Here is a 72,089-nt window from a genome sequence, read left to right on the forward strand (position 1 = left end):
TGGATAAAATAAATAAATAAATAAATAAATAAATAAATCTTAAAAAAAAAAGTTTTTAAAGATTTACCCCCAAATTGTTAACAGTGCTTATCTATTGGTGAGAGAATATGATAAGTGCATTCTTTATACAACTTATATACTAGCTGAGTTTATAATCAAAAATGGGTTGTTTTCTTTTTGTCAAGTTATGAGTTCTTTGTATATCTTGGGTATTAGCTCCTGGTCCCAGCAATTCCACTCCTGGGTATCTACCCAAAGAATTAAAAAACACTAATTGGAAGGACTATATGATCTCCTGTGTTCATGGTAGCACTATTTATAATACCCAAGCAATAGAAACAACTTAAGTGCCCAGAAGAAGATGAATGGATCAAATATATACATCGTGTGTGTGTGTGTGTGTACACACCATGGCATATGTACATCATGGTATATATACATTGTGGACTACTACTCAGCTAAAAAAAATAATTCTTGGGCCTCCCCTGGTGGCGCAGCAGTTGAGCACTGGGCTGCGAAGCTGCCACAGCCTCTGCAGCGCCAGTTCCATCCCCGGCCTCTGGCGAGGGTCCCACATGGCGCGCAGACCTCTCCTGCCATGCCTGCTGCTCCCCTCAGCAGTGTATTTCATCAGTCTGTCTGTTCTGTTCCCCACTCTGGCTCTGGTGAATTCTCTCACCCTCCTGTGCTTCTGACTGTACCCAGTGCTTGTATAAATAAATAAATAAATCTTTTTTAAAAAAAATAATTCTTGCCATTTGCAACAACATGAATGGAACTGGAAAGGATTATGTTAAGTGAAATAAGTTAGAAGAAGGACAAATACAGGATGGTGTCACATGTAGAATATAGAGAAACAAAAAAGGGTCAAATAAAGTCAAACCCTAAAAATAAGATCGTAAAAATGAGGCTGCAAGAGGGGAGAGGAAAGGACAAAGTGGAAGGGAGCACAGTGGACTCTGGATGCTTTGGTGGTTGGTGTTAATGTTATTGTACATCTGAAGGGGGAGATCCTGTACCTCTAAAACACAAACAATATTACACACAAGTGTTACCTCAATAAAAGTTAATTAAATAATATGAGATTAAAAATTCAAAATGGCAATATTATAAAATATTTGTGATTAAAAGCTATTTATTATTGTACACATATATGTATATATCAATGTTTACACATATATTTTATTTTCTAACATAGTACTCAACAATATATAATAATCTTCACGGAAAAACAGTAACTGCATACCAATTTTTTCATATGTTGTAGTATTTTATTTAATAGATGTTTTCAATTTTCTCTATTATTAGCATATAATAATCTTGCTTTTACTGAGCTAAAATTTTATGATTTAAATAATTATTTATTTAGACTACACTATTATAATTACATATTTCAGAAATTTTAAATAATCAAAGCAAAACTTACCTCACTAAAATGATGTTAAGAATGCCCATTCTTTACCTCACCTTTTCATGACAGAATGGTGCATTACAGTTTTTATTTTTACTTATTTGCTTATTTACTTATTTACATGAAATTGCATCTTATTGATGCTTCAATTCATTTAACGATCATTAAATCATGACCACTTATTCATGAATTGGACATGTGTACTTTTTGCTCCAATACTGCTTGTCTGTGTCTTTTGATCATACATGAAACAAGCAAACAAGGGACAAAACTGAAATTTTTATTGTAGAAACTATGCTAAGCATTTTAAAATAGAAAGTTGGCATTATTATTTGCTTGGAGATCATCACGAGGTGCCTATATGTGTAAAGTAACAATTGAATTTGAGGAAATATATTGGCTATCCACTGTGGCACCACATTATGTACAATGTAACTATAGGAATAAGCTTTGAGACAGTAGTGAATGAGTCTGCAGAAAAGCACCTGAAGTTCAGTAGCATATAGAAAAATGAACTCATCTCAGAACATTGAGAGTTCAAGCAAGGAGAGACAAATTCAATCTCATTTCTGGAAATGAAAATAATAAAAGAAAAATGATATTAAAATAGTTAATCTACAGAGAACTATTTGAAGTAGCAGAAGTATTAAAACTTACATGAGTCATTACTCAGTTACAATGTTGACACATGAGAGTTGGAAATTGTCCCCTTTTTTTACTTCAGAAGTTCTACATGAATAACTTGAGGTTATACCATCATGCTATGAGGAATATATTCTTCTACAGTTTGCAATACTCCTTGTACTTTTGCCACTTTATTTAAAAGAAGGCAAAGGTGAATACGTATTTCTCATTGATGTAATATCGTCCCAATGGGGCCACTGCTAACATGACATCCTATAATATAGACCAGCAAATATTATTTCTATCTAGGGACTCACTTCTAGAATACATGTTCTAAGTCTATCCATTAGTTATTGTAATGCCCTATTATAACTAACATAGAATTCATTTTTTTCTGCAAAGTTATGCACAGGCAAGATTTCTGAGTGTTTTCTAGAATTATAATTGGACTCTCATAAAGTTTCCATTAGTCTGCAGGTTCAATTCAGTCCTAATCATTAACATTATTTGTGCAATACATATTGTTTCAAGCCATACTCTAATTTCTATAGTGATAAATTTGGCAAAATATAGTATTTCAATTATAAATCACCTAGGCAAAACATAATGTCTTTTATTCCTGCATTCCCCAATTAATTTAATTCAGAAATTTGTAAAATTTGACTGTCTTCTACATGCAAAAATTATAGAATAAGAATTCAAAAATGAGTAAGATGAAGTGTTTATCTGTAAATAGCTTGCAATTTTCAAGGGCAACTAAAGAAAACAAATAATGTAACATAATATGCAAATAGAAGAGCATATATGTTAGAAATGCAAACCAAATTACTAGGTGTTCAATGCTGGGAGAGATTCTGTTTTTTTTTTTTTTTTTTTTAAGATCAGGAAATGGAAAATTATGCAGAAAAGGAGGGTGAAGGAGAACAAGACAACAAAATGTGTTATTTGTGAACAACCTAAAGTAAGACTTAAGGTTTTGAAAGTCAGAGATAATGAGAGAAGGAAAATAACACAGCCATATAGTCTAAAATAAAGGCAGAGGTGAAGAAAATTAGAAGTGATCCCCAAACAAATGCTCCAGTTTGGTTAGAGTATAGCACAAGTCAGAGGGTTTTACTAGACCATATTTAAAAGGATCTTAAATACATGTCTCAAGATTCTGGAATGAATATATTGGAAAATGGAATAAAGGATTTCAGTACAGGTAAAGCTGCTTTAGGAACATGCATCTGACCATGAGTGTGGAATTGACTGGAGGTAAGAGGCTAGAGGAGATCAGTTACAAGTGGAGGCTGCTCAGAAGTCCCTCTCATGCCTGCTGATATTGTGATGGGTATAGACAGAGAATGATAAAGGGAATAAACAGGTCAGTGATGGGATATTCAGACTTAGTCAAGTGATAACTGGCAAGGACCAAGAGGGGGGAGAAAAATAATAATGATGAGGAAAAACATCAGAAAATAAAGAGGTTAAAGAGCCAGAAGAATTTTCTAGGGGTCTCCCAGGTAGTCTAGGGGGTTAAGTCTCAGCACTATTACCTCTATGGCCCCGGCCATGGAGCTAGCCCACATATGACACAGCAGACCGCGCCTGTCTTGTCTGCTGCTCCCCTTAGCTATGTATTTCAGTAAATCTGCCTGTTCGCTCCCCACCATCTCTATTGAATCCTCTCACCTCCCCCCCATATCTCTGGCAACACCCCAGTTCTTCTATGCAAAAATTTTAAAAAAGAAGAATATTCTATTCAGGCATTTCAAACTTTGACTCAGAAAACCCTTGCGGTGTTGTGAAGGTCTCCCACATAACCTTAAAGTAGTTGACACTCCAGATCTTACCCTCTCTATTCTGTTTTTATCAGACCAGATTTACATTTTTCTGTGTACATAGTATCTCCTATAATTGCTATTTTAACAAAAAACGTGTTTCAATGCTTGTATTTATTTGGGTTGAGAAAAAATTATATAGTCAGAGAAATGAGAAGGAACGCCAAAGAGGTTCAGAAAGCATCTCTAAAAGTACATGAAAGAACCAGAATAGCATGGCACTCTAAAAACAAATGAGGAGTGTTACAAGAAACTGTATCATAGTTTTATTCTAAACAATGCTTATGGAGCAAAAGCCAAAGAATTTATTATGTCAAAATTTTAAAAAGTTAGCAGTCAGCAAATGGTTAATCAAGATTAACTTCATAGATGCTTTTAAAAGAAAAGAAATGAATGCTTTTTTACAAAAAGAAACTTGAATCATACTCAAGATTTAAAAAAAATCAAATGTTGTACAAATGATACATCAAATAGGATGAGGATTAAGAAATGATCTTTGAATATACAGGTCAACTAAATGAAGCACTTTTAGTGGAAGCAGTTTTAGTTTTCTTTTTTGATCCAACAGTTATATAAGGATGTGTTACATAATTTCCACATCTGTGATTTTTTTTTCCATTTTCTTTTTGTTACTGACTTCTTGTTTCCTTTGATTGTGGTCAGAAAAGATAATTGTAATATTCTCAGTCTTCTCAAATTTGTAATGATTTGTTTTGTAACTTAGCATGTGATCTCTCCTAAAGAATGTTCTATGTGCACTGGGTAGGAATGTTTATTCTACAGCTGTTGGATGAAATGTTCTGTATATATATATGTTAGGTCCTTTTTGTCATAATGTTGATCACACTTATTCTCTCCCTATGGACTTTGCTTGCATCATTTGTTCTTTATTATAAAAGGGTATTAAGTCACCACTCTATTATATTATTGTCAGTTTCTTCCCTTAGATCTGTCACTATTTGGGCCTCCCCGGTAGCGCAGCAGTTGAGCGCTAGGTTGCGAAGATGCCCACAGCCTCTGCAGAGTCCGTCGATCCCCGGCCGCCAAGCGAGGGTCCCACATGGCGCGCAGACCTCCCCTGCCGCCAGCTGCTCCCCTCAGCAGTGTACTTCGTCAGTCTGCTTGTTCTGATTCCCATTCTGTCTCTGGTGAATTCTCTCACCCTCCCACACTTCTGACTGTGCCCAGTGCTTGTATAAATAAATAAATAAATCTTTAAAAAAAAAAAAAAAGACTGCCAATATTTGCTTTATATACTTAGATATTTTATATATTTATATTGGGTGCATATATATTTTCAATTGCTGTATCTTTCTAGTGAATTGTCCTTTTATCAATATATAATGATCTTCTTCATCTCTTATGACAGTTTTTGACTTAAAGTGTATTTCATCGAATATGAATACAAATACTCCCTTTCTTTTGTGGTTATTTTTTGTACTGAATACCGTTTTCATCTCTTTACTTTCAGTCTGTGCATGTGAGGGCGTGTGTGTGTGTCTGTACTTAAATCTAAAGTGGGTCTCTTGCAGACAGCACTATCTCTGAGAAGATTTCTCTGACTCTGAAGGTAGATTTGGGTATGTCTTTTTCTAAGTCCTCAGACAATTATGCAAATTTACATAATGATAATTATGACATTGCAGTGCAATTACCTGTTTCTTTAGTAGTTATAATCTATTGAAAGTAGGGACAATATCTTACTCCATTTCCAAAAGACAGACAATAATTTCTGATACATAAAAAATGGCCAAAGAACATATCTTGAATTACCTTTACTGGAAGAGGAGACCAGGAAAAAGCAGAAAATCCTAAGTATGAAATTGTCATCTATTCTCTGACAAACGCTGGACCACTTCAACAGAATGCTGATCCTATTGTCCTACAAGCAAAGGTACACTTGAAAGAACTAACATAGTTCTTCACTGTATAACAAAATTTAAATAACTAAAAGTAGATTTCTACTGGAGTGCAGTTAAGGGAAAGAGAATCTACACAGAAGGGGAGAGAGATTTCCAAAAAACATAATGTGCTATATATAACGTATAGAAATTATCAACACTCATTTCCCAGTTATTTTATTTAACAAATCCAGTATATAAGAATATAAAGCACTTCACTGTTGAGGGGTGAAAGATAAAGAGACAAAAATATGTGAATAATACTTTATCACTTTTTAATTAACGTGTGCATTTTATTCTGAAATGCTGATGCGATAAAACAAGACACTGACCTATTGAACATTATGTATTTGTTGTTTTTCCCCTTTCATGTAATCTTGGAATACATTTCAACTTAAAATGAATAAGAAACTCCCAAACTCTAATACTTCTTTTGAAAAACACAGTCATATAAAGGTCAATTAATATTAACTTCAAAAAAATCACTAAAGATTATTAATAATAATTGGCACAGATCCAACATTTTAACATTAGTTAATATTAGGTAGATTGACAGATCCTATTTAAAACCAGGCCCTTTAAGTTCAAGTAAGCATATCTATTTCTATTCCAGTAACCCTGCAATTTTGTGCATATTTAACAGAACAGCAACAATGACAATATTATTACTTAGTACTGAATAAACTCTTAATGAGTATGAAGTGCTGCTAGTTCTGTCACAGGTATTTTGGTTAAATTTTCACAACATTCTAGTGCTTACTACTATGTTCACATTCTATAAATGAAGAAACTGAATCTTAGAAACATTAAAAGTATTTGCTCAAGTTTGCACATAAGAAAGTAGTGGAACTAGACTTCAACCTACACCAGACTGATCCTATCTATTTGCTAGATCTATTTCCCTCAAAGATTGAGAATCATATCTAGTACTTTAATGAATATCTAGCACCCAGTAAGAGTGTCAGATAGAATAAGTGTTCAATAAGTAACTATTGAACTGAAATTTTAAATTTTTAGAAGTGGATTTCATGTTTGAAAAAACAGATTTTTTCTATGTAATGAGAATGAGACAAAACTACAAATCTACCTTAATTTTATTTTGTTAAACTGATTTTGACCTGACAAGAATTAAACTAGCATTTAAATTTAAAATGTGGCGTTATACCCAGTTCCATTTCTTTTTTTCTTTTTTTTTTAAAGATTTATTTATTTATTTATACAAGCACTGGGTAGAGTCAGAAGTGCGGGAGGGTAAGAGAATTCACCAGAGCCAGAGCGGAGAGCAGAACAGGCAGACTGACAATACACTGCTGAGGGGAGCATCCTGGCGGCCGGGGATCGAACCGGCGCTTCAGAGGCTGCAGGCAGCATCGCAACCCAACGCTCAACCGCTGCGCCACCAGAGAGGCCCCAGTTCCATTTCTTCATAAACTTCTGCATATTCTTTAACTTCAGATATTACATATTTGTTTTGGAGGTTGTTTGTGTCAAAGCATGGTGAGACCTCAGAAGTCCAAAATAAATGAAACAAACAGCTAGTATGTGTCACTTCTCCCTTTGCAAGGCAAGGACTTACATTTTTCTCAAAGACTCATAGGCTATCTGAATCCATGACGACATACTGTTTCCTGAACTTTTTCAAAACTTCGGTCAATTCAAGGATATGTGGTCTACTACTGTACTATAATTCATAGAAATCTGAAAGTAACCAACAATCTAATCTAGTTTTCCACACCCCATGTTAGCAAGAAAACTGGAAAGTATTCTCTTTGCTTTTCTGCCAGATGTCTTAATAAGTCACAGTCAGATATATACATGCTAGTACTAGAATATCAAATTTTGAGTGCTTGTAATTTTACCTGAATGTAGTTATTCATTTGGAATTACTACTTTTAAAGTAAGAAGCATTTTGGGTAGAAGTCCATAGGGATAGAAAGGGAAACAGAAATGAACTTCTCAGAATCCATCTGCCCACTTCCAATAAAATAGTCACAGTGAACTATTAGCCTCACATTATAAGTTTGAAGGGATAGAGAAGTAAAGTGAATAGCCCAGGATAACACAACTAAGAAATAGCTATAAGGCTTAATTCTGAGGCCCGTGTATCATTAGGCTTATGATCTTTGCTCCTTACAGTTATTCAGTCTTGAACTAGCTTTATGAATTCTCTGGACCTCAGGTACTTCAGCTGTTAGGGAAAAATTATATCTTGAGCAATCAGTAATAAACCATAGGAAGAATTGTAAGATATATTTCTTAAAACTATTTTTATCGTTTCTTCCAACATGCTTCATTCTATTGAAAATGAGACACAACATTCATCCTAAGACCAAAAGTATTTTGGAATATTTTATTTGGAACTGAAAAACTAATCATGAAATTAACACTTAATAACTTTTCAAATGGTTAGTCTCGGTACTAAAGGAAGTCATCCTATCAAGGGTATTCAGCTGGGTTTTGAAAATAAATCGTATTTAAGCTGTTTATTTTCTATTGTTTAAACATGACAAATTGCCATTTGATTAGCTACTTGTTATATTAATTATCAAGTGCAATACTAATATACACATTTACTTAGAAATCATATTGCTAAATTTCAGGTCCTCCAAACTATTCTCTTCTGTTCAAAGTTGACTCAGAACTCAACTAGACTCACTGAATGAAGAGTGTTCAACAATATTCAAAAAGAATCTTTTCACTATGATTTTTACATGAAAATATTTCAATGCCATGGAAAAAAAAAAACTTTTATGCCCAAAACTCTCAAAGTTCAGCATTTGGTTACCATTAAGTTACCACAGGACTATGCAACCAAATGGGACAATTGTGCGTTAGACAGCAAAAATACAATATTTTATCTCAGTCTTCTTTAGACAGTCTTAATCTAAGATATGTTTATAAGATTTGCGGGTCTATAAAGCACTGAATTTATGTTCACAATTTCGATATGTGCATTTATCTATGAAAATGACATAAATTTCAATAATTTTTCAAATGGATCTATAATCTCAAAAGGTTTGTAAATACTGCACCAACTTTAGGCAAGAGGCTTCCCATTTTTCAAACCTAGCTTCTCATGCTCATGAATTTGGACCAAATTACTTGAAAGGTAGATTCTTCAGTTTAATTTTCTATTGCTCTCAGACCAAAACTGGTGATGCTAAATCGTATACAGATCTCTCTTCATTGCACTGGATAGCCTGGAGTAGTTTTCCCAAAATTTAAATACCAGCTATTCAGTTTCTTCTTCACAGCTGTCTTCACTTCCTGGTTTCTCAAAGTATAGATCAGTGGGTTTAGAAAGGGGGTGAAGATGGTATAGAAAACAGACAGAATTTTGTCCACCATGAAGTCTGTGAAAGGCCACACATAGATGAAGATGCAGGGCCCAAAGAACATTATCACAACTATGAAATGTGCAGTACAAGTAGAAAAAGCCTTAGATGATCCCGAGGAGGAGTGGCCCTTGATAGTGACAAGAACAATGATGTAGGAGGTGAGCAAAAGCAGAAAACATATCAGAGCAATCACACCACTGGTTGAGATCATAAAGATCCCAAGAACGTATATATCTATACAAGCCAGCTGGATGACCAAAGGCAAGTCACAGAAGAAACTGTCCACAACATTGGGACCACAAAATGGCAAATAGAGGGTAAAAGCTATTTGACTCATTGTGTGCAGTAAGCCCACTGTCCAAGAAGTTATCACCAGTCCAACACATACTTTTTGGCTCATAATTGTGGAATAGTGGAGAGGTTTGCATATGGCAATATACCTGTCAAAAGACATGGAGATCAGCAGTACAATCTCAGTCCCAGTGAAGAGGTGCAAAAAGAAGATCTGAGAAATGCAGCCCTCAAAGGAGATGGTCTTGCGCTGAACAAAGAAATCCAGGATCATTTTTGGAGTGGCAAAGGAGGACAGGCACATGTCAATGAGTGACAGATTACTGAGAAGGAAATACATGGGGGAGTGAAGGTGAGAGGTAGACAGGACTGTGAGCAAAATCAGAGAGTTGCCCAACATTGTTATTAAATAAAAAATGGAAAATACCACAAAGAAGAAAATTTGCAGCTCAGAAGATTCAGTAAGTCCAAGTAATACAAATTCAGACACTCTGGAATAGTTGAACTTCTCCATTGATCTGAAGACTCTGCTCTGTAATGATAAAATGGAACAAAATGACAAAACTAGAAAACGTGATACTTCTGTAATTACACATGAAGGAGTTATATCAGTAATTCACCAGAATATGGATTATCTAAAATCTAACTAATAACTATCTCACTGAAGATTTTTCTTTTTGGAGCCACTTAAAGGTTACTAGATATCAATTCAAACGGACAACTTCTTGGTTTTGGCCACATTAGAAATGTTGGATCATACTCATCACACACAAAACAGTATTCCTTTTGTGAATAATATGTCATCATCATCATCATCATCATCATAATCTGTATTTATAGAGGAAGATCATACCAAGTTAGGGTGCTCTACTTGATAAGTTAGGTAAATAAAAATGTAAATGAGGGTTGAAATCTAAGCTCCCCAAAATGCAATTATGTTAAAGCAACTATCATTGAACACTAGATTTTACTATTTTAAATAATTATTTCAGAAGACCATTTAGTATCCTATGGGGATGATAAATGATTTTCAATTACATGACCTCTTGGTTACTCAGTGACAGAAAAAAATCTAGGTTAATTTTCATTTGCTTCATACATTTTAAATTATTTTGCCAGTATTGGTAAGTAGTATTGTTTTATTAATTAATTAGTTAATTGATTAATTTTCTTTCATCTTTGTTAATTTTTGGACAGTATTTGATTTCTCCCCTCAGAGTTCCTGTAGTTCTCCCACCACCATAGCACCCGTGATCCACCTCCCCCATCCCTTGTGCTCTTCCCTCCCTGTTTTAACCCCTCTCCCTATCCCTCCCCACTGTATGCCTCAGGTCTGTGGTCAACTGCAAGTTGTGTCTTTTTTCCTGACATTTTGTTTGGCTTCTCTCTAGTCCACATATAAATGAAACTAGCCTATATAAATCAGAAGGAAAATGATAAGTATTATTTTTAAGCATGTAGATGATAAATTAATTCCATAAAATTATTGATGACCAAAAAGTATGCTTGTAACATCTGAATGTTACTCTATTTTTTTATTTCGTCATCTCTAGAAGAATTGTTTAAAAGAGAGAGAATATGCCTCCTTTATTTTTTCCCTTGCAATTCAAAGCTGTTTTTTAGACTGGGGAAATAAAAAGGTTATAGTACTGGGCCAGAACCTATAAAGGATGGGCATGTAGTAGCACCAGAATATAAAATGCTTAAAACAAAACAATGCAAACAAAAAAAAAACTCACAATGATTATAATAAGAAAAAATGACACTGGGATCAACTGAAAGGAGAACAAAGAAAGATACAATAAGGAGTCAGACTCAATTTTGAAAACTGTTTCAATTTGCAGAATGTGTGAGTACTACAAATATCTCCTATGGCTTATTTTCATTTAACTGATCTACTGCCTTTCAACAGGGAGAAAAATATGACTCCATCCTCATTTACTTGTATGTATTCAAACTGTTATGTCAATATTCATAAATACTTTAACATTTTTCAGAAACCACTATTTCAGAAATCTGAATTGTGTCCAAGTGGCTAAGGGATTAAATTTTTCTTGATCTGCTGTTACTTTAATCACATCTCAATAGCCTAAGAGTTGGTCTCTACCTGTGAAAATTAGCTGGTCTATAAAAACCACTAAACATATTTCCTGGGCAACAACCAAAATATTTCTAGGTTTCGAAATCCAAATTTAAGAATCAACTTACTTTATTTCATTAATAACAAAAATTACAATAAAAATATTTGACCCAGTTTCCTTTTCTTTTGAAGTATATGTGTACAAATTATATGTTTCAGTTATGCATCAGTTGAAAATCAACATTAAATTCACCAGTGAAAGCCCAAACTTATCTTTCACCATACAATTGACCCCTTTGACCTGATCTACTCACCACCTCCTTCTCTTCTGCAGCGAATTGGTCTTATAGTCTAAAGATTTTTTGTTGTTGTTTTTTCTTATTTATTTAGGTCATCTACTTGTTTGGTTTTTCTATATAACACACATGAGTGAAATCATACAGTGTTTGTATTTCTCCATCTGACATTTTATTAAGCATAATTCAGAGATTATAAAAAATATGCCTCCAAATTTTTTTCATCTTTTTAAGTTATTCTTCTTTTCATATAAAAATTGTATCAGTACCTTGATATATTATAAGCATTAAAAAAATCTCAACCTCACATATTTGAAAATTTCTTCTATTTTCCTGACTTAAGAATATGATTGTTAATGAGAATAAAAAATATATTATACCTAATTTTTATATATATATACATATATATAAATATATCATTCAAAGGCTCTTTGTCAAGGAAGAGTTTCCAGGAAATCTAGAAGACATATGACTGACTGACTGAGACACAAAACACAGTAAAGAACTAACTAAAGACCAAGTAATATAGTCTACCAGTAATGTAGTCTACAATAAGAAAACTGGGTTTTAACAGCTTTCAATATATTTTAGAATAGAACCTATAGAACAGGATTTGCAATTTAGATATCACCATGGTTGTCATATGAATAAATTGAAGTAGTGTTATTGGGGCAATAGGGAGAGAGGGGAAGGGATGATGTGACTTAACCTAAAGCCATAGGAACAGCTATTTAGAGAAGTGAATTTCTTAGAAAATATTTAGGAGATACAACGACAAAAGTTGATGTTTAATTATATGCTTTTGTGGTCATACTTCCAAAGTCAACCGGAATCTGAGAACCCTAATGGCAAACTTTAAAAAAAATTACCTTTATGTCTTCAGTATCTAAAATGAAGTTCATCCAACATATTCCAAGTTCTAAGTAAAATTTGACTGAATGTGATATAAACATTTAGAAATACCCTGTCACACACTAGAAAAATCTTGGAACTGTGCCAATAGAATCCTGCGAAAAGAATTGTGTTTACAGGGAATTCCTGGGGAAGATAAGCCATCCATTGAGACTCAGTTAGGGAATTTCTTTATAAGATTGTCATTTAAGAGTAGATAGCTATTCCAAAACAGGGCTTCTCTTAAAGCAGCTGTATCACTATCCTAGTGGATTTTAATTCTGCATTCATGTACCATAAGTTACTGAACGTAAGCTTCTTCCTTTTATTTTTTTGCAGTTTCTTAAAACAAAAAAATGCATATTTAAGGTATATAACATGATAATTTGATACACACAGTGAATTGTATAAAGTATATATCAATTATATCTATATAAATATGTAAAGTATATATACATTATATACATCCTTTAGCTAAATGGATGGATGGATGGGTGAATGATTGGATGGATGATAGATAGATAGATAGATAGATAGATAGATAGATAGATAGATAGATAGATAGATAGATAATAGACAATCCCTTAGAAAAGAAGAACCTGTCATTTGCAACAACATAAATGAAACTGGAGGACGCTAAGCTAAGTGAAATAAGCCAAAGAAGACAAAAATACTGCATGATCTCACTTTACATGTGGAAATCTAAGAACATCCATTCTTTTAATAACATATAGTGAATTCCCACTCTGTCTTTAATCTGCAGGGATGTAGTATCTAGAGAATAACTATGATGACACCTAAGGGTACAGAGGCCCTCTTTACAGGTGAATGAACTGTGAACTCTCCTCAAGGGAATAAATGCTTTGGAGAAAAGCAACAATCTGGCAGAAATTCTTCCTTACAAACAATGCAATGTTTCATTCAGGTATCTACCCATGTCCATTCATTCATATATCCCGGTAACCACATGGAGAACATTTACCTTTCCTTTTTGAGGATTTTAAGGAGGTCATCACATAGATTCTGAAGTAATAAAAGATTCAATGAATGAAGAGATACAATGTTACATTTATACAAGAGACTTTTGAAAAAACAACTATCATCTATCCATTCTCTTTCCTTAGATAAAAACATAAATGAAGACATCAGATTTAAGAGCAAAAGCCACTCATCCTAACCAATCTTCATAACCAAAAAAACTTCATAACCAAGAGAAATGCTTTCAGACTCTACTTCATTGACATCAGATACCAGAATTAAGCTAAAACTGAAAGACTAGGGAAATGAAAGAAAAGGAAAAGTTGATCTGATAAAGATGGAAAAAACTGTAAAAAAAAAAAAAAGGAAGTTATTAGTCTTGTTTTTCTTTTTTTAATTTATTTTTTTATTTTTTATTTTTTACTATATATTAATTTTTTTACATCATTGTTCATTTTTAAACAATATTTGCTTCCCCCGAGCCCTTAGGTGTAGACCCCATAGAGTTTCCTTCACCAATGCACCCGTGCACCATCACCTCAGTCCCCTGTGCTCCTCTCTTCCTCCCTCTATCCCTCTCCATCCTCCTCCCCTGCAGTATGTGTCTGATTTATAATGGTCCATTTTTGCTTTGTTGTGTTTTTTACTGTTATTATTTTTTCACACTGATGTCTTATTTGATTCCCTTATGAAAACAGACCATTTTTACGAGTTGCCCTGACATCAGTGGGATAGTCATATAAATGAAAAAAGCAAAAGATAGTTTCATAAAACAAAAATTGTGTACAGATTCAAGTGATGGTTTATTGGAAATCTTTTCCAGGAGATAAAGATACTTTAACCTTTCAAATCTGCCAATCCTGGGATTAGGGTGAGGGCTGTGTAGCAGAGCATTAGTCTTCCTGAATTAAGGGAAAGTGCAAAGAAAACAATGACAAAAGGTTACTGAGGCCAGTGTAGAGTGGAAGGGATGCACAGGAAAGTACCATCTGTAAGATACTACATTTTCAGGAAATAAGAGATATACGAAGTTTACTTTTAAAGAGTATTCTGACTCAGTAAGAACCATGCTAGAGGCCATCATTCAAAAGAAGTTATTTTTACAACAGTAAGATAGGGATTTACAGAAGCCATTATGAAGGTTTTTTTTAACTTTACAACTCAAATGCTGCATATAAATACATTTTTTTTAATTCTCCAATATCTTTATAAAGTATTGAACGTTAGAAAGTTTGGGGTACTTACTTATCAGACATATACTCCACTTTGAAAGTCAGGTATAAAAAGCATCAAGCAAAAATTGAGACTTGGATTTGTATAACTCAAGCATGAAAATCTGTGTGATATCGGGAAGTTATTCAACCTCCCTCTATGGCAGATTCTTCCTAGCAACGTAAGAGATTTTTAACTAGAATTGCTTTGAGAGTAAATGTCCAGAAGGTAAATTAAGAACAATGTAGGTGACAATGTGGAGGGATAATGATATAATCACCATTGTGGGTAAATACAACACAAAAAAGAAATAGCTTGAACACTTTTTTCTATTTTTAAGATATCAAGCTCACCTTTCATATTCTGTAAGCTAGTGAAGAGATAGTTTACAAAAATTTTTTCACCACATACTGGTTATATGGAGACCAGTAGTAGAAAACACCAAGATGTTGAAATTATCTTGACTTCCTGTACATTTTTGTTGTTTACAGTAAATGAGGCAAAAAGAAACCTTTAGGGGCAGAGAACAGCTCATCTCAATATGAAAGTACTTTGAGTATCATTTATTGTTTGAGTGTTTCTCCTGTAAAAGATTTTGATGAGAAGTACGAGTGCCGTGATTTGACTACAACTGATCACTTGAGCAACTCACTGCTCTCTAATATGCCCCATAAGTGCAATGGATATAATAGTACCTACCTCATAGCCATTACTTTAAGATTAATAAGCTAACGCACAAAAGCTCAGAAAAACACCAAGTATATAGCAAACACTGAAATGATAATAACAGAAGAAATGATAAATTATTATTATATTCCCCCAGCAAAGTAGGAAGTTCAATAAAGAAATGATCATTCTAATTATGAAATCCAAAATATTACCCTTAAAAGCATGTTTGTATTCCTCTATCCCCAATGACTATCCTTGGATCTGGAAGATGAAGAACAAGTCTAAAAATTAACTTAGAGAGAAGGATAGGAACATCTGACTTCTAAACATTATCATCTCCCATTTTCCCCAGACTACAATCCAATATCATTATTGATAGTTACCATTAAATTCCCCAGTTATTCTCAAAAGGCCTCATTTCCAAAATGCCTGAAATTTTGTATGAATAATTCTTAACAAGCACCATATAGATATTTGGTAGTAATCTGTTTACATCTCTAATAAAAATTTTACTCATTGCTTTATAATTGTTTAGTTTAATAAATATCACAGAAAATCTGAGCCTCTTGAAATAATGAAGTATGTCCATTTACACATCTACCTAGTGCCTAAGAAAGTCCCTAGCACACTAAGATCCTCAATGTGTTTATTGAGAGAATGAGTAAATTAATGGTTAAATGGATTTTAGGAGAATAAGTTGATGGCTGTGTAAGAAAAATGAACAGTACTTCAAAATCTAATTCTTACATTAATTTACTTGGTATTTTGGACTCAACATCATGATTTCGCATTTTTTTTGTGGAATCCTCTTTTTACAATACCTATTCTACCCATGTTAATGTCAAACAAGAGACTTTGCTTACTTTTTTCTTCGTCAAAATGGTCAGTCATCCTGAAGAACTGTCACTAATCAGCTTTTTTCCTGACTTCATTTCTGGAGTGATAGCATTAACATTTTATAAGGTTATTTTAATGCCTTCGCACTCTCTTAAGACACAAAAATCAGAGCAACCTCTCAATTTGAGATTACTTGAGAATGGCTTATTCTGCATGTATGAGGAGACCAAGATGTCTTCTCAATGTTCTGTCCTACCCTTGGGTTGAACCCTTAGTTGTTGGGATCACTCAAAAGAGGAAATAGTTTGGCCTTTGCTTCAGTTAAGACCTGCTATAAAGTCTACACAACCATCATATTCCCTTAAGATCTTTTCTCAGTTAAGGCTTTCTGCTTCTTATCACTATTCTTTTAGTATATTACATAGTTATTTCCATCATTACATCCATCCCTTTGTCTCACAAATAGTGGTTTATAGCACCATTCTTCCACCTACCAATTGAGGTTGCCAGACAGGGTACAGTCAGGGACTATAGTTGTGGTACTAGTTGCCTCTTCACTCATCCACAACAGAAAGCTGTGTCTTTTATATTTTGCTATATATTGGTTCCTTCCATGATGTAACAATGAGCTAATTCACACCACAGGTTGTAACTAAAAAAAAAAAAAATCAACTCTTTGGAGGTCAGGGACAGCCAACTAGGATTCAAAACTCTAAGGGAATAATTTAAAATTTGATGTGTGCTTCAGCTAAGGAGCAGAGAAATAAATCTGAATTGCCCAGAACCACCCCTGGATTAGGGGTGGAAAATGTTATTGATGTGTGATATGCCCTTTATATTATTATGTGAATTATCAATTCCACTTAGAGACACTTAATCCTTAGGGAAAAAGAGATCTGTCTAAAACCAATAGTAATACTACATAAATTGCCTAAACAGTTTATAATGAAATGTTTACAATAAAAACCTTAAGTAATAACTTCTTAATGTTTCTGTTTAATTATTCTCTGCTATACCTCAGACACTGTACTAGACACCAAGCATACAATCAACAAAAGAGAAACAGCCTTTGTTTCTCTAAATCAAACCATAATTAACTCTCCCATCTATGAATCCAAAAATACTTGTATCTGTCACCTAAAAATGTTCTATGATAAATAATATTAGACACCATCTCAATTTTATTGTCAGCCTGTTTTTTCTCATATCTTTCAGAAATTTTCCTCTTAAAACTATATTCACAATATATTCTCAATGACCATACTTTATGGTTGTGATGTCTGAATTAACTTCCAATTTTAAAAACTTGTATCTTCAGTGATCCATGTAATTCTATTCAGTATCCTTCCTAAATTTGAAAATTTGTGTTTCAGTTAGAGATGAAAAGCCTCAGAGAATGTTTAAAATGTAATTGATTCTGAATGCAGATACATGCAAAATAATGAAGCTAGACCACTATCTCACACCATATAAAAATTAACTCAAAGTGAATTAAAGACTTGAATTCTAGACTAAAAACCATAAAGTTCACAGAAGAAAAGAGGTTGATATACAAAATACAAAAGAAACTCAAGCAACTCAATATCAAAATAATAGTAACAAAAAATAAAAATAATCTGATTTTATAATGGGCAAAGAACATGAATAGAAATAGAGACTTTTCCAAAGAAGACATACAAATGACCAGTAGATGCATGAGAAGGTCTTTAACATCATTAATCATCTGGGAAATGCAAATCAAAAATCACTGTTCTTAGGATGGTTTTATCAAAAAGATAAGAGAACAAGGGCTGACAAAGAGAAAATGGAACTCTTTTACACTATTGGTAGGAATGTAAATTATATAATATAAAAGGGTGCAGACTTTCAATTAGATGAGTTCTGTGGGTCTAACTTGTAACATAGTGACTATAGTTAACAATACTGTATTGTACAATTGAAATGTGCTAAAAGAATGGAGCTTAAGTGTTTTCACTAAAGACAAAGGAAAGATAAATATGTGAGGTAATGAATGTGCTAATTAACCTAATTTGGGGGATCCTTTCACAATGTATCTATATGTCATTTTTCATTTATACCTCAATAAAGTGGAAAAATACTAAATTTTTATTATATCACTCTCACTTTTTGCTTATAACACATTATACTCTTCTGTAATTTATACTAAAAGTTAATGCTTTCATTATCAAGGATCTGCACATTAAAAAGTATCAAGTCAAGATGGTCTCAGAGAATTCTACAAACCTTTGGAATATTGTTAGTACCAACGTACATATTTTTTTTTTTCAAAGCATACAACTTGAAGGGAAGACCAAATAATTTTTTTAAATATTTCATTTATATATTTTTTACATTTTGTTCTTTTTTTTAAGATTTATTTTATTTATACAAGAACCAGGGTACAGGCCAGAAGCTTAGGAGGGTGAGAGGATTCACCAGAGACAGAGTGGGGAACAGAACAGGCAGACTGATGAAATACACTGCTGAGGGGAGCAGTGGAAGAGACAGGAGAGGTCTGCTTGCCATGTGGGTTGCTCCGAGGACGGCGGGGATCGAACCAGTACTGCAGAGGCTGCGGACAGCTTCACAGTGCTGTGCTCAACCACCTGTGCCACCAGGGAGGCCCTATTGTTCATCTTTAAACAATGTTTACTTCCCCAACCCCAGATGTAGTCCCCATAGAATTCAGATCACATAAATCTTTTGCCTTTTACCAAGTAATTGTGTAAAGCAATTTAAATTAGGACTCACAAAATTACAGAAAACATAAAATAATTGAAAAATATGGCTTAGGTTTATTAATGCAAAAATCATAAATAAAATAACCAACTGTAGCAACACACAAGCAAATAATCACCATGACAAAGTTGGATTTTTACCAAAAATGCAATTAATAAATCAATTAATAAATCTATTAACATCATTCACCACATTAATAGGCCAAGGAAAAACACATAATTTTCTATATAAATACCAAAAGACTTTAGATAAAATTAATATATCACTCCTAAAAAAAATTCTAAAAAAAAATAGTAATGATTAATTCTTCATTTAACTTGACATATATGTGAGAATTCTTCATTAACTTTAATTTGGTGAATATATGTTAACATACATTCATGTATATACACACATACTCACCAAGTTAAATATACATAATACATAGATATTCTAAAGTCAGAATCATATTCAATGAGGAAAAATAATATGCATTCTCACTAAAATCAGAAACAAGGCAAATATACCCACTCTTATAAAACATTGTTCTTTAAGTGTTGTGTTGGTCAATGAAATTAGAATAGGAAAATAGAATAAGAAATTAGAATAGGAAAAACAATTAGAAGTATAAGATTGGAAAATAAAAATTAAACTATTTCTAGTTGCAGATGTCAAGAAAATATATCTGGAAAATTCTAAAGAGTCAATGATAAAAATAATTCAAACAATATAATAACTAAAACAATAATAATAATTCAACATGATTGCAAGATGAAATTTTAACATGCTAAACCAATAGGATCCGTATATTAAATAGTAACTAGTAAGACTACAAGGCAGAAAAGAAAGCCCTCCATTTACATAGGAGAAAATGTAGGCTATTCAAGGACAAACTGAACAATAACTATTCAAAGCAAAATGACGAAAACTATACATCACACTTCTGTAAGAAAATAATTAGACTTGAAGAAATAGAAAGGCACTATGTTCTTAAGATCACTATCACTATCAATTCTAAGTTAATTAAAAATTAATGTAAACTCAAAAAAAACTACCAGTAGTATCTTTATAGCTAGATAAAGATAGATTGATGTGGAAAAATTAATACACAAGAATATACAGGAAAATGCTGAAAAATTATTTCTATAAAAAGTTAATTATATCAGGCCTCCCTGGTGGTGCAGTGGGTTGAGCGCCGTGCTGTGAAGCTGTCTGCAGCCTTGGCAGTGCAGGTTCAATCCTGGCTGGCCAGGGAGAATCCCACATGGTGCCTCAGACCTCTCCTGTCACGCCCGGTGCTCCCCTCAGCAGTGTATTTCAGTCGTCTGCCTGTTCTGCTCCCCGCCCTGTTTCTGATGAATCCTCTCACCCTCCCATGTCTCTGGCCTGTACCCCAGCTCTTGTATAAAAATAAATAAATATTAAAAAAAAGTTAATTATATAAAATATTAAGCTTCAAAGCTTCTGGCAGTTAAAAATATTGTGGTACTGATACACTAATAAACTATACACCAATTGGAATGAATAAGGAAATTCAGAAATAGACCCAATTATATATAGAAATCATGTATATAATAAAGATTATAGCTCAAATCTCTGAGGCAAAAATGTGTAATTTACTAAATATTGGGATGACAGATTTGGTATTTTTTAGAATGTGTTGGATTTATTCTGAATTCACCATCAGTTACAAATTGCTTTATATAGGTTATGATCATTTGAGATTTGCTGGGGAGTTAACTGTGTGTTCTAAGATATTTTTTCAAATCTTTTTATTTTGGTAAAATAAACAAAACATAAAATTTACTATCTTAAAAAGTTTTAAGTGGACAGCTTCATGGTATTATATAATTCATAATATTGCACAAGTACGACCATCATCCACCTCCATGAACTAATTCCACCTTGTACTTTTTACCCATTAAACACATTCCTCCTCTCACCCCTTGGTAACCAGCATTATACATGCTGTCTCGATGATTTTAGCTACTATGTTTTAAGATATTGTTATTATGTGATTATTAGAGTCCTCTATTTAGAAATAGCTTTAAAACAGTTTGTACAGATTTGAGTATATTCTTCAAAAAAAGCAGTGCTGTCTTTTGAGGGAAGGTTTTCAAATTTCAGAGCTCTTGTTTCTTGCTAAACACTAAGCAACTTTTGCTGTGCAGAAGCCCTTTAACTTGATGTAGTCCCAGCTGTTTATCTTTGCCTTCACTACCACTGATTTGGGTGATGTGTCTATAAAGATGTCTTTGAGGTGCATGTCATGTAGTGTTTTGCCTATATTTCCTTCTGTATATTTTATGGTTTCAGGTCTTATGTCTACTTCTTTAATCCATTTTGAGTTGGTTTTTGTGCATGGTGTGAGGTAGTAGTCAAGTTTCATTCTTTTGCATGTAGTGACCCAGTTTTCCCAGCACCATTTATTGAACAAACTTTCTTTGCTCCAGTGCATATTCTTTGCTCCTTTGTCAAAGATTAATTGACCATAAATCTGTGGGTTTATTTCTGGGTTTTCTATTCAGTTCCATTGGTCCGTGTGTCTGTTCTTGTTCCAATACCATGCAGTTTTGATTATTATGGCTTTGTAGTATACTTTGAAATCTGGGAGAGTGATGCCTCCATTCCCTTCTTTTTTTTTCAGGAGGGGTTTGGCTATTCAGGGTTTTTGGTGGCTCCATATGAATTTCATCAGTAATTGTTCTATTTCTTTGAAGAATGACATTGAAATTTTAATTGGAATAGCATGGAATCTATAGATTGCTTTTGGGAGGATGGCCATTTTGATAATGCTAATTCTTCTGATCCATGAGCAGGGGATGCCTTTCCATTTCTTTGTGTCTACTTCTATTTCTTTTAACAGTGTTTTATAGTTTTCTTTGTATAGGTCCTTTACTTCTTTTGTTAGGGTTATTCCCAAGTATTTGATTTTTTTTGTTTCAATCATAAAAGGAATGGTTTTCTTGATTTCTTCTTCTTCAGATTTATTGTTTGTGTATAGGAAGGCTACTGATTTTTGTGTGTTGATTTTGTATCCTGCTACTTTATTAAACTGATTGATTAGTTTAATTAGTTTTTCTGTGGAGTTTTTGGGGTTCTCTATGTATATTATCATATCATCCTCAAATAGAGACAATAACCAAAACAAAGAGAAACCTCACCGACTGGGAGAAAATTTTTGCACACAACACTAATGATAAAGGACTGATCACAAAAATCTACGAAGAGCTGATGAGACTCAACAAAAACAAAGAAAATAATCCAGTCAAAAAATGGGCAGAAGAGCTAAAAAGAAATTTCTCTGAAGAGGAAATACAAATGGCCAGCAGGCATATGAAAAAATGTTCAACGTCACTTGCAATCAGAGAAATGCAAATCAAAACTACAATGAGATACCATCTCACACCAGTGAGAATGGCACATATTAAAAAAACTAGCAACAACAAATGTTGGCAAGGTCGTGGAGAAAAAGGAACTCTCCTGCACTGCTGGTGGGAGTGCAAACTGGTCTAACCACTATGGAGAGCTGTGTGGAGATTTCTTGACCTACTAAACATAGAGCTTCCATATGATCCAGCAATTCCACTCCTAGGTATTTACCCAAAGGACACAGAAACATCAATTCCAAAGAGCACCTGCACCCCTATGTTTATAGCAGCACTGTTTACAATAGCTAAACTTTGGAAACAACCCAAATGCCCAAATAGATCTTCTGGATCAAGAAGATATGGTACATATACACCATGGAATATTACTCAGCATTCAAAAAAGATAAACACATGCAATTTGCAGCAATATGGATGGCATTGGAAAGGATCCTGCTCAGTGAAATAAGCCAGAAAGAAAAAGAAAAATACCGGATGGTATTCATAACAGGAATCTAGAAAACCTAAGTAAGGGACCAGGAAAAAGAATAACTATAAAAAAGAAAAAGATCAAAATCAACAAACAACTATGAACCAGAGACACACTTTGGGGGGCGGGGCAGGGAAAGGAGGGAGAGGGGTCAAAATCAGGGAGTTGCAATTATATGGGGAATATAAAAATAAAATTATAAATTAAAAAAAACACTAAGCAACTTTATGGTCATAACTTGAAATTAGAAGAGAAAGAAGAGTCAATGACTTAGTGTCCTGGAGAGTATTTCCAATCTCATTTTCCAATGTTCTAGAAATTCATTTTCCCAGGGAATATAAACTGAGGCTTCACAAATGAAGACATAAAAATGACCAATAAACCAACCATGTCACGTCCTAACTCACTAGTGAGTAAAGAAATGAACAGCCAAGCAAAGAGATCCTCCACTTCATTCATTAGTTTGCAAAAAGGGAAACAAAATAATTTGTAATGGTTACTAACTGACAAATGGCAAAAGTGTGTACCATAAGTCATAGTATGATGATAGCCTTTGTCAAGAAAATGAAATCTATTTTCCAGAAATGAATTCTAAGTGATCATCTTGGATAAACAAACACATGTATGCAAAGCTGCTGATTGAATAGTTATTAATATCCGTGAGATAAATATTTGTGACAAATACTAAACAAATTAATCCTACTTAAGCGTTAAATGGCTTACAAATTTAATAAACTACCATAGAGCCCCTAAACATAATTTCGTAAAATTTTTGTGACAGCAGATACTAGTAATGATTTATTTGTTCTTTTTTTTTTAAGGTTAATTTAGTTTACTACAATCAACTGTATTTGGATAGAGACTTGCTTTTCACAGTTTTTTATTTTTTTTAATTAATCACATATCAATATTTTACAACTTTCTTTGTTCTCACAATATAGGGTTTCTCCCCTCAGGTGTGGTCACCACAGTCTTTAAACAAGTGTAATAACAGGTGATAGTTATAAACATCAAAGAAAAGTCTTAAAGAGTCAAAAGTTCTGTCCCGTATTCCCCCACTTTTTAAAAATTACTACTTGTTTTTATTTTTTAAAGAAGAATTTTTTTTAACTTTTTTTGAAAATTTATTTATTTATACAAGAACCAGGGCACAGGCCAGAGGCATGGAAGGGTGAGAGGATTCACCAGAAACAGAGCGGGGAGCAGAACAGGCAGATTGACTGAAATACACTGCTGAGGGGAGCAGCGGGTGAGACCAGAGAGGTCTGCCCGGCCATGTGTGTATCTCCGTGGCTGGCTGGGATTGAACCCATGCCACATAGGCTGCGGACAGCTTCACAGTGCAACACTCAACCGCCTGTGCCACCAGGGAGGCCCACAACTTCTTGTTTTATATCTATAATCCTAAATAAAATACAACATAGTTGTGGTTTATATATCCCTTTTAAACAATGTTTGACTTCCGGTCATGTAGAATAAGAACTTAGCTCTCAAATACAACACTCTGAAAGACTCTTCATTCCATCCTCTCAATAGCATAACATTAATAGATGTCTTTAGAGCCTCCCCTAGGGCCTCCCCTGGTGGCGCAGGCGCTTGAGCACTGCTCTGTTTAGCTGTCTGCAGCCGGTTTGATCCTGGCCGGCCCGTGAAGGTCCCACATGTTCCAAAATAATCTTAGATAATATAAAATCCCACTCTCTTCTCTGTTTTGCTGAAGCTTTGAAGCTCCCCTTCCTGGGGCATCTGTCCTTATGCTTTCAGGCACTTCTCTGGCCTCATGAGACTGCTACATGGTTTTCATCTTAAATTGGTTTGGTCATGCCCTGCACAGATGTCTTGATCCTATCTCTTCCTCTTTTTTTGTTTTTATGAGACATATCCGGCCACAGTTTCAAATATCAAAGGATATTCAAAAAGTCGCCATCCATGTATTCCTGGAACAAAAATAAGTAAATATTTTGTCTCTTGACTTGCTATTTTATAAGTCTTGTGTTTTCTATTTTCCGCTTGTTTTATTGCACTTATTCTATTTTCATGGAAACTACTTTGACTCTGTCTTTCAACCCTCTATGATTTGTTTTAAATTTCTTTTTCTTTTATTTAGTTTCCAAAAATAATATTTTCTTCTTTTTAAAAAAAAACTGTTCTTATTTCAGAATTACAAATATTTTCTCTCATCAGTGTGAAGATGTGAACTTTTTAAGTGTATTTTTCATGTGTTAGCTCAAATCCACCAGATTATTTTTGGCCTTCCTAAAGCCTCATGTTTTTCTTTTTATCTTGAAAAACCTTATGCATATTAAAAAATGAGAAATCAAAAATTTCACAAAAAGCTCTGGATCTATAGAGCAAAACTTACTAGTTGGTAGGCTTGTGGTTAGGATTCTAATAGAGGCAACCATTCTATTTGTAAACAGCAAAGGCAGAATGTGAAAGACTTTTCTCTTATGCCCTTTAATTCCCTAATGCAATATTCTGTTAGTGAAGTATATGCCTGAGTGAGCATTTGGGGGTAGAGTGGAAAGGGAAAATGGGAGAGTGAACCACGGCTTTTTCTTAATCACCCTGAGATCTTTCATACAACAATGAACCCCACTGTTTCTCCTGCCTGGTGTCCTGGCACCCCAAACAGGTCAGGGACACTGGGAAATAAATCTGAGAATTCCTCCTCAGTATTCTTCACAGTCGGTACTTTAGAGTTACCTTTATCTACTCTGCCACATCAGTTACCATGCCTTCGTCTTCTCTTTTCCAAACATTTGTTAGAATCTTTTGTCTACATCTAACTTCTGTCTTACTTCCTTTAGTCTTTGAGTCTAAACTTTTTCCTTCATGTTATTGTTTTTAATACGGCTGTTGCTGCTGCTGCTGCTGCTGCTGTTACTATCTTGTTTAGATTTTAGGAGGAAAAAATAAAACTAATATATTCTGACATTATAAGCATAATTTAAGTGTACTTGCTATTAATTTTTTAAAAGTAGATAGCTGCGAAAAGTATAGAGTGATCCTTTTATGCCGAGGAAGCATAATGTGAAAAGTAACTATAGGCAAATGCAACAAAATGTTAATGGTGATCATGTTTGAGGACTGAAGTTCAGATAAATTTGAAAGAGCTTACAAAAATCCCTCTTGCCAGCTGTCATTAACATCATTTTGTCCTCCCCTAGCTGCAAAGGAAAAACATGCAATATTTTAGTGGGATCCCCATAAATAATGTTAAGTCTTTGTTACTAAGGAAAAATAAGAGCAATGAATATTGGGGTAGCAATCAGCAGATTTTTTCACAAATATCAACTGTGCATTTAGATCTGTGCCATGAATTGAGAGAATGAAAGACACACAATACATTATTTATATTCTTAATAAGTTGTGGAAATGAAGTAAGATCCATTAAAAAAGCAAAAACCACAGAAATGTGTGTGAAATCATTTTATAAACTATAAAATCATTTTATAAACAGAAGTGGTTAGGTATACAAAAAGGAAATGTTGAACACAAACAGGACAGAATTTTTGAAAGACAGGAATCATAAAACAAGCCCTAGAAGGTTCCTTGGAATAAAAAATGTCTTTTTATTTTGAGAATACCCATTATTCTCCAACTTTACCAAGAACACAACAAAAAATAAAGGCACGTCATCTATTTTATTTTTTTAAAAAAATCAAAAAGTTTGAACTAAAAATCTACAATACAACTGCACATTGACTTAGTCATTTCAAAAGTTCAAATGTCAAGTCATTTTTAGTTGCTCTAATCAATCTGTTGCTTATATTACCCAAAAAAAAGTATGTTTACTTTCAACAAAAATAATATAATACTGGGGTGACAGGAAGTTCTCTAGTAAGGTCTTTAAAATTCAAAATCTCCAATAAGTCTTTAAAAAAAATTACACTGCACCACAATATGTAAAATAAATCCCTTATTTTTCCCCTGCACATCAATCATCCTTTGGGCAGTTTGTGGTTTATACTGACCTCTTAATTGTACGTGGTGTCTATCTTATGTCTGTATTTTCTGTTTGTTATATTGTATTCTAGTTATTTCTCATGAGCCTGTTTCCCCTACTAGATTATGTAATATTTAAGGAAAAGACTAGGAAAGAAAGATGAGAGAAAGACACACAGAGACTGGGTGGTTAAGGGAGGGGGTGGGTGGGTGTTGCAGGGAAGGGAAGATGGTGAGAAGGAAGGAAGGAAGAAATGAAGGGAAATGAGACAGCAACTCCTAAGAAGTAAGACTGCTTTTTCAGGAGAAATGGTCTGACTTCTGGGAGATAGCTTACTCCTCTAACCCATTCTACATCATTATATTATAGCTTAAGATAGTTTGACTCGTGGGCCTCCCTGGTGGCACAAGGGGCTGGGTGCAGCACTGTGAGCTGGCTGCAGCTTCTGCAGCGTGAGTTCAATCCCCGGCCAGGGAGCAACCCACATGGTGCAGCAGACCTCTCCTGACTTGCCCACTGCTCCCCTCAGCAGTGTATTTCAGTGGATTTGCCTGTTCTGTTCCCCACTATGTCTCTGGTGAATCCTGTCGCCTCCTGCACCTCTGGCCTGTACCCTGGTTCTTGTATAAATAAAATAAATCTTGTATAAATAAAATAAATCCTGCACCTCTGGCTCTTGTAATCATAAATAATCTTTAAAAAAAAAAAAAAAAGATAGCTTGACTTGAAATGAAGGGCACTAAAGCAGTTAAATGAGATATTAGTAGGAGTGTTTACTCTGCCATTCTAGAAGTGAGAGGAAAGATCTTAAAACTCACCAGTATGGTTGCTTGTTGATTTAGATTTTTACTTTATTATAATTAGTCTTTTTCCTGGTCCCTTATTTAGGTTTTCTAAATTCCTGCTATGAGTGAGACCATCTGTTATTATTCTTTTTCTTTCTGGCTATAAACCAGACACACACTTGGGTAGGAGGGGGGGTGGAGGGAGTAGGATCAAAACAAGGGGGGTGGGAATTGTATGGGGACTATAACCAAGATGAAAATGCATACATTGTGCAAAAAAGAAAAATGATGTATAAAATATATAAAGTTTAAATAATAATAATATAAAACAAATAAAAAATCATATATCATTAAAAAAAAAAACTTACCAGTATGGAAATTTTTAAGTTTAGCCCACCTGAAGGAAGAGAAATGAAATAGCCTCAAAAAATTCCCTGTTCAGTGAAAAGTACAGGATAATTGAATTTTACAGACAATGCCTTAAAACTGCTAATAATTTAGGAGCCATCAGCGAATTCCCTGAGGATACGTTTCTGACAAACTATCCCTTCTGCTCTCCCTTCAAAACCTTGTGATTCCATAATCGTTTCATGGCATTCTTTACATCCTCATTCCTCAGAGTATAGATGAGCGGGTTCAGCATGGGGGTGATGGTTGTGTAGAACACAGACACGGCCTTATCCAACGGAAAAGTGGTAGATGGACGCAGATAAATAAAGATACAAGGGACAAAGAAGAACGTTACTACAGTGAAATGGGACCCACAGGTAGAGAGGGCCTTGCGCCGGCTCTCTGCAGACCGCTTGCGGAGACTGAACAGAATGACCGTGTAGGAATACGAAAGAATGAGGAAACTCCCCACAGATATGAGACCGCTGTTGGCAATCACCAACATATTCACCAGGCTTGTATCGGCACACGCAAGTTTTAAGACTGGGTTAACATCACAAAAGTAGTGGTCAATGACTTGAGCGTTGCAGAAGGGCAGCTGAAAGGTCAGGAGAGTCTGCACAAAGGAATGGGCCAGGGCTCCTACCCAGGACACCGACGCCAGCACAATGCAGGTGTTGGTGCTCATGATGGTGGTGTACCGGAGAGGCTGGCAGATGGCGGCGTACCGGTCAAAAGCCATGACAGTCAAAATAAAAATCTCGGCGCAACCAAAGAAGTGGAAGGTAAACATCTGAGTGACACAGCCCCAGTAGGAAATAGTCTTTTTCTCAGAAAGAAAGTCTGCGATCATCTTGGGTGCCGTGGCTGACGAGTAAGCAATGTCCACAAAAGACAGGTTGCTGAGGAAGAAATACATGGGTGTGTGGAGTCGGCGATCAGAAAGGACCGTAAGCAAAATGAGCAGGTTTCCCACCATGATCACCATGTAGACGAGGAGGAAGATGGCAAAGAACATCCGCTGCATTCCAGGATCTTGGGAAAGTCCTAGGAATATAAACTCAGTGACATTGTTGGCCACCTCCATGGGGACCCAAGAAGGACTGGCTGAGTGGCTGTGGTTCTCTGCAAAAATAAATGTTGCAAACCACTGTAAGCATGGTAAAGCCTAACAGGAATAGTCTTGTGAAAATAGTTAAGTGACAGTTTATTATTTATTTGTTTTTTATTTTATATATTTTTACATCATTTTTCATTTTTGCACAATTACAGAACATAAAAAAATGCTAAAATTAATGTGTGTTTAGAAATATTACAGGACACAAGATCTGTATACCAAAATTAATTCTATCCCTGTATATAAAATTCAATATACAAAACTTCACCTATACTAACAAGAAAATATATATACACATATATATATATTAAGTGATACTAATGTAGTAAGTTATTCACATTTCCTAAATATAGTTAAAGGGTATTTTTTCTCATCATTAATTTTCATACCACAATCATTGTTGGCTTGTATTTGATAATCTGGTATACTTAGGCCTACAGTTCCTTTCTTCCAAACAAGAATCAAAGGAATGAGATTCTTCCTTTTGGTCTAAATATTTTAATGGTTTTTCCCTAATCATATCTTTCTCCACCTCTCACCTCTCTTTTCTCTTCTCTTTTTCTCTTTAAACTCTCTACTTCTCTCATCAGAAATTTTCTTTGGGATGAAAACACTTCAATTAAATAATTATTTGATGAATAAATTAATTTTGAGTCTAGACATAAAAGCAAGAGTCAATATGAGATCACATTTCTAAATTCCTAGATAAGTATTTTTTAATATAGTAATATACAAATAAACTTTAAAGACTAGGATTCTACTTAATCAACTGAGAAAGAACTTAGTTACCATTTTCTAAGTTAGAAAAATTAGATTAGAAAAATTTACTTGCTTAACAAATGTGCGTACTGCTGGGGCTGGTGGCATCAAAGTTACCATATCTCCTTTCTCATTTGAAAGTCTTAAACATTCTGCAATGATCAAAAGATTCCTTTTCTGCTCATCATGTAGAATTTGGTTTGTTTTTAACACTATTTAATATTTAGAGAAAAGTCTACAGTTTCAACTGGCAAGAATTAAACTTGTAATGAAAAAACAATACTAAGGGATGTGATATTAATCATTAATCTAGACATTATTTCATTTTACTTGTGTTGACAACCAAACAGAGGAAGCCCACAAGCAATAAGCACAGTTCTCTGAGATAAGGTAAGAAAGCCCGGAAGAGACAATAATCCTTTTCCAAACAAAGTCATCACTGAGTAGAACTTTGAAAGTTCAGTTAGAATTAACCAGAAAATGAAGAGAATTTCAGGGTGTGGACACAAAAGAGTGGACAAAGCATGAAGGTTGCTTCAAGAATATTGAATAAGCTACCTGAAGATAAAGGTTATATGCCATGACAGCAATATCTATGGGGAAGGTATCAAGGCTGATGTGATTCAGCACAGGATTCATGAAGGGCTGTGTCAGGAAATGAAGCTAAAAAGGATGCACTGTTCAGATCATAAAGTCTTGTGAATTAAGTTAATGAGTTGGAAATTTATCTTGAATCATGTGGGGGCTCATAAAGAAAACTCACTCCCATGGCAGGAGGGCCAATATGGAGAGTAGCTGTTTAAATGAATAAGTCTGAAAACCAGCTCAATTAAATTCTAATTCTACAACTTGCTAACATGATGAGTTAGGAAAATTGCTTTACTTCCCTTTGCCTCAGTTATCTCAAGTGTAAAATATGGATAACAACAGCACATACCATATATATGTTGGAAAGATTAAGTGTATGTTACATATAAAGCATGTATGTACCTGGCACAGTGTAAGTGAATGTGTAATTATCATTACCCATATAAACTCTTAGTGAGAAGAGTTTATGCTGGGAGGAGGCAGAGAAACCTGGGTAAGGCTTATCTTAGGACACTAACTTCCTTGCTGTTCATGTCCTAATTCCAGTTTATATGTATTTCCATGCTTGTGAAAATCTTGAAAAAGACATCAGCTGACACTCATCCTCTGAAATATATTCTTTGACTCATATAGTCCATATCTTTGCTTGCCTTTAATTATGATTTCAAGCAAGGGTTCCCAAAGATGCTTGAGCAGCTGCTCTATTCTTCCCGAATAGTGACAATAGCATCTTTATCTAGGATCCCCTTCATGAGCCCACAAAATTAGCCCAAGTCTAAGACTCATGATCATTCTACCATTTTCATTGGGAAAAGAGCACAGGATTTAAAGCTAGAACAAGTGGGACTGACTCACAGTTCTGCCTACCATCCTGTGTAATATTAATACAATTTTCCTTACTTCTGTGGACGTCAGAGTCTGCCCCTGTGAGAGAATAATGCCATTCATAGCAAGCATAAAATTAATTAATGGACATAAAAACAGTAAGTGATCTGCACATCTAAGTGATGGCTATTTTAGTGTTCAAATTTCAGGAGCATCATTATCAGACATCTGAACTCTGTGGCCCAGAGCCTTTATAGGACTTAATATTTCCACTGGTCCTCCCAGCTGCTTAGTGCAAATCTGGTCCCTCTAGGATGATGCCAAAGTTAGAATGGGACTGGCACTGTTAAAGAAACAATGTTGCTCCTTTATTTAACTCCATGAACCCAACTAAATCATTTCAAACAAAACAAATAGCAGGATTCTGGGAAAGAAATTTAATCTTAGTTTCTCCTGTGAGTGATTTGCAGAAAGCAAACATTCCAGATCTCACAATGCAGAGGATGTAGGTAGGACATTGATATAATTCCCACAGCACCAGTATTGTTTATCCTTTCACTTTATTGTGTGAGTACTGTGAATATAAAAAGATGAGTAAAATCCTAGTCCTGATATTTGGTCATTTACTTTAGAGTAATTATCTTTAAATGGACCCCTCAGATCTTCTAAGACTTATGTAAAGTCCTACAGTTATATAGGAAAAAAGTTCTTAGGGATCACTTGACTTTATTCCACTCTTTTAACTGTTGAAACAAATGAAGTACAGAGAAGAAAATCAAGTATTTAGGTTTCACTATTTTGGTAAAGTTAGGACTAAATTCCAATTCTTTAAATTTTAATAAGCTATTTCCTGAATTACTTTACAAAATTATTACAACAGGTGATGTAAAATGGATAAAGAATTTAAAGATTACTCTTTATCCTTGAATAGGATTTAAATTATTGAAAATCTCCACTGCCTCTTTTGTTGCCTCTTTTAACTTGTCATACTGGCTGGGAAACTTACTCTGGCTGTCTTCTTGAGTGTGGTCCGATGACATGGATTTGGACCACCTGAGATCTTCTGCAGTCGATAACCTTTTTTGAGGTAGAAATGTGATCTATATTCAGATATCCACACTAAAAAATTGACATCTATATAGTGATGCTTCTCTTATCTGTGTACCACATTTCAGAAAAAGATTATTACATCTACAGCCTTAGAAGAGGTACTGAGTTTATCCTCTTCCTTCTTCCTCTCTCTCTCTCTCTCTCTCTCTCTCTCTCTCTCTCTCTCTCTCTCTCTCTCTCTCTCTTTCCCTCTTTTTCCCTCTCTCTCTCCCCCTCAGATTTTATAGTTATGGCCATGCCATAGCTTCTGATCTCGGGCTACAAGAACATCTTTCTAGGTTCCTGTCTGACAGGGGCAAAAACCATCAGCAACCTTTATGCTTCATCACAACCCCAAGGGAATTACTTGGCTAGTGAGTGGGTAGCAGCTGGAGAGCGTTGTTAGAGAAGTGCAATTAATCACAACTAAATGACTCCTTATAAAACTATATTGAAGGCTACTTGACAAATAAGTAGTTAATAAATATTCAGATCATTTCCACAGTTTTGCACAAAGGGGCAAGGGAAGGGGGAGTGTATTGTTCACTATCGCTATATTGGATCACCAGCCCAACAATAGAGTATTTGTTTATAAAATTATTAAAATATTTTACTTCCTTTTAAAATTTCATAAAGCTCAAGTAAACAAGCAAAATGTAGATTTAGTGGCATTATGAAGACACTGTCTTAGTCTTCTAGAATATGAAGAGTCCCACAAACATGAAAAGTTTCTATAGGATTGAAGTTAAGGGGGCTTGACTAAAATCAAGGATCATACCTCGGAAATCAAGTGTAAAATTTATCACTGAATTGTAGTGTGAACTTTCAGGTGTGTTTTCAACCTAAAGTTCTGTGTGTTTATTTTTTTTAAAACAATATTTTCATCCCCCACCCCCTCAGGTTGAGTCCCCATAGAATTTCCTTCCCCAAAGCACCCATGCACCATCACCACAGTCTCCTGTTCTGCTCCCTTCCTCCCCCTGATCCTTATCCCTCCTCCTCCCCTGCAGTATGTCTCTGATTTGTAATTGTCTGTTTTTGCTTTGTTGTGTTTTGTACTGTTATTTTTTTTTACACTGATGTCTTATTTGGTTCCCCTATATTCCTGCTATAAGTGAAACCATCTGATATTTTTCTTTTTCCTTCTGGCTTATTTCATTGAACATAATTCCTTCTAGCTTCATCCACGTTGCTGCGAATGGCTTGAGTTTATCTTTTTTGATTGCTGAATAATATTCCATTGTGTATATATACCACATCTTCTTGATCCAGTCATCTTTTTTTGGGCATTTGGGTTGTTTCCAGATTGTTTCCAGGTTATACCTATTGTAAATAGTGCCGCAATAAACATAGGTATACAGGTGTTCTTTTGAATCAATGTTTCTTTTTTTAAGATTTATTTATTTATTTGTTTGTTTGTTTGTTTATTTATACAAGCACTAGGTACACTCAGAAGCACGGGAGGGTGAGAGAATTCACCAGAGTCAGAGGGGGAACAGAACAGGCAGATGGACCGAAACACACTGCTGAGGGGAGCAGCGGGCACAGCAGGAGAGGTCTGAGTGCCATGTGGGATCCTCGCTGGTGGCGGGGGATCCAACTGGCACTGCAGAGACTGTGGGCAGCTTTGCAGCCCAGCGCTCAACCACTGTGACACCAGGGGAGGCCCTTCAATCAATGTTTCTGTGTCCTTTGGGTAGATCCCTAGGAGTGGAATTGCCAGGTCATATGGAAGCTCCATTTTTAGTAGACTGAGGAACCTCCAGACAGCTTTCTATAGTGATTGGACCAGTTTGCACTCCCACCAGCAATGTAGGAGAGTTCCTTTTCACAGCATCCTCGTCAACATTTGTTGTTGCTTGTTTTTTTGATATGTGCAATTCTTAGTGGTATAAGGTGGTATCTCAGTGTGGTTTTGATTTGCATTTCCCTGATTATAAGGGATGTTGAAGTTCTGGGTGTTTAAATGACACATCCATAACAATAGGAAAAACTTAGCACCCCAAATGACATTCACCTTGGTTAGTGATTACCATGACACAACATTAAAGCATTAAAGTGTTTTTGTCATTATTGGCAAGTTTATTGTTCCATGACTCTCTTGGTATAAAGGCCAGAAAAAGAAAAGGCCAGCTGTTTCTGTCCTGTATTTACTAGATTTTCCATTAAAATTATTTCTGATATAGAGGACTATTCATTCTTCTCTTTTCCTCTTTTTCCCTTCTCTTGTTCTGTTCTTTCCTTCCTTCCTTTTTATATTCCTTCTTTTTTATTTCTTCATTTCTTTTCTTCCTACCCACTTTTCTTCCCTCCTTCCTAAAAACATTTATCCAGAGAAAGACAAATATGTGAAACCTAAAGAAACCAAACTAGCAGAAACAGAAAGTTGAATGGTTATTAGGGATTGGGGCATGAGGGGGTGGGGGAGAGCTGGAGGGGAATTGGGGAGATGTTTTTTTTTAAGATTTATTTATTTATGCATACAAGAGCTGGGGTGCAGGCCAGAGATGTGGCGGGGGGAGTGAGAGGATTCACCAGAGACAGAATGGGGAACAGAAAAGGCAGACTGACTGAAATACACTGCTGAGGGGAGTAGCGGGTGAGGCAGGAGAGGTCTGCTGTGCCATATGGGTCAGCTCCCTGGCCGGCGATCAAACTCATGCTGCAGTGGCTGCATATAGCTTCATAGTGCTGCATCTTAACCTTTGGTGCTACCATGGAGGCCCCAAGGGGAGATGTTATTAAAGGGTACAAATTTGCAGCTGGAGATGACTAAGTTCTGAGGACCTAATGTATGGCTTAGTGACTACAGTCAATAATACAGTATTACATATTTCAAAACTGTTAAGAAACTAGATCTTAAATGTGCTCATGACATTTATAACAAAAGAAATAATTAGGTGATATGATATAGGTGCTAGGTAAAGCTATGGTGATAATTGTATTGCAATATATGAATGTAACAAATCAACACACTGTATGCACCTTAAGTTATATAATGCTAACTGTAAATAAAAAAAAAATCAGTGAGTACTTATTCTTGGCTGGACAATGTGCTTGATATGCTAGGTACAAAGACCAATGAATAATGGAGCAACCCAGTAAGTGAGAAGAAAACTGTAATAAGTATGGCAAATGCTATGCTGACTAAAGATAAGCCTATTGTGCTGTAAGAACTCATATAAGGGAACAGTTCAAGGCCAAGATCAGAAATTACTTCTGTTGGGACACAAAGAAAAGCATCCCATAAACTTCTGGGTTCTTCTTGAGCTTGACAAGTAATCAAAGCAGCATCAGACAGGTTGGCAAAGGAAAAAGAATCAATCTAATAACATACATATGGAGAATTTATAAGGGCATAAACTCTGAAGAATAATAGAGCAGACCGGAAATATTTATCTTGTATTTTGGGATCTGGAGCATCAAGGAAAGAGAGAGGAAGATGTCACATGACAGACAAGAAGGGGATGATCACATCCTGACTCTGAAAAATGAGAACCTTAAATATAGAGAACATGTTTAATAAACCCACACCGGGTGTGACTCTGAAACTCCATTCTTCTAGGTGATCACGAAGAGCAGTGATCATTTCTTCAATTAGGAAAATTACAGACGTTTAGGACATGGTGATCTCTTCTTTGATTAGGAAAAGAAAAGTACTTCTTAGGCAAGAACAGAAGCTTATGCTAGCCTTCAGGCTTTCAATGTAAAAAATCTTGATTCTTTAAGTAATATTAATGGGCTCCCAAGGCGCCCAGGACTTTGACCTCTAGTGACAAGAAGTCTACAAAGAGCCTTTTGAGAGAGACCTATCTGACCCCACACTTCCAAGAAGATAACACCATTCTTCATCTTATTTTTAAAGTAAAAAGTAAGTCAATAATTCTAACAGAGGAAGCAACATGTTCAGAGATATTAAAATATGGGAAAACTGCAAATAGAGAATCTTATAATGGGAGAGGACTAGGACAGTAAGTGGGACTAGGATCAAGACTTGGTCTCAGAACAAGCTTAATCAGTAAAGCTGGATCTTAAGGTTTAGAATAGCTCTGTAGCAAAATTAATAATATAGGGACTCTGAGGTATTCCAGCCCCCCACACATACCCCATATTTGTTCAGAGTCCCATGATAATATTTGCACTAGAATCTTGAGCAGGAAAGAATTCATATATGAGAAGGAAAAGGAGGGAGCAATTGATAAGGATAGGAAATCAAAGAGTAAGATAGAAACCATATTGACTATATTATAGATTTTCCATTTCCTCTAAGTAACAGAAGCTCACCAGGTGCTTAGAAATGTTTGCTTATGAAATAATTACAAAAAGCATTTGCAGAACATAAGGACACTGGTGGAGGATTATGGGTGCTTTGGTGGTGGGTGTGGTGTGATAGCATATACCTGAAAAGATGTGAACCTAAATCATATAGTGCTATAAACCAATGTTAACTCAATAAAAAATAATAAAATATAGAATAAATTGATTAAATTAACATAATAAATAAAAATAGATCATTTAGATAAGTCTATTCATATGGAAAACCTATTGAAATCTAAATAAAATATGGTGTTTAGTTAATAATAATGGATCAGTATTGCTTCATTAGTTGTGACAAATGTACCATTGAAACATAAGATGTTAATGTTAGGGAAAATGGTGTGAGGTATATAGGTATAAAAAATATATTCTTTGACTCATATAGTCTATATCTTTGCTTGTACTGTACTATGGTAATTTCTAATAGCCAGGCTGGTTTTGTTATGAATGGAGGAGTTATGAGAAAATTTTACTGTCACATGGCAAAAATCTGGGGTCCAAAACTCATTTTTCTGTCCTATATTCTCTAAGATCAAACAATTATACAATCTTCTTTCAGCCTTTATTTCCCTTTAGTTTTCCTGTTTAGTTTTCTTGAAGAACCCTGTGAGGTAGAGGCTATTATTGTTCTCATTGTAGAGTCAGAGGGACACCGAGAGGTTAAATCACTCTCCTACACGGTAAAGCTGGACCATAATGAAAATATCCGACTCCAGAGTCCACACTTCTGACTCTCTGTTCTGTTCCCTCTCAGTCATGTCTTAGAGTGTTCTCTGGCATTTAGTGTCCATGCAGAGTACTGGAATTTGTACATCAGACATGGCAGTGTGGCAGAAACAAACTTCAGCTCCCAGTCCCAGGCCTTCCTCTTTTCCTAGTTTCAAATCCCTATACCAGAGGTCTATGGTGGATGAATGTGAACTCTATCCCCAGATCTCCAGTCTCTGGTCACACTTCACACACCATGCTCCTCAGCATCAAGCCTAGAGCACATGCCAGTAGCACAGAACCAAGAGGGTCAGGTAAGCCAAGGAAGAGGGCTTCAGACATTTGAACAGTGAACTCTAGAGATAATATTAATCATGTACAGTCTGAAAAAAAACAGAAATGTTATCAGCTTATCAATAAAGAGAATTTTAATATAGATAATTAAATATTGGAGAACTGAAAATGCAAAAGAGAAGTACACAAAGTTTTTGCTTTTATAAATATGCCATCAACAGAACGTTTAAAATGAGTAAGAGGGACATTAGCAAAAGGGAATGTTGTTGCCACCTGATACAAAAGGAAAGCCTGGTATTTAATGTCCATGTGATGTGCCTGGATGACTCACAGCACTTATTAAACTGTCTTGTAGGTTCACACACTACTCTAACTGGAAGCTTCCTCTATCTGCTCTTCTGTACACTCATCATAAGCAATGAATCTCTGTGGAAGTTGTGGACTGAAAGGGAAAAGAGGTGGGTTTGGTACCAGGGTTGCCACTCTCAGCCCCAGTATCCTACTAAGAAATCACCCCTCATAGTCTGTGAAGGATCTTTCTACAGCAATACTTACATAAACACATACACACATACATACATGCACATATACACACATACATACAATTTCTTACATATGAAGGCACTAACTTCCAGCACGAAAATGAAAAGTCAGTCTTTATTCCAAGAAAAGAAAGTTCCATTGTAAAGAAAGTTCTTACAAGATGAGGTGTATCACAAATTCCTAGTAAATCCTGGAATTAGGTGGAATATCATACTTTTTTTTCCTAAGGTATGTTTTTCAAATAACAAGAAAAACATCTCCATAGCAGTTTATTAGGAAGTAAACTGAACAAATATAAAAATATTCCTAAAAGTCCATTGTTATATTATTTAGTAAACAGGATAAATATCTTTTGTAGCCATAAAAAGTTGCAAAAAGCCTTATATCAGAAATAGATAACCTTAAAGAGAGATGTTTAAGTCAATCTTTTTTAAAGCTCTGAAGTTCCTATATAGTTAGAGTTGATATTAAGCAATTAGTCCATGTAATTAAGATAAGTACTTTTTCTGGGGAGAAAAAAATATCAGCTTAATCTTTATTATCTATTTTCTAGGTTTCTTGGTTGACTATATTTTCTCTTAGTGATCTTGGGGAAGTCACTTAATAAATCTGAGCTCATTTGTAAAATCGAAGTTGAATAATATTACCTACTCCTCAAAGCACTTTTGAGACTGAGAGGTAATAATGATGAACACATCGGGGACAGGAGCCAGGTGGGTGAGCATTTAAAACTCTTCCTCTTTTTCTTTACTATTCAGAGCTGTTAAACATTAGGATCAGTTAAAGAGTGCGTTTATCAACTCATCCCCATTATAAGCCCACTCAAAGAAAAAAAAATGGGAGATAAATGGAACAGATACTTTTTCTAGAGATGCCTCTACAGTAGAATACTAAAAGCTTCCATCACCCCAGTACACCCAGACTCCTTTTCCTTCACACATAAACTTGATTAAGAACAAGTGTTCATTCAAGTTGAGTCGCTCAACTTCATTTCTAAAATTTGGCACAGTAAAGGGTTCCTGGGTGAACACTAGTAAGTAGATAGGGTGGTTAGTGCTATTTTCAGGCTCTGTTAGAGACAGAACAAAGGGAATTCACATTGTTTCGAAGATATTATAATGAGACATCAGAAGAAACTTCCTGATAGGAGGCTTCTTAAGCCCTGGGAGAGCAGGACACAACATGAGATGTAACATCTTCCTTTATTTGAATAGAGTTTAAAGTAAAGTGAAATGAAATTGACAAATCAAAGATAATGTTCTTGATGCTAGCACTCAATTCCTGTTATCTGTGGGTCATCAAGAACTCCTGAGTTGCCTGCTTAAATAACCTATGTAAAGCCACCCATGCCTTCCAACTAAAATCAAGAGCAATGCATTATAGTTTTTACATTGGCCTCTCTTTTATACCAGTCACCAAATTGGTCTTCATGCAAGAAGTCAGGTAGAGGATGAATTAAGAGTGTCCCAGAAAGAGCATCCTTTCTAGAGCACCCCTTCTCATTTATTCCTTAAGATGGCAGTAGAAGGCCACATGCTTTTTTCGTAGCTTTTTCATGGCTTTCTTCATATCGGCATTTCTGAGTGTGTAGATGAGGGGGTTCAACATAGGTGTGATGACTGTATAAAAGACAGAGACTATCTTATCCACAGAGAAGCTGCAGAAAGGTCTCAAGTAGATGAATACACAGGGCACAAAGATCAAGCTGACCACTGCTATGTGGGAGGCACAGGTAGAGAGTGCCTTGATCTGGCCCTCGCGAAAGCGAGTCCTCAGGGTGAGCAAGATGACAGCATAAGAGAAGAGCAAGACCAAGAAGCAGACAAGAGATAGCAAACCACTGTTTGAGATCATCAGCACCTCTATCATGTAGGTGTCCACGCAGGCTAACTTGATGACCTGGGGGACATCACAGTAGAAGTTGTTTAATTTATTGGGGCCACAGAAAGGCAGCTGCATGACCAGTGTGACCTGTGTGATGGAGTGGATGAAACCCCCACACCAACAGGCAACAACCATCTGAAAGCACGACTGACGATTCATGACTCTCAGGTAGTGCAAAGGATTACATATGGCCACATACCTATCGTAAGCCATGACTGTCAGCAGAAACATCTCACTGGCTCCCAGAAAGTGCAGAAAGAACATCTGGGACAGGCATCCTGGAAAAGAGATGATCTTGCCCTGCTGGAGGAAATCCCCTAACATCTTGGGAACAGTAACACAGCTCAGACATAGATCGATGAAGGACAGATAGCCCAAAAAGTAGTACATAGGAGACTGCAACAGGTGAGCATCAGCTTGCACTGTTACCACTATCAAGAGGTTTCCCAGGATAATACCCATGTAAAGCAACAAAAATAGGAAGAAGAGAACTAGCTGCAGCTCCCAAGAGGATGAGAGGCCAAGAAGAACAAATTCTGTCACTGTAGAAACATTTTCTTTTTTCAAGTTGAGAGTATCACGTGACCTAGATAAAGAATTAAGTTGGGACAAGAGAGATTTAAGTTAAACAAAAGGCAACATGTACACACATACACACACACACACACACAATCATATACTGTGTGTGGTTTTATAGAATCATATTCCAAGATGAAAAAACTTAAGCAAGTTCTGTATGATAGGAAATACACATTCCTGCACAGAAGCAGGAACAATTTACATCTCTCTCAACTCTTTATTCCCTTAATGCTTTTAATTTATATTTATACACACAAGAATAGGAGACAACAACCTGAGCAGGAAGTGATAAGAGTTGAGCATTATTCCATTTTTTTTAACAAAAAGAATTACAATATCCTTTAGGACAAGAGTTCTGGAATGAAGTATCTACATGCAATTCCGAGTGCTACCATTCACCAGGGACCTTAGATAAGGTATTAAAGCTGAGTTTGAGTCTTTGTTCTTTCATTCTAATATAGAAATAAATCTCCTAAGATTGTTTGGAGAGTCATATATAATCTGTTGATGAGTACCATACACACACACACAATACTTCCTCAAAATGAGGAACTATTTCTTATCTTTGTACTCACACCACAATGCTCATTGCATAACAATTTATCAAATTGAGGGAAGAAAGCTCTGTATGAATTAATACAGTGCACCAATGTTGATAATCATTATATATGTACATATCAGGAAACAAATTATTTAGGAAGGACTGAAATGATCTATGTTCTTTGGCTTGTTTATCCCAGGTTACAAGGTTGGGAAGTTTGTAAAGATTGGGTAAAAAGAAATAAAATCTTAACCTCTAAACTTTAGAATGAGTAGGACAGTGACTAACATTTAATCACCAAAAGAAGAGACCAAGGGATATGTCTAATCACTGAAGCATGTACAAAGGAAGCTCACTATGGCCCATTTTGGAGGAAAGAAATAATAAGGGAAATCAGGATTATCCTGCTTTTTGAATTTTCAACAACCATGGAAACAATTAAGAGAAATAGTGTACACTTAAACATATTTTATCCATTTTCTCCTCCTCTATGGTCACATTCATCCCCCAGCATTGGGGCAGTTACCTTAAATTACAAATTTAAAAATGAAGGAACATTAACACATTTCTTTCATTGAAGTAATTAAGAATTAGCAAGTGTCTCTCTTTCTAGTTTAGGGTATTTTTAATCAAGAACCAGATTCAAGACAAAATTTTATGTGAGACAAAGTTTGGGGGGTTTCTATCCCATTAACCTATTCCATGTTGCACTTTGTTCTCTCAAATCATTCAGGGGAAATTATCTGTTATTTATACTAAGTGCAGGAATTTATAGAGACATGGCAGAAAAAAACTGAGTTAAAAAATAAAATCTTAATTCTAAGAAATCACTCCCTGGTGCATTACTTCAAGATAAAAAAAAATGGGAAAGAGATTTGGGGCACAGGGAGCTGTGACCATCCTCTTCCCCTGTCTAGAGAGCCAGATGCACAGGTGCACCTAATTCGACCACCTCCTAAGTAATGAAAAGAATCACATCAGTTACTAGAATCATTTAGAAAACAAAACAATGCAAAAAAAAAAAAGAACAGGAAATCTTTTGCTGACAGGTGTACAGCCATACTTGAGCTCTGATGTCAGAAATTTTTCAGTCCTCATGGGTTTTTTTTTTTTTCAGTCCATACCATGGGTTATAAATTTCCACGTGGAAATGGCATTTCGCTGTTCTTGCCAGTTACCTAAAATGTCTTGACTTAGCAGAAATCAACCTTTTATCAAAACCCTGGATCTAATTTCAAACTTTATCTTTGGAAAACTGGAAAGAGTATGAGGAAGAACCAAAGTTATAAAAAAGATTAAAAAGAGGTTTCTGAAAACCAAGAAAAAATATGAAAAAGCAAACTCCAATGTATTGTTACAAAATACAATGAATTGTAACAATGTATTGTTACGGCTAAAAAATAATGTGATTATTTCCTAGTGAGACATCATAATAAGCAAAGGGTAGCTATCTGTATTGTACACTTACTTCCACAGAACAGATATAGAGAATGCAAGGCTTATATTAAAACAGATAATATTTGGCCTCCCTGGTAGCGCAGCGGGTTGAGTACCATGCTGTGAAGCTGTCCTCAGCCTCTGCAGCATGGGTTTGATTGGCGGCCAGCCAGGGAGCAACCCTCATGGTGTGGTTTCTGATCCCCTCAGCAGTGTCTTTGGTCCATCTGCCTGATCTGCTCCCCACTCTGTCTCTGGTGAATTCTCTCACCCTCCCATGCCTTTGACTGTACCCCAGTTCTTGTATAAATAAATAAATCTTTAAAAAATAAATAAATAAAATGTTTTAAAAAACCAGATATTAAAATCAGATGAACAAGAAGAATTGGTTAAATAAAAGTTCATAATCATAGGGCCTCCCTGGTAGTGCAGCGGTTGAGTGAGGGATAGTGAAGCTGCCAGCAGCCTCTGCAGCACCGGTTCGATCCCCGGCCTCTGGCGAGGGTCCCACATGGTGCGCAGACCTCTCCTGCCACCCGCTGCTCCCCTCAGCAGTGTACTTCATCATCTGCCTGTTCTGTTCCCCGCTCTGTCTCTGGTGAATTCTCTCACCCTCCTGAACTTCTGACTGTACCCAGTGCTTGTATAAATAAATAAATAAATCTTAAAAAAAAGAAAATTAAAAAAAAAGTTTATAATTATAATTAAATTACTACAAAACATTTTCTATGGTTCTATGATTTACTTCCGTAAAGTAATATTAATTAATATTGCAAAATTCAGTATAATGAATATTTTTGGATAGTTCTTAGGAAATTAATGGAATAGGATTTGACTAATAGTGATATCAACATCATTAAACTGCATAAGACAAAACTAGGCAACTCTGTGTCTTAGTTACTTAGTGGTAATTAAGGTATGGGCTGAATTCTGATTACCCTTGGATTTTATTATTAACTCAAGAAATGTCTTGCCCTCAGAGAATATGAAAACATATTGTCAATTTATATGGAACATTCACTTTCACTGTTAATAAAATTGACATATTTGGTAGAAACATTTCCAACTTCTACATTTCTGAAGTCTCTGATTACAGTAAGAAATTGGGCCTGTGGCTATTTTGTAAAGAATGTAAAGAGCTCTATACCCACCAGCAAGAAGGAGTGTCTGCCCCCTAAAAGCAGCTTCCACTACAACATCATTTCCCAGGCAAAACTATTGCCAGGAACTGGGAAGCAGTATTTTAAAATGCCTGTTCCATTATCACATCACTTGCCACAGAATCAGGACCTACCAGTGTATCATGCTTCATCCTGGGAATAACCAAAGAGTTTGCAAAAGTCAATAAAAATATTTTGAAGTTAGCAAGATGAATCAAAAGAGTTGAGAATGAAAATGAGAAATTTAAGTCTTTATGAGAAGAGCCCAAGCCCCATGGAGAAAAGAAGACAAAAATCAAACTTTTTAAATAATCAAAGGTTATTTGCATCAGCCAAGCAGCTATTTTCTAGTTTCTCTATCAGGGAGTAAGAAAGGTCTATGCAGAAAATAAAAAAATAAAAGGACTAAAGTTTTCCTAATGGGAATTGTGGGTTTTTTCTTTTCAAACAATAGTGTATATTGTATTTTGTTATTTTCTATTTATTTGTTTTTGTTGAATTTAAGTATTGTTAGAGGGAGAAATATTCTTTCCACCATAAGAATAGTGGAAAGTGATTTGCCACTTAAATTTAAATGACACGTGAACTCCTTTTGGAGGTATCTGATGTGATTTCTAATTTCTCCTGAAACACCAAAAAATGGACACTGTTTGTTGAAGATGATATTCATGAATGTATTTCCTATTGAGAAAGGCATACATAATCTTTCTGCTATAGACATTTTGACTTTGTTTAAAATGCTGCATTTTAAATTACATTAGGAGAAAATGAAGATTTAGCAAAAAGCTCCTGAAATAATTCAGTAAATGACAAATAGAATCTAAGAGGGACAGAGATTAGGTAGGCTTAAGACAATATTGCTTTGAGTCCAGTGTCTTCTCTCATAAAGTTGATTCTATCTTATCCAAGCCTTGAAACCCCCCTTCAAATATATCACCAGTCCTAGAATCCCCTGCTGCAATGAGAATTTCGCTGTTGTATGAATGCAAGTGTGAAAACAGAGAACAGCAAAACTCAAATGATCTCTTAAATTAAAAAATGAGGACTGTCAGAGTACATAAAGAAAAAGAATACAGACAACAAAAGAAATAAAAATGCCAATTTGGGAGATTATTCGTGTGATTTCAACCACACGAATAAGAATATTAACACAACTTAGCTGTTTTCTATTACATACAGTTATACGATTGTACAGGTACTATTTCATAAATAGTAAATACTAAGACAAAAATAGGAACAGCAGAGATGAGTGGAGCTTTGAATACACATATCATGGAAACTTACATCATTGCATGTCAGAAGCTATGTGGGTTCAAGAAAGGGATATGTTATACTGCTCTTTGTCCCACCAGCCCCCTCTTCTTTGTCTCAGGCCAGCAAAATGAGAGAGTCAGAGATGACCATCACAGTTGCCCTGTCTCTGCCCTAATGCTTCCCTATAAGTCAGACCCTAATTGAGGGCTGGCTGTACCAATGGAACGATCTCCTGTCTCTTGGGCCCTGGCTCTGTCGGAGGTGCTTGTGGTCCGTATGCCACTGCTCAGCTTAATGAGTCCTAGGATTCCCCAGGCTGCTATTGTTTGAGTTGTCTGAATCTCATTTCTTGCTAGAAAGCTGATAGTGTGCCATGCAGATAGAAACAGTTAGACCTTACTGCGTAACACAGCCCTGCCATTTTACCTGCTTTAAGTTGATTTATGTGGCACTTCTTTTGCTATCAACTTACCAGGCATCAGCCTGTACCTGAGTAAAATGATTCTCTCTGGTAGACCTCAACCATGCTTCTTTGAATGGGCCAGGTTGAAAGAAAAATACAAAGCTATTACTGAAGCTGTAGAAGCAGAAACACTTCCTTCAAGGAGCATTAAGGCAACACCTGAATGAATGTCTCGATGACATTCAGCCACTTATCTACCTAGTACCCATGTGCCAGAAAATAGCTGTTGTCATTTCTAATTGAATATTGTGTATAAATCATTGCTGTAAAAGCATAATTTTTTAAAAGTCATAAAACATAATTCTCAACTACATGATGAGAACGTCAAAAATGTATTTAATGCTTCCATGAAGGACAGTAGAATAAAAGCCAGTTCAAAAGAGAACATTTAAAAATATGACTTCATGTAATCAGAGTATAAAAGGAACACTGAAATAAAATATCTGAGTTACATGAAAACCAGTTAATAACCTAAAGGACAATACAATGCCAATTTGGGAGATTATCATTTCAACCACACAAATAAGAATATTAGCACAACTTAGCTGTTTTCTATTACATGCAGTTATACGATCGTACAGGTACTATTTCATAAATAGTAAATACTAAGTTAATAAAATTACATTTTCTGAGAGTTAGATGACCCTTAAATGGGATTATTAAACAGTATTTTAATATGAAATTAAAAAGATCATATACATTCTTGGATTTCACTTTAGGATAAAGGTAGGAATTATAGAACGCCGGGATGGTCATATCAGGAATTTGTCTTTTGCAAAACGCATTCTTACTGCTTTCCACTGGTAAGGCTTTTCCCTTTCCCTGCAAAGGGACAGTGCAGGGTAGGAAAAAAAAAAAAAAAAGATGAGGCATATATACACGTGGTGTAGGATCCACCTTGGCTAAGAAGATTCAGACCCTTTAGGAACCAATATCTCCCATCACAACTCCACCAGCATAGCTGCTGGGCTCCCTGGCAAGACACATATCCACTCACTAGAGTCACAGCTCTCTCAGTAAAGCCCAAGTTTATGGCTTCTCACTAAGAATGAATAGATCAGTCTTCATCTTCCTACTCTAGATAAATATTTACTAGTCATAGCACTTTTATCCTAAAAAATTTTGCCTAATAGAATAGCTAATATTCCATCATTACTGGTTATCAATAAACAGAGCTAGAAAATTAATCCAAGGGCCCCCTTAGTGCCTCAGGGGTTAAAGACAGTGCTGTCAAGCTATCACCAGCCACTGCAGCACAAATTCGATTCCCGCCAGTGCAGCAGACCTCTCATCTCAACCACTGCTCCCCTAAGCGGTGTATTTCAGTAGATCTGCCTGTTCTGCTCCCCACTCTATCTCTGGTGAATCCTCTCACACACATACCCCCCACCCTGCACCTCACTCCAGTTCTTGGATGCATAAATAAATAAATCTTTCCCAAAAAAAGAAAAGAAAATTAATCCAAGATAAAATTTATTCTTAGAAAATAATATTAACAGGTACTTTGAACAAAGAAAGAAAGTTTACTTTCCTTTAAATTTCTATAACTTTGTTCCATCTCAAGGTTTGTCTTATCATTTTATTATTTCACATCTTGGCACAACCACACATTTATACTTAAGAAATTATTCTTCTTTTCTCTTAATAAACAAAATTATACCCACTATCTAACACATCTATTTGTATTTATCAATACTTGCCACCCATATTAATTACAACTTTTAACCAAAGTAATTGCTATAAATTGAATGTGTCTGTTCAAAATTTGAATATTGAAACCTAGCCCCTGTGTGACGGATCTGGGGGGTGATTAAGTCAGGAAGGTAGAGTATTCGAGAATGGGACTAGTATCATTATTAATAAGAGACCCCAGATTGCTCCTCCATCCCTCCCTCCAAGTAAAGACACAGGAATGAACAAGGAAGCAGGTCTTTGCCAGACGGTGCAACTTGATCTTGAATTTCCCAGTATCTAGAACTGTAAGAAATCAATTTCTATTGTTTTATGCCCCCCAGTCTATGGAATTTTTGTTGTAACAGCTAGAATGGTCTGACACTATTACTACTCCTAACATAAAGAAAAATAGGAAGTTGCTATTTGAGAATCTGTGACAGAAAAGTATCTCAACAGATCTATAATGATCACAAATTTTATGAATCCCTAAAGTCACACACACCCCTTTTACATATTTCTTAAAGAAGCAAAATAAACATGTGCCTTAATGTAGGGTAAAGGTAACTAAACACCCTATCAAACTGCTCTCTGGTAGCCATTCTGTAACACATAAAATAGAAGGCAAATTAAAACTATGCCTGAGAATCAATGAGTTTTGCATTCTATTTTATTTTAAAGTGTCTAGGCATGCAAACATTTTTATTAATACTTGATATTAATCAAATGTCTTAAAATTAATGAAGGATATTGGAAACTTTGTATAAAATGATACAATATATAGCAATACAACTACTTTTGATAACAAAAGTATTTATCTTTACAGACACATCACCCAAAACAGTGATAGTGAAGGCAACGATAAACAGCTGGGACTACATCAAATTAAAGAGCTTCTGCACAGCAAAAGAGACAATAACAAAAACAAAGAGAAACCCCACCAACTGGGAGAACATTTTTGCACCCAACACTAATGATAAAGGACTGATCACAAAAATCTGCAAAGAGCTGATGAGACTTAACAACAACAAAGAAAATTATCCAGTCAAAAAATGGGCAGAAGAGCTAAAAAGAAACATCTCTGAAGAGGAAATGCAAATGGCCAACAGGCATATGAAAAAATGTTCAACATCACTTGTCATCAGGGAAATGCAAATCAAAACTACCATGAGATACCATCTTACACCAGTGAGAATGGCACATATTAAAAAAACTAGCAACAACAAATGTTGGCGAGGGTGTGGAGAAAAAGGAACTCTTCTGCACTGTTGGTGGGAGTGCAAACTGGTCCAACCACTGTGGAGAGCTGTGTGGAGATTTCTGGACCTACTAAACATAGAGCTTCCATATGATCCAGCAATTCCACTCCTAGGTATTTACCCAAAGGACACAGAAACATCAATTCCAAAGAGCACCTGCACCCCTATGTTTATAGCAGCACTGTTTACAATAGCTAAGCTTTGGAAACAACCCAAATGCCCAAAAATAGATGACTGGATCAAGAAGATGTGGTACATATACACCATGGAATATTACTCAGCATTCAAAAAAGATAAACACATGCAATTTGCAGCAACATGGATGGCGCTGGAAGGGATCATGCTCAGCAAAATAAGCCAGAAAGAAAAAGAAAAATACCGGATGGTCTCACTCATAGCAGGAATCTAGAAAACTTAAATAAGGGACCAGGAAAATGAATAACTATAAGAAAGTGAAAATCAAAATCAACAAAAAACTATGAACCAGAGACACTTTTAGGGGGCGGGGGCGGGAGGGGAGGGATTGGGGTCAGAATGGGGGGGGGGCTGCAATTGTATGGGGAATATAAAAATAAAATTTATTATTTAAAAAATAATAATAATTAAAAAATAATAATAAAATTCAACTTAGTTGAATGTGTATTACATTTTAAATAATGCTAGATATGCAAAATTAATGCTAGCACATCTGATCAGTGAATCTAACATAACTACTTTATTTATTATGGTTAGACTAACTTTACTTTATTATATTTAGTTTTTCCATGTAAAAACAAAGTAAATTCTTTTTTCTTTTAAAGTTAAATTTTAATTTATTATGATAATTTTACCAGGTACTTTATTTCCCTGAGCATTAGTGAAATTTCCTTTAATTTTATTTATTTTTTAAACTTTTTTTAAAGGTTTATTTTATTTATTTATGCATAAAAGAGCTGGGGTGTAGGCCAGAGGTGCGGGGACAGGGTGGGGGGGAGTTGAGAGGATTCACAGGAGACAAAGTGGGGAGCAGAACAGGTGGATCATCTGAAATACACTGCTGAGGGGAACAGTGGGTGAGACAGGAGAGGTCTGCTGCAACATATGAGTTTGCTCCCTGGCCAGGAATCGAACTCATGCTGCAGGTGCTGCAGTGGCTGCTGATAGCTCCATAGTGCTAAGACTTAACCCTATGTGCCACCAGGGTGCCCCTTATTTTTTTTTAATTGAGGAAATATTGGGATACCCCCATCAGGGAGTGTACCCACCACCAACTCACTCATATTCCACCAAGACAGACCAGTGTGCTTCTCTCCTCAACAAAGTAAATTCTTACCAAATAATAAAACTTGTGTGTGGTATATTCCAAGATGTTATTAAAATGATGGAGAAAAATACACACTTTTTCTAAATCAAAATGGTCAAAGATTCATTATGAATACCTGAGTCTGGATTTCTTACATAAAAATGTTTCTTAGTACTTTCTGTCAGAGGTTGTTTTTCCTTTAAAGTTTAGCCCATTTAAATTATTAGAAATTCAGTTTCTTTCTAGAAAGAATTTCCCTTATTTTAAATTTATGGAAGTAATTACCATTCTATATAACCAGTTGGAATTGGAGCTCCATTAAATTGAATAAGCTTTATTATCCAATGTATAACTTCCTAGAGAAAAATATTTTAGGATTAAATTTTATGATAAAATAATTTACAACTTATCAACACACAGAGACTTTCAGATTGTTTACAAATTCTGCTATAGGTGAAAAAATATTTATGGACACAGACAACATGTGAATGAACACTCATAGAGGGATAAAAAAGCAAAAATGAGCAATGCGTTGAGACAGTCTCCCAGGGATGCCTATTTATTTATTTTTTTTAAAAGCTGGGATTCTACCCATTCTGCAGGCATCATATGTACAGACAAGATGGCTCCGCCACCATTACTTCATGTTCATTACGGACTTCAGAGCCCCAAGCATAATACAAATCACAAAAAAAAAAAAAAAAAAAAAAAAAAAAATGCCTAAAAGTGCATGCTCCACTTTGCTTTTGAAGCTTGTACTGACTTTTAAGATTTATTTTTTAGTAACGCATACAAGAACTGGGGTATAGGCCAGAGGTGCAGGGGTGAGAGGATTCACCAGAGATAGAGTAGGGAGCAGAACAGGGAGTTCTACAGAAATAGACTGCTGAGGGGAGCAAAGGGCAAGACAGGAGAGGTCTGCTGTGCCATATGTAGGTTAGCTCCCTGGCCTGGATCAATGCAGGCCATGTTGTGTTAGAAGGAAGTGGAGACTTAACCCCTAGGCCACCAGGGAGGCCCTCCACTGACTTTTAGATGCAAACTCAAGACAAGATCCCAGTCTCTAAAAGGAGAAACTGATAACAGTCAGAGGTTTGCCCTGAGACAACATGGCTGTCGTGTCCGTTCTCACCAAAATATCTAGATTCAGATTCTGTCTGATGTATTTGCCCAGAATAAGCAGGTCTTACCAGTCTCCAAACAACAATCAATCTTTTAGACATACCGATTATTCTGTTTCTAACTTTTAAAAGATAATGACATTTTAGATAGACAAAAGGCCAGTAAGCTTTGACATAGGCAAACTGTGAAAAGAAAACTCAGCTGTCTTTTCTGATGATAGAACTGCAGGAACCGGACAAGTTGAGGAGACACAAAGGATCTCAAAGTCACACTTTTTGTGAAGTTTCTTGACCCAAGGGCTGCTCTTTGATCCTCTGCATATTTTTCAGACAAAGAGATCTTGACAGTTTCACTAGGTGGTCTTTTATGTGATTCTTTTATTCTTATCTCTTTTACCTAGTTTCCAAGTTTTTGATAATATTTCTTAGTACAGTAATTACAGTAATACCTAATTATATGGATGTTTATAAATTTATTGTTATCAACAGGAAATTGTTACTAAACAACCCTATGTGGGGAATGTAAAAAATCAGAGTACATACTGTAACAGGGTGGTCCCCAAGAAAGGGGAAGTTTCCAGGTTTCCTGCCCCACCCAAGGTAGGGTGGAGCTGAGCAAGAAGAGAAGAAGCTGCAGAGGAGACTGAGGAAGGAAGGAAGCAGGATGGAGAACCAGAAGGAGACTGAGAGGAGCACATGGAACAGAGAGACATGTGAAGAAACAGCGCTTGCCTTTTGGTCGTGGACTGGGTGACACAGATGTGGGTGAGAGACCTGTGGGGAGGTGACAATGGCGGTTTTTGTTTTGATTTTGATTTTGCTCTTTTCCTTCCAGACTTGTCTGGTGGTTTCTGATCCTTTTCTGTGGGTCCTCACTGGAAGATGCTTTAGACTGTGGCAGGCTTTGGGGCCTTGCTCTGGGCTAATCCAGCTTGGGTGGACTTTTACCCACGAGGGGACGGGTAACTTTGGGTGCTTGATTTAGAAACTATATTCTTTGCCTTTCCTGTATTGTTTCCTAATTGTATTAAAGTTCCTTCCCATTAAAGTCTCATATGTTTTGTGTTGATGTGGCGGAAGGCAGAACCTATTCAGAGCAGGCAATCTATTCAGATTTGTGGGGTATGGGGTTCCCTTCTCCCTGCCCTGTAACAATACTTCTAGTTACAAACAAGAAGGCAGGATATACATATAAGAAGATTATTTTTAATAAATAAGGTAATCTTGTAACATGCTAAATAAGGGTGTTGAACAGCATTTTTCAAATTGCAATTCATATACTAATCCTGAGAATTGTTACCAAAAATATGAAAATGAAAACAAAGGTCTCTGCATTTAATTATGTTTGTAAATCATTTCACCATACTATCTGATTAAAGGGATTCACTAGGCATCTTAATATAGCAAAGATACACTAGAGAAAACCAGACCTATTTAACTATTCAAACAAGTATTTGCCACACTTATTTCAACACTACGCTCCTTTCATTAATGCCTATTAATATCTCATGGAAATGGGTCCTAGGAACAGGTATTTCACTCTAGAAATATTTACTGAGATGTAAATACATGTCAGCCACCAAGCCACAGCTGAGGGGTTCATGGCTTTGAACAGGAGAGGTGCTATCCCTCACAGAAACTAGACAATGCACAAAATAATTGCTAATTCTGACAACTGCTATGAAGGAATGAAATAGGATAATGTGATATAGAGTGAGCGAGGGGGTCAACGTCAGATAGCAAAATGACAGAATTCCATAAGCACGGGCGGGGCTTGGGGGAAGGCCTGAGATGAGTTTGTATAGATAGCCAGGTGATTACACACTACACCTGAACTGGCCTTCCTATATATCATAGTGAGGAGTCTGGGCTATTTTCTAACATTGGAAAGAATTTGAAAAAATTTTGTAAAGGCTACTTACATGATTTCAGAAAATATTTTTATAATATCACTATGGGATGATGAAAAAGTGAGAAATGAGAGAGCAGATAACTGGCAACATTCCAGAAAAAGCTTATAGTAGAGTACCTGCAAAGAATATAGAAGTAAATAAAAAGATTTGATAGATTCAAGAGATTAGACATTTTTAATGGATTATTGTAAAAGCAATAGAATGGACAAATTCAGACTGTTTTTAGAAGTGACAAAAGTTGCCTTAAATACTATTATTGGGGGCCTCCCCTGGTGGCGCAGTGGTTGAGCGCTAGGCAGTGCTGGTTCGTTCCCCAGCCGCCGGCGAGGATGCCACAAAAAAAAAAAAATTAAAAAAATAAATACCCTGGGACTTATTTAAAAAAAAATACTATTATTGGGAAACTAAATTACTTAGATTGACTATCAATAGAAGAAAAAGATAGATATAAAGCATCAAAATGCTAACAAAAAGGACATTAAAATGCTGGATTTTTCTGGTAATCAGAACCTAGAGAGGTGAGCAAAACACTGGAGCATCACAAATCTTTGATTTCCTTGAGAGAATTCTCAAGGGATAAATATATATGAATATGAATTATATATATATATTATATGTGTGATTTATATATATGAATTTTATATATGTGAATAATACATGTGCATTTTATATATATATATATATAATATATATATGCCTTTACTTAAGGCTATCCCTAATAAATAGTGCCTTAGGGGCCTGCCAGACACAAACCCAAATAACCTGTGGAGTAAGGAATCTTCCTCCTCATCTTACAGATTCAGCACAAATAACTTTTTCAAGGGCAATGAACAGACAAAGCCAAAAACTACCTTACTACTTTTCAATTGCTACTGTAAAGTAACAAATTATCACAAATTTGGTGGCATAAATAAATAAATATACTCTTTGACAATTCAATAGGTCAGAACTCTTGACAAGCTCTCACTAGGCTAAAAATGAAAGTATAGACAAGGTTCTAAGGGGAAATTATATCTTGGCCTTTTCCAATTTTTAAAGGTCTCCGCCTTTTTTTGCTGGTAGCTCCCATCCTCCATCTTCAAAACCAGCAAAAGTGAGTCAGGTCCTCCTCACAATTACCATCCCTGTAGTTCTTGCAGCCAGGAAAGGTTTCCTGCTTTTAAAGACTTGTGTAACTAAATTGGACCCACCTAGATAACCGAGGCTAATTTCCCCAAATGAAAGTCCTTGATTTTAATCATATCTGCAAAGTTCATTTAAATATTTTATCCTGGTTGGGCCATGGACAGCTTTGAGGCCTTTATTTTACCTTCCACCATATGCAATAAAACAATGTGTCATCTGTGACAGTCAACACTGCAGACATAAGAAACAAATGCAGCGAGGCCCAGTGCATTCAGCGTGTTGCAGCAGCAGTTATGGGAATAAGGTAAGCTCCCAATAAGGATGAGTGGATGAAGATGACGTGGTCTATCTACACAGTAGAATTCTACTCAGCATTTTGTCTATCCAAAACGCATTGATGTATAAATTCTTCTGATGCAGTCTCTAGCTACATTTTTATATGCTTTCTCATCTGTTGATAAAACAGTCTATTGAACTTTTAATTTTGATCATTGTATTTTTTAAAGTTCTGGATGGCTATTTATCTTTTCTCAAAACAAAAACAAAAACATTTCCCTATCCATTAATCAACATGTTGACACTTCTACCCAATAACAAATGAAAATGTTAAACACAGTGAACTTTAAGAGTTACGGTGTTTTGAATTAAAAAAGCACTTAGTACCCTCATGTGGAAAATTTACAGGAGAAAAATTAAAAATTTTTAAATTTCAGATTATTCTCTCCTTCTGTTTTGTAATGGCTAGGAGGAGCGGATGTTAAAAATATGTTGACCCCGGGCCTCCCCGGTGGTGCAGAGGTTGAGCGCCGCTCTGGGAAGCTATCTGCAGTCTCTGCAGCGCCAGTTCGATTCCCCGCTGGCCAGGGAGATCCCCACATAGCGCAGCAGACCTCTCCTGCCTCACCCGCTGCTCCCCTCAGCAGTGTCTTCACTCCATCTGCCTGTTCTGCTCCCCACTCTGGCTCTGGTGAATTCTCTCACCCTCCCGCACTTCTGACCTGTACCCAGTTCTTGTATAAAATAAATAAATAAATCTTTTTAAAAAAATACGTTGATCCCTAGCTTTTATGGAGAAGAGGAGAAATGCTGGCTGGCTGTTTGCTAACTCCAATGGTGGGGAACAGTAGTTTCCTCAAGCAACAAAATGGGTCAGCTAAAATGAATATAAATGTCATAGAAAAAAATCTACTGTCAAATATTTTAGCCCAAGAAAGCAGACGATTCTAATTCCCAATTTGTGAAATAGAATGGGTCATATCTCTGCAAACTTGATGCTAATAAAAACAGCACCAAAATGGGAAATTCACCTGCTACAATGTAAACAAAATTTGAAAACACCTCACTTCATTAAAATATGGAAATGTTTCCACTTGAATACATTATATAAGCCAATAATTGGCAAGCTAGGCATACCTACCACCAATGACATTCAGAGGGAAGAACTCATCCTAGACAAAATGATTGCTTTTATTAAGTTTATTTTCTTACATTATTGTTCACTTTTGGACAGTGTTTGATTTCTCCCCTCAGTTGTAGTCCCCATAGTTATCCCACCACCATATCACCCATGATCCATTATTATAGTTCCTTGTGCTCTTCCCTCCCTATTTTGACACCGTGCCTGCTGGATGCCTTAGATCTATGCCAGTTTGCAAGTTTTGTCTTTTTCCTGACCCTTTCTTTGTTCTGTTTCTCCATATTCCACATATAAGTGACACCAGCTGATATCTTTTTCCTCCTGACTTATTTTGCTTAGGATAATCCCTTCCAGTTCCATCCATGTTGCCACAAATAGCATGAGTTTATATTTTTTGAATGTTGAGTAGTATTCCAGTGTGTGTATATATATATCACATCTTCTTGATCCATTCATCTCTTTGGGGCGATTGGATTATTTCCATATTTTAGCTAGTGTAAATAGTTCCACAATAAGCATTGGAGTGCAAGTTTCCTTTCAAATTAGTGTTTTTGTCTTCTTTGGGGAGATTCCTAGGAGTGGAATCACTGGATCATACAGTACATACATTTTCAGTGTTTTGAGGAACCTCCACACAGTTTTCTATAGTGACTGGACCAGTTTACATTCCCACCAGCAGTATAAGAGGGCTCCTTTTTCACCACATCCTCACAACATTTGTTGTTTCTAGTTTTGTTTTGTTTTGTTTTTTTAATGTGAGCCATTCTCACAGGCTAACTAGAGAAAATGCATCTTGGTTTCTGTTTACTCTGCCTTTTGCCCTCCATTCCTAGTCACCATACACACATGTGGCTTGACTACACAAAAACTGACTGTTGATGCCTTGAGGTCCCCACATCCCACTACAATGACTCACAAATACTCTATACTCCAAATTTCTTTTCTCACTTGCAGCTAATAGAAATAGACATTAATAAACTGTTTATATTTTTCTGTGTTAATACACATGACTCCAGAAATTCTTTAAGAAGTAATCCAGATAATGAGATCTAAAAGAAATATGTAGGAAGCATGTTAAAGGAACTACTTTTGTAATACTCTTATTTGGGCCCCTTAGATTCAATAAAAAAGATAGCTAGCTCATTTTTTTATACACACATACAAAAAAAGCTTAGAAGAATGTTGAGAATAATATCGTAACAGAGAATCATCATGTTAGGATAATACAGAGATAATATTAGACCATTGATTCTAAAGAAAACAAAAAATGTACCATAGTGAGATTTACTTTCTGTACTAGGAACAAAGCTCCACATTCCTTAAGTTGTCCCTTTTCCTTAGTAGACAGAAAGATACATTTTTTTCACTTTCTGCATATCTCTGGGGATTGAATATATATTGTCACCTTTCCCTAAGGAACCTTGCATTTACAGAGTAAAGGACAATTCATAATTAGCTTTGAGTTCAGGAATACTCGGCCAAATACTCATTTTAGACAACCACTTCTTTTCCTAGCTCTTCTCCCAAAGGCATCTAATCACACAAGGTAAAGTCAGATACTGGCCTGAGAGACTAGCCTGCCCAAAGGATTACTGTGAAAAGTCACTTTTTTAAATACTTGAGGGACCAAATCTCTGGAAATACTAACCAAATATAGATAAAGAGTCTTCTCCAGAGCTCCATTTCAAATCAGATTTTTTATGTAGGTAGTACTTGGGTCCTTTCTTCCAAATTAAAAATTGGAAACTACTCCCAAAGTTTCACCCACACCATCACCAGGACATATCCCCTGAGGAAACTCTTGGCAATCATTGCAATTCTAATTGTACAAAAGGGGGGTTTGTTTTCAGAGAAGGTCCTAGCAATCCACTTTTGATACTGAGGTTGAAAAGAGAGTACACACCTGACTTGGTTCCTCTCACACATAGCTCCCAGGTATGCAGAAATTACATTGTATACCTCACCTTAAATCTAGAGAAGTGATCCTAATTTATTATAGCATCATTGTTGTTCTTAGTATCCTAGACAAAAGGTCTGAAGGACAAAGTCCAAATAACTTCAGTTCCTAGGCAAAGCTGTGATGTTTGTTATTAACTGAGGTATGGATGAGTCTGTTTTCCTAAACATTAATTTGTCTAGCTTTTCCACAACTCTAAGTACATTACAATATGCTGTCTTTTGAAAATAAGAGCTCAGTTATGACTACTAACCCACAGCAGATAATGTTAGCAGAACTAACAGCACAGGACATCTACAATCCTTGGCAAACAATCTGGGCAGCCCTTTGCTGCTGTTCCAGAATATCTTCTCAGTACATCCATGTGTTCTCTCAATGCTTTCATGGATCATGTTAAGGACTTTTCCTTCCTCTCTCTGGGAACTAAGAAAAAGGAAAGGGCTTTGGCAGGACCCAAGGGGACCAGGATATATACATTTTTAAGTTTTAAGATATATACATTTATAAGCTGATCACTTATCCCTGCTTCCCTAGGTCTAAGGGTTTCCTGTGCTAAAATCGGGACAGTCCATGTCAAACAGGTACATATGTTCCCCCTAATCTGATGCCAAATTGGCCTACCACCTCCTGTTTTGGTCATGCCCTTGTTCATTTCTTCCCATTCTGCCCTGGCTCAAGGTCCAATGGAAGTGTTCTTTCTTTCCAAGTGGGAAGTTAACTGAATTAAGATTTAACTGGAGGGAGAAGTAATGAATTATTCATTTATTTAAATTATTTATTTAAACTATTCATTTAAAATTACAAAGTAAATTTGCCTAAAAGGTAATGTATTAGATATTGAAAAAGCATCAAAAATGGTTAACACTTGACCTCTATTCTCAGAGATTCAAATATATACAATCTCTTAGGTAAATTAAGACAAACAAAAAACTGTCCATGATATTAATATAAATTCTGTAGTGTAGAAAAATACTATAGCTTTTAGAATGTAACTTCTCATTCCTTCTAATTAAAAAAATGATACATTTGTTTAATGTTGATTCAGCAAGTACATTGGCATACTTGTGAAATAGACTGCACTGTGCTAGGCATTGATAATACAGAGGTAAAAAACATAACCTCTGCTTTTATGAAAAGCACAGCGTGGTAAAGAGATAGAGAAGTGACCAGTTACAATAGGGCATAATATAAGTGTACACACACATACTATGGCAAAACAAGGAATTAGTACATGATGGTGGAATCCATCGATATTTTATGGAGACAATCAGTGAATAGGGTAAATTGCAAGTACAAGTTATGCCCCCCAAAAAAGTCAATAAGTAAGTAAAAAGAAGGGGGAGGAGAAATGAAGGGACCCAGAAGGGATGCACAAATAAAGAAAGAAAGCAAGAAGGAAGAAAGAAGCAACAGACATGTTAAGTAGAGAGGACAGCAGGTTATTTGGCAGAAGCGCAACTATTCCTACTGTAGCATAGGACTCAAGGGGGCACAGGGAAGGAGACAAGGTTAAGTAAATACAGAAAATTTAGATCATGAAGGACCTTGTATGTATGCTCAGCTACTTGAATTTGACCTCATGACTATAATACTTCCTTTCAGTTTACAGACTAAATGAACATCTCTGGATCAGGATCCTTTTCTGAGTCAGTGAGTGAATTCATCCTTCTTGGTTTTCCCTGCAGCAAGGAGATTCAGATTGTCCTGTTTATGTTCTGCTCCATCATCTACCATCTGACCCTTATGGGAAATGGAGCCATTATCTGTGCTTGTACTGGGACCAGCACCTCCATACCTCCATGTACATCCTGCTGGGGAATTCTGCATTCCTGGAGATCTGGTCTGCAAATTCCACAGTTCCAAATACACTGGTCAACCTTTTCTCTGAGACCAAGACCACTTCTTTCACTGGTTGCTTCCTTCAGTTATATGATTTCTTTTCCAAGGGCGCCACTGAATGCTTCTTTCTCTCAGCAATGGCTTTTGATTGATACTTTGCTATCTGTGATCTTCTGTATTGTGCCACAGTTATGACTGGACAACGCTGTTTCCACCTAGTAATTTCCTGTTGGGTGTGTGGTTTTCTCTGGTATCTGGTACGTGGTTATTCTCATCTCCCAACTGCCTTTCTGTGGCCCTAACACAATTGATTACTTTGTATGTGACTCAGGGCCAATGATGACCCTTTCGTGTGCTCCTGCACCCGTGACCAAACTCACCAGCTACACCCTAAGCTCCCTCATCATTCTCCTCAGCTCCTTTTCATCCTCATCTCCTACTCCCTGGTTCTACTTGCTGTGCTTTGGTTGCCTTCTGCATCCAGTCAGCATAAGGCTTTTTCGACCTGTGGATCCCTTTAGGATATGGTACTGCTATTCTATGGAACCAGTACTGAGAAAAGACAAAGTTAAAAAAATCACAAAATCTACCACAAATAAACTATCTACCATTTGCCAAACAGCTATTTTAGTACAATTACAAAAACAACTTTTAAAAACTACAGGTAATTATTCTGAAATTAAGCACTTACCCCTATCATCAAGGGACTGGTAGAAATCACAGTTGATTACAGACAAGAATAAAATTTTCCTTGTCCTGTTTAAATCCTCCTTGTCAGTTATCCTCAGGTGCTCCCTGTTGATCTTCTGCTATACTCCCCACTGTCTACATTCCAAACCAGCTAAAATCCCACAGCTTTTCTCAAAAACATAGTCAATATACAACTGAAGAGAAGTCCTAATGGCTCTCTATATAAGTACTCCAATATTAAATTTTTCTTTAAAAAAAAAAAAGCTTTATTTATTTAGGCATGCAAGAGCTAGGGCACAGGCCAGAGATGCAGGGGTGAGAGGATCCGCCAGAGATAGAGTGGGGAACAGAACAGGCAGATTGACTGAAACACACTGCTGAGGGGAGCAGCAGGTGAGACAGGAGAGGTCTGCCTTGCCATGTGGGTTGCTTCCTGGCCGGCTGGGGATTGAACTCGTGCTGCAAAGACTGCGGATTGCTTCATAGTGTGGTGCTTAACCCCTTGCACCACGAGGGAGGCTCACTATTAAATTTTTTTTTTTACAGAATTCTAAGCAACTGTATTTCTATAATTATATTTGCTGTTCTCAAATTACTACTAAAATTCATGCAAAGGATAGCACTCAAATCAGCACTCTTAAAGACTCTGAAAAGTTATAGACATGGTTCCCTACAATCTGAGCATAGTCTCAAGCTCTCTTCTCCCTTCCTCTCTCTCTCTCTCTCTCTCTCTCTCCCCCACCCCTCCTCTCACTCTCTCTCTCCTGCATCTAAGGGGTCATACCACCTCTTTGGTTTTTGATAGGAAGAGAATTTGCCTTCAAGTCAGATTATTCCTATAGAGTATCTTCTCCACTGTACAGACACCATTCTGTGATTTTGGTTGTTACACAACTGAACTCTTTCCTGGCTAAGACAAGCCAGAGTTCTATTTAATGATATCAAACTCTTTATATACATGATAAAACAAACTCTCTGGCCTCTCTATATAAATTCCCTTATATAGCAAAATAAAAGTTTGCTCTTTCATGATTAAAAAATAAAATCTAACAAACTAGGAATGGAAAGAAACTTCCTTGATGTTGTAAAGATACATACAAAATACATTCAGCTAACACTATACTCAGAGAGAAAGTTTTTCCCCCTAAGATCAAGATAAGATAAGAATGTCCATTTTCACCACTTGTTGACATAGTATTGGAAGTTCTAGCTGGTGCAATTAGGCAAAAGTAAGAAATAAAGATACCCAAATTGAAAAGGAAGAAGTAAAATGATCTCTATTCACAGATGACATGATCTTTTTTTTCATTTGTATCTATTAGTGCTTTGATAGCATGGAATTTTGTCCCTCAAGATGACATTATCTTATGTCGAAAACCCTAAAGATTCCACAAGAAAACTTTATGTAAAAAAAATTTAGCAAAGTTGCAGAGTCAAAACAGAAAAATCACTTACATTTTAGCATGGACTTAAGGCAATCCCTATTAAAATTTCATAAGCTTTTCTTTTTTTACAGAATACATGTGGACTGGTGAGATTTCAAATAACAAAAACAATCTCAAAAATGAAAAAAGTTGGAGATTTCACTGTCTTTATTTCAAAACATATTACAATGTTATAATAATCAAAACAGTTTGGTACAGGTATAAAAACAGACTTACAGGCCAATAGAATAGAATAGAAAATGTAGAAATATGTCCTGATGTCTAAGGTTAAGTAATTGTTGACAGGGATACCAAAATCATTCAATGGGAAAAAGACAGTCTTTTCAACAAATGGTACTGGAAAAACAGTATCCACATGCAGAAGAATGAATTTGGACCATCTTACCTTACACCATATTTTAAAAATTAACTCATAATGGATCAAAGACCTAAATGAGATAGCTAAACCATAAAATTCTTAGAAGAAATCATAGGGGAAAGCATAATGACAATGAATTTAGCACCATTCCCCAGACATGACACCAAAAGCAGAGACAATGGAGTAGTTAGGCCTTAAAAAGGAAGGAAATTCTGGGGCCTCCCTAGTAGCGCAAGAGGTTAAGCCCTGCACTATGAAGCAATCCGCAGCCTCTGCAGCACAAGTTCAATCCCCGGCCCACCAGGGAGCAACCCACATGGCAAAGCAGACCTCCTCTGTCTCACCCGCTGCTCCCCTCAGCAGTGTACTTCAGTCAGTCTGCCTGTTTTGCTCCCCACTATGTTTCTGGTGAATCCTCTCACCCTCCGCATCTCTGGCCTGTACCCCAGCTCTGTATGCATAAATAAATAAATCTTTAAAAAAAAAAAAGGAAGGAAATTCTGAAATTTGCTATATTAATGAACCTCGAAGACATTATGCTTAGTAAGATAGACACAAAAGGATAAGTCTTATATGATTCAACTTGTGAGATCTTTTGTAAGAAAGTCAAATTCATAGAGACATAAAGTAAAATAGTGGTCGCCAAAGACTGTGAGGAGAGAGAATATTATTGTTTAATAGTTACAGACTTTCATTTTGGGATGATGGAAAATTAGAGATGGATAGTGGTAATGGTTTCACAATAGTGTGAATGTAAATAACACCACTGGACTGTATATGTAAAAATAGCTACAATGGGGCCTCCCCTGGTGGCATAGGGGTTGAGCGCTGGGCTACGAGGCTGCCCACAGCCTCTGCAGTGCTGGTTTGATCCCCGGCCACCGGTGAGGGTCCCACATGGGGCGCAGACCTCTCCTGTCGCCCGCTGCTCCCCTCAGCAGTGTATTTCGTCAGTCTGCCTGTTCTGTTCCCTGCTCTGGCTCTGGTGAATTCTCTCACCCTCCCGCGCTTCTGACTGTGCCTAGTGCTTGTATAAATAAATAAATAAATCTTTAAAAAAGAAAAAAAAAAGCTACAATGGTAAAAATTATGAATATTTTCCACAATTATATGTAATTAGGAAACAATTAGGAAACAATACAGGAAAGGCAAAGAATATAGCTTCTAAATCAAGCACCCAAAGTTACCTGTACCCTCATGGGTAAAAGTCCATCCAAATGGGATTGGCCCAGAGCAAGGCCCCAAAGCCTGCCACACGTCTATGTAATGATGCATGAATACATAGATAGAAAGATACTGAGAGATAGATTATCTAATTTGAAGAAGAAAGACAAAATTTGAATACAAAATTTAAGATTTAATCAAGGCAAAGCATTTGGAGGATGACAAAAAGGAACTATTAAAAGCAGGAGTCATGGGCAGAGGGTTTATTGACAGCTAAATTAGTCTTCTAGTTATATACTGTGTTAGGAGCTCCAACTACATGCACGATTCCAAATGTGGAGAACGGATCTGGAAAATGGAAATTTTTTTAATTGACATTACTTTCCAGAAGCATTCATTAACTTGCTGGATCTTTAATCTGCTTCTTCCTTTTTCATTCCCAAACAGCTTCCATACCTTCTTTTCACCCACTCCTTCCTCTTCCTTTCCTCTTCTATCAGTTCCAAAGATGCACATCACAGCCACCCTTTCTACCCCAGCTCCCCTTTACAGTTACTCCTAATTAAGTAAACTTACTCACTAAGATTAAATTCTATTTGTCCTGTTACTGATTCTGAAACTGAAGCATTTTTATTTTTCAAATTCATTTCAGTTGATAGTTTTGTAAAACAAAATAAAGATAAATAGAAAGTGAAATATGAAAGCAAAAATATAGCCTATTTTATATTATTAGAATTAATACACATGAAGCTAGTCATCTATAAATGTCAAAATGCTTAATCTTAATTTCTGCATTTTTCATGAACTGATATAAACAATTTGAGGGCTGCACTTGTCCATTAACCACACTCTGAATAGTACTGTTCTATATCACATCTCAAGTCATTTCTTCAATGAGTTTTCTGAGAAGTATTTCCTAACAGGCTTTACCCTTCCTCTAGGAAGGGAGGACGTTTTCTCCCTTCCTCTCTATAGGATCTGTAATATAGTATAATATCTTCATACATCTTGGAGTTGTCTTTTTTTACTTTGATGCACCAAGTGTTGATTTTACAGATAAAACTCATCTAAAAGAAGAATGCCACTTATTCAACAAATATTTATTGAAGACCAATAAATGCAATGTATTTTTAGCACTTTGATTAATCCAGGTTGAACACTGATCTGTACCTTCAAAGACTTTAGAATCTGGGAGAAAAAGAATAGATAAGTACACAAACAAATGCAATATAAAACAGCTTGTGATGTCCTAAGAAAGATACAACTAAAAGTTAGAGATGGAAAAGGTGCTTTGTTTTAGGTGAATTAAGGTAAAGCATTATGGAAAAATTTCATTTGAAGTAGATCTTAAAGGATAAGTGGGATTTTACAGGTTATTACTCCAACTCAAGAACATGACCACAAAAAAATCAAAAATGGAAAATAGAAAGCTATTCAGATTATGCAACGTTGCCCAATTTATCTGTAAAAGGGAATTGGAAAAGATGTAAGTGTGGACTTCTAGTGAGTCCGAGACCTGGGACTCGACGGTGAGGGAAATCAGACATGGGTGACTGTCATGTCCAGCATGCAGCAAATCTTTATTGTCTTAGTGGTCGATATATACTATTTTAATTGCAGCAGGTGTAACATCAAAGCATACCATATAATGATAACACATATGAATGATTTGTCTACTTTCTTACTATTATCTATTTACTTCAGACAGTAGGATACCAGGTGGTTAGTTCTCACGCACATAATCTTATCGCCCCCTAGCTAGAGCCTGGGAAGTTCACTCATTATTTTTGTTATTCTCAGACTGTGAAGATGTAGAGGCCTGACTCCACGCAGGTCACTTTCTGGGCACTCAACACCAGGTCCTGTCACTCAGAGGTTTTCCTCCAAGACGCATGTGTTTTCACATGCCTTAGGGACTCAGGTCAAGGCCCTTCTGCTCACTGCACGGGGTCTCTCCCAACAATAAGACAGAGAAGATAATTTGAGGACAATCTATGGAAAACAGGAATTTTTTGAGTAAAGAATCTGTTACAGGGCAGGGAGAGGGGAAACCCAGACACTGCAAACCTGCTTTCTCTAAATGGGTTCTGCCATCCACTGCATCAACACAAAACAAATCTGACTTTAGTGGGAAGGAACTTTAATACAATTAGGAAACAATACAGGAAAGGCAAAGAATATAGCTTCTAAATCAAGCACCCAAAGTTACCTGTACCCTCATGGGTAAAAGTCCATCCAAATGGGATTGGCCCAGAGCAAGGCCCCAAAGCCTGCCACACGTCTAAAGCATCTTCCAATGGGGACCCACAGAAAAGGATCAGAAACCACCAGACAAGACTGGAGGGAAAAGAGCAAAATCAAAATTAAAACAAAAAACACCATTGTCACCTCCCCACAGGTCTCTCACCCACATCTGTGTCACCCAGTCCACGACCAAAAGGTAAGCGCAGTTCTTCACATGTCTCTCTGTTCCATGTGCCTCCTCCAGGTCTCCTTCTGGCTCTGCATCCTGCTTCCTTCCTCCCTCAGTCTCCTCTGTAGTGTCTTCTCTCGCTGCTCTGCTCCACCCTCTTTTTGGGTGGGGCAGTAAAGGTGGAACCTCCCCCTTTCCTGGGGACCACCCTGTTACAAAACCACTGATGATTTTTGAGAAGGCAAATAAATGACAAGATCAAGACTATGCTTTAAGAGTTTCTAAGGACTGGAGTACTGTGACAAAATGGTAATAAAGGTCTAAATTATCTCTTTAGTCTTTCTATGTAAGGAGTTTATTTTTAGATATTCCAGACCATTGTTCCTAGGGTAAAAAATCCTGAGGTCCTCAACGATTTTACAAGATGTAGACTGTCCTTTCATTTCCACCTACCTGTTTTAGTCATTCTATGTAAACCCGAAAGCCTTAAGATAAAAAATGGAAGAGACACTAGTCAATGAATGCAAATGCTGTTTCATTTTATTTGGGGAACCACATGTTCCTCCTAAGTGTTTCAGTCAATTAACTTTAATACTGATAATTCCTGTTCTTTTCTCTGAGATCTAACAGATTCTGCCATGCCATCCTTTTAAAGGTTATTCCTAGACCTCCTTTGTGGTACAAGGGGTTGAGCACCGCACTGTGAGGCGATCTGCATCCTCTGCAGCATGGATTCGATCCCCAGCCGGCCAGGGAGAAACCACATGGCAAAGCAGACCTCTCCTGTCTCACCCACTGCACTCCTCAGCAGTGTATTTCAGTCAGTCTGCCTGTTCTGTTCCCCACTCTGTCTCTGATAAACCCTCTCACCCCCCACATCTCTGACCTATAGCCCAGCTCTTGTATGCATAAATAAATATATCTTTAAAAAAATTTAAAAAATCAAAATAAAGTTTATTCCTAAATTCTACAAATTTTCATTGCCACTCTCCTACATTGTTCTCCACATTTTCTTCATTCAACTCTTTGCTCATCACCTCGCACAGCAATATTGAAATGTTCCTGAATTCTAAATCAGGACTTTTGGTGATATATTGTGTCATATTGGTCCTCAGACCTTATATTCTAAAAGCTTTTTGGAATCCATACTTCAGATGGGCACGCTACATAGTCTTTACTGAGTCCTCAGAGGATTTGTAATTATTAACTTTTTTAAGATCCACTGGCTTGGAGGAAAAGAACTTTCCTAATGCTACAGAGGCCAAATCTCAGGAGAACATGTGATAAAGAAAGTGCATCCTTCATCTTTGTGCAGAAATAAAAATCTTTAGCTGGAGGCAGAGGATATGATTTTTCAAACATGTACTTCAGAGATTTGCTCAATGCCAAAACCAAGGCAGCTTTATCTTTTGAGCACTGCAGAGGGTCGTGACAAATTTGAGAACAATCTCCTTTCATTCCATAATTTCTTAATGTTGATTTAGTAACATGCCTTTTATTTTAAAAGGATTCATGTTACTAAAAGAACCACTAACATAACTTCTATCAAATCGTTCTAAAAGACTTCTCAGAGCAATAGCGGAGAATTGGTTGGAAAAAAATTCCCTCTGATAAGTTTTGTTTGTGGCCAAAATATAAGCTGTCACAATTTTCAGGCATACATCCCTGTGTACTGCCACACATGAAAAAAATTCAAGGAACTCACACACAAAGCATTTTTTTCCCATGAGATTGTGGCTGAAGGACACTTATTCATGACAAAAGAAAGTACTTGACTTCTGTCACAGAGTGGGAATTTTCTATTTTAGACAAGAATATAAGAAAAAGCAATCCTAAAATTTTACGAAAAAGATTTCAAAAAATAAAGTCCCACACTTAGCTTTTATTTTGCAAACTTCTGTACATGTGAAAGAGGAAGCAAAACTTAAAGCCATTGTTTTCGACAGAAGCCACTGCAACATCACAAGATTAAAAGCCAAGTCGGTAAGTAACATTATGAAGTTACAGGTTTATGGATGCATGAGCTAACAGAAATGCAGACATATCATTCTAAAATCATTACTACCAACTTAGCATAAAACATGTCCTTTTCTTTTTTGTAGTTGAATACTATGTTAAATAATATATTTAACCAAGATATAAATAGTTAAATTTAAATCTCCTTTACTGAGGCTGCTTCACTGCAAGATCAATTTAGGATAAAAAAAAATAGTATATTTATTGTTAGTTATGTATTATATGCAATCCACAAACTATCATAGCTCATCCTTGCCCCAAAATAACAAGTTGACAAACTGAGTTTAAGTTCACCTAATTCTATCATGGTAGCAAAGTAAGGGCAAGATTTAGAATAAGAAAAATGTTTGTTTCTGAGCAACCAGTTACTCAATGTGCCCAAAACTCTGAGGACATAGTCAAGAACAAGTAGACAATTCTTTTGAAAAACGATCCCATATTCATTATCTTCTCTTTTTTCTTAAAAAGGAACACATTTGAAATGGGTAGTAACTTATAAAAATATGTCTCTTGACCTTGCAGGTTACTGACACCATGAATGTCTCTGAGCTGCACTCCAGCTTTGCTTTTTTGAGAGAATTTATACTCCTAGGTTTTTCTTTTGAATGGAAGATTCAGGTCCTCCTTTTTTCACTCTTCACTACAACATATGTTCTGACCATAACAGGGAATGGGTCCATTGTTTGTGCACTGTGGTGTGACCGGAGACTCCACGTCCCCATGTATATATTTCTGGGGAATTTCTCCTTTCTAGAGATCTGGTATGTCTCTTCTACGGTCCCCAAGATGTTGGTCAACTTCCTCTCAGATAAAAAGATCATCTCCTTTGCTGGATGCTTCCTCCAATTTTATTTCTTTTTCTCTTTGGGAACATCTGAATGCTTCCTTTTGACTGTCATGGCCTTTGATCGGTACCTTGCTATCTGCCGTCCTTTGCACTACCCCAATATCATGACAGTCCATCTCTGCACCAAACTGGTCATCATCTGCTGGCTTTGTGGATTTTCGTGGTTCCTTGTTCCCATTGTTCTCATATCTCAGATGCCCTTCTGTGGTCCAAATATTATTGACCACGTTGTGTGTGATCCAGGGCCACTATTTTCATTAGCTTGTGCTTCTGCCCCAAGAACCCAGCTGCTTTGCTATACTCTAAGTTCATTAGTCATCTTTGGTAACTTCTTCTTCATCCTTGGGTCCTACACTCTTGTCCTATTAGCTGTGTTGCGTATGCCTTCTGCCACTGGGAGACATAAGGCCTTCTCCACCTGTGGGTCTCATTTAGCTGTGGTATCATTGTTTTATGGGTCCCTAATGATCATGTATGTGAGCCCGGGACTTGGGCATTCTGCTGGTATGCAGAAAGTCGCAACTTTATTCTATGCTATGGTGACCCCACTCTTCAACCCCCTTATCTATAGTCTCCGAAACAAGGAAATAAAGGTAGCCCTAAGGAAAGTTCTGGGAGTTTCAACATAAAATAATAAAGACATAATAGAGGATTCCTTCATTATGAGGACAGTATAATTGAATAAAGACCAGTTATCCAAATCTTCAATTATGGGTCTAGTGATATTGAATAAATATCATCCTATGATTTATTTAATAATGCCTATTTATCATTTATTCAAATGTATGTGGAAGTGCCGGGTTCCTCTTTGGCAATTAGAGTGCATATTAACTAAGGGATACACACATTTTGGTAGGGTTCTGGACAGTTCATATGATTCTTCTATTATAAGAATTCCTATCTTCTGTTTGATCATTTATATTAACAGTTCTATGATCAAGTAATTATGTCATTTTGTGTGTTTAGTTAGCTATAAATAAAAGAAGGAAATATATTTTTCTTTGATTGTGGTTCTTGTCATATTTGACTATTGTTTTTGTGATATGATCATTCCTAATAAACAAACATTTAAAAGCAAAAATTTCTGTGGGACAATTATAGAACGATGGCCTAATGACATGCAGACATATATTATTTCCTTTACACATTACCCCTTTCTAGTCCCCTAATCCTACATATAACAACATCAATCAAAATATTCAAAAGGGCAGTGTTCTGAGTACTATTATTTTTACCAAAATGAAGCATTGCCAAAAGCTAGCTAAGTCAGTTAACTGAGTTTTTGATGATAAAACATCTCCTAAAAATTAGAGAAATGATCTCTCTGATATTATAGCAAATTTTTGTTACTATTATTTCTTTAGGAACTGTAACTTCTATTCAACTAATATAGTATGGATTGAAAATTTTTCTATGACAAGGAAAAATATTTTCCTAGAAGGAGGATTGTCCTTCCAAATAGCTTAAAGTTGACTTGTAAAGGATTATAAAAAGGAATTTTCAGAAGTAAGAGTAGGGGAAAAATAAATGTTACCACCACACAATAATGACGACTCACAGAATTAGTACTCAGGAGCCAGGTTCTCTTTTCATCTTCTACCAGTCCTTTCACTGGACATTATCATTATTTCCATCTTTTATTATGAGAAAAATAAAATTTTCATGAAGATTCACCATGACGATATTTCACAAACCTAAATAAGGACTCATCATTTAATCCAAAAACAAAACAAAATATCCAACATGTAAGAAAACTACAAGCATATGATAATATTCCCTCTAGGGTGTTGCCGTAGAACAGTTTCCTGCACAGAGATGGGTTACTCTCTTTAAAGGATAGAAATGCATTTGTGAGTTTTAAAATAGGTGTGCCAGAATGACAACTCTGTTCTTTTAATATGAGAATTTCTCAAGTTCCTTTGTCAGTCCTTCTTGGCAGATCTTGCCATATCCCTCTTACTTATGTACTCTGTTGAGGACGATTTCTAACTCTATACCCTTTCCCAATATACATGACTTGTTTGTTTGTTTGTTTTAAATTTTTATTTTGGGGTTACATTTTTGCTCCTCCATATGCACACATGTTCCGTTTGCCCTCCAATAAACCTCCTTTACAATACTCCTACATGCATCCCTCCCCTATTCCTTGTCCCTCTTCTTATTCCCTCTGGTAAACATTAAATTCTTTCACTAAGTCCAAAAGTTATTCCTACTGACAGTATACATGTCTTTCAACTAAGTTTCCTTAGTTGAGAAGAGCAAAGGACCCAAAAGGAACAGGTAGTCAAGGCAGGAAATATATCCACCATAGTATCAGAACCTCATATCACAGATTGCTAAAGTATCATTTTTGTGCAACCACTAGTTTTTCAATAAACTCTTCTTATCTCTTCAATGATCTTACAACTCCAGACATCATGGTTGTTTCGCAACTCTTTTCTTAGTATTATAGTATTTGACATATCACTGCAACTTATGTGTGATCTTTTCAAAGTCTTTAGGATAGAAGAAGATAGTTTTTTTTTTGTTTGTTTGTTTGTTATGCTTTGTTTTGTTTTTGAGCATTTAAACTTTTAAGGGAATACATCAAAGTGATATTTAAAATAATTGTACTGGTTAATGGTTTCCTTAGGAGAAATGAAAGCAGAAAGTCAGTATTTTTCTCTTTCTAATATGGGTGCTGGTAGTAATTAGTTGTCTTGAAATCCTGACCAAATATTGATCTTCCTCAAAAAAGTAAAATTTATGTATAAAACCAAATATGTGTGTTCAAGATTTTGAAAGAACTAAGAGCATGGACACATAGAATATTATGATATTCTTGCAACAATATTACAAGAAAAGAGAAAGTGAATATGTTAGTTAAACCAGTTTAGATATGCAAATTCATCACCACAGGCTTTGCTCTTTTAGACAAAAGTAAAAGGAATTAACATTTGAGCCACCGTATTATACCAGGTACTGTTTCTAAGTCCTTTACTGTATTTACTACTTATGACAACCCAAGGAGGTCAGGTCAGTATTATTGTAATACAATAATATATTGTATATTGTATTACAATAATATTGTATTGCAATTTACTAAGGATGAAACAGGCACTTACAGATGACATGAGAACCCAGGCAAACTAACTCCAGGACCCACGCTTTCTACTATGATGGAGAAAGGCCAGCACTCTGTTATTGGTTTCAAATTTAAGTACTATCACTAACTATCATGCAAGTACTATCATGATAGTACAATTGTTAAGGGGAAAGAATGTCCTGAGCTAATCCCATACAGGCTTTGTGGACTCCACCCCCACTCCAGACTAAAGCCATCAGGACATTGGGAAAGACAAATCCCGTCACCACCAAAGGGAGGGTGGCTGGGACCTGAGGGTGGAGTTTAGCAGCCAGGTTGGGTATAAAAACCAAACACGTGGGCCTTGGGCTGGCTCACTATTGCTCGCCTCCCTGCTTCACGGCTCCTGGCTGGCGGCCAGCTCTCAGAGAGCCATTTGGGATTCCTGATCGGCGGATCGGGTAGGACTTATTTAAAACTTTGTCTCCCACTTTTCTCCCTTCATTGTACATTTCCTCATTTGCCCTTCCCTTGTAAATAAACCTTTTATTAACCTTTTGTGTGTGCCTGCAGTAGAGCATTGATAAGTCCTTTTAAGCGCGCGGGTGAGGACCCACAGTCAGGCACCCCGTTTTGTATCGGGGTTGCTCTACAACACTATCACTAAGTACCATCATGGAAATTATTTGACCTTCCTTCCTTGTTTTTTTAAAATCTATGAAAAAGTGAATGATAAGACTTTCATCAGAGAGTAGCTGTCATGAATAAATGAGGTTGATCACAACAGAATCTTACACATTGACATGAAATTGATCTCAGTTAGTATTATTAATATCTTCTTATTGTAAAGTTCTTTACCATTTATGAGACACTTTGACTACTCTCACAATTCACCCTCA

The 72,089-nt window shown here is 36.0% G+C and overlaps 4 protein-coding genes and 1 pseudogene across 4 annotated transcripts; 2 read left to right on the top strand and 3 right to left on the bottom strand.

Moving 5' to 3' along the window:
• Window positions 1-8,942: 8,942 nt before the first annotated feature.
• Window positions 8,943-9,902, bottom strand: LOC119237991 (olfactory receptor 4K2-like). The gene has a single exon (XM_037501796.1). It carries the CDS (start codon window positions 9,900-9,902, stop codon window positions 8,943-8,945), a length of 960 nt encoding a protein of 319 aa, XP_037357693.1.
• An 18,300-nt stretch (window positions 9,903-28,202) lies between these two features.
• LOC119238198 (olfactory receptor 4S2-like) lies at window positions 28,203-29,147 on the bottom strand. Its single transcript, XM_037501908.1, has one exon. The coding sequence runs from the start codon at window positions 29,136-29,138 to the stop codon at window positions 28,203-28,205; it is 936 nt and encodes a 311-aa protein (XP_037357805.1). The 5' UTR covers window positions 29,139-29,147.
• Window positions 29,148-39,794: 10,647 nt separating this feature from the next.
• On the bottom strand, window positions 39,795-42,393 carry LOC119237992 (olfactory receptor 4Q3). The gene is made up of 2 exons (XM_037501797.1): window positions 42,359-42,393; window positions 39,795-40,761 (listed from the first exon to the last, which is right to left on the bottom strand). Exons 1-2 carry the CDS (start codon window positions 42,391-42,393, stop codon window positions 39,795-39,797), a joined length of 1,002 nt encoding a protein of 333 aa, XP_037357694.1.
• A 16,575-nt stretch (window positions 42,394-58,968) lies between these two features.
• On the top strand, window positions 58,969-59,714 carry LOC119237993 (olfactory receptor 11H12-like; annotated as a pseudogene).
• An 8,066-nt stretch (window positions 59,715-67,780) lies between these two features.
• On the top strand, window positions 67,781-68,760 carry LOC119238199 (olfactory receptor 11H12-like). Its single transcript, XM_037501909.2, has one exon. The coding sequence runs from the start codon at window positions 67,814-67,816 to the stop codon at window positions 68,753-68,755; it is 942 nt and encodes a 313-aa protein (XP_037357806.1). The 5' UTR covers window positions 67,781-67,813; the 3' UTR covers window positions 68,756-68,760.
• The last annotated feature ends 3,329 nt before the right edge of the window (window positions 68,761-72,089 follow it).

Source organism: Talpa occidentalis, unplaced genomic scaffold (assembly GCF_014898055.3).
Source record: "Talpa occidentalis isolate TD23 unplaced genomic scaffold, MPIMG_talOcc4v2.1 talOcc4.11, whole genome shotgun sequence".
NCBI lineage: Eukaryota > Metazoa > Chordata > Mammalia > Eulipotyphla > Talpidae > Talpa > Talpa occidentalis.

What these genes read in the sequence shown, in the direction of transcription:
- LOC119237991 (XM_037501796.1), bottom strand. Translation starts at nt 9,902, where the DNA reads ATGGAGAAGTTCAACTATTCCAGAGTGTCTGAATTTGTATTACTTGGA.
- LOC119238198 (XM_037501908.1), bottom strand. Translation starts at nt 29,138, where the DNA reads ATGGAGGTGGCCAACAATGTCACTGAGTTTATATTCCTAGGACTTTCC.
- LOC119237992 (XM_037501797.1), bottom strand. Translation starts at nt 42,393, where the DNA reads ATGAGGACTGAAAAATTTCTGACATCAGAGCTCAA. An exon ending in TTTCTGACATCAGAGCTCAA is followed by an intron (nt 40,762 to 42,358) that starts GTATGGCTGTAC and finishes TTCTTTATCTAG; the next exon opens with GTCACGTGATACTCTCAACT.
- LOC119238199 (XM_037501909.2), top strand. Translation starts at nt 67,814, where the DNA reads ATGAATGTCTCTGAGCTGCACTCCAGCTTTGCTTTTTTGAGAGAATTT.